General features: G+C 36.5%; 2 protein-coding genes across 4 annotated transcripts; one reads left to right on the top strand and one right to left on the bottom strand.

The window, feature by feature from the left end:
* The first annotated feature begins 12440 nt into the window (after positions 1–12440).
* Pig-t (phosphatidylinositol glycan anchor biosynthesis class T) lies at positions 12441–20294 on the top strand. The gene is made up of 8 exons (XM_072901932.1): positions 12441–12813; positions 12886–13063; positions 13391–13625; positions 13701–13868; positions 13941–14235; positions 18812–18964; positions 19595–19841; positions 19974–20294. Exons 1-8 carry the CDS (start codon positions 12639–12641, stop codon positions 20227–20229), a joined length of 1707 nt encoding a protein of 568 aa, XP_072758033.1. The 5' UTR covers positions 12441–12638; the 3' UTR covers positions 20230–20294.
* Positions 19503–26102, bottom strand: Ova (ovaries absent). Of its 3 annotated transcripts, XM_072901930.1 has the most exons (10): positions 25964–26102; positions 25646–25850; positions 25184–25365; positions 24497–24805; positions 24166–24306; positions 23853–24050; positions 23546–23722; positions 22949–23450; positions 20964–21615; positions 19503–20125 (listed from the first exon to the last, which is right to left on the bottom strand). In XM_072901930.1, the coding sequence occupies exons 4-9, from the start codon at positions 24740–24742 to the stop codon at positions 20993–20995; spliced, it is 1887 nt and encodes a 628-aa protein (XP_072758031.1). In that variant the 5' UTR covers positions 24743–24805; positions 25184–25365; positions 25646–25850; positions 25964–26102; the 3' UTR covers positions 19503–20125; positions 20964–20992. The 3 variants fall into 3 exon arrangements, with proteins under 3 accessions (XP_072758031.1, XP_072758032.1, XP_072758029.1); XM_072901931.1 differs by having other exon boundaries at positions 24497–24770; positions 25646–26031; XM_072901928.1 differs by having other exon boundaries at positions 19503–19612; positions 25646–26030.
* Between the last annotated feature and the right edge of the window lie 45987 nt (positions 26103–72089).

Genomic DNA, 72089 nt, shown 5'->3' on the forward strand with positions numbered 1-72089 from the left:
AATGAAGATTATTTTGAAATGAAGTGGACAAAACCACATAAAAGTAATATGCCTGCCAAACAAATGCAGCGATTAAAAAAGGATTCCATTCCTACCAAGATGTTAAATTTAGAAAAAAGAAAAATAGCAAAAGGAGTGGAAAAAAGACGTTGTAAATACAAACAAAAAGATGAAAGTACAGTAAGTATTATTTTTATTGAAAGATGAGATTTTATGTCATATATTATTATATATAATTATATATAATAATATATAATAATATAATAATATAATATATATAATATTATATAATAATAATATTTTATATAATAATATAATAATATATATAATAATATAATAATATAATAAATTATATATAATTATATATAATTATACATAATTTATATAAAATTTTATATATTTCTATATAATTTTATATAGTCATATATCGTATATGATTAATATAAGAAAAAATTACACTTTGCAATTTACTTTGGTTTTTATATATTATGGAGGATCAATTTTTGAAATGGAGCAAACTCAGGACTTTATCTTCTATGACACATGTGAAAACCAAAATAATTATTTACTTGTTTTTAGAATGAGAACAGAGATACCGAGTTACACCGAACTTGTACAATATATGCATAAAAATCAGCATATTACTTTTACACAAGAAAATGCTGTAAATGAAGTAATTGTACAAGAACAAATTGTTGAACAAATGAATGAAAAAGAGCAACAGATGTATGTAATATAATTATTACTAATAATATATTATTGTTAGCATTTAATTGTTTAATATGTATATATATCAAAATGCTGCAAATACGCATTCTTTCTGATGAAAATAAAAAACTTATTCACGAAAATGAATCATTAAACATAAAAGTAGAGCAATTGCAAAAAGACGTGCAACAAAAATCTTGCACTATTGCACAAATGGAAGTAGACAAACAAAATGAAGTTAAAAATATAGACATTGCCTTAAAGAAAGTATTTACTCCTGGACAAATAAAAATGCTATTTTCACCAAAGGAGAATATTAGAATTAAATGGTCGTCCGAAGATATCACATCAGCGATTAGTTTAAGGTCAATAAGTCCAAAGGCATATAGATATTTGAGAAATGTAAAGAAGATACCATTGCCATGCGTAACAACCTTACAAAATTGGTGTGCAACATATAATATTCCTGGCATTTTACAAAATGTCCTTAACATTATGAAAGATAAAGGACAGAATCTCTACACAACAGAAAAGCTAACTATATTAATATTTGATGAATTATATATATCAAATAAGGTTGATTTAGAACGAAAAGAACAGAAAATTTATGGGCCTCACAAAGCATGTCAGTTAATTATGGCTAGAGAATTATTCAATAAATGGAAGCAGCCTGTTTATTATGATTTTGATAAAGCAATGTCTCCAGATATTCTATTGACTGTTATACATAATCTATATCTCTCAAATTATATTGTTGTGGCTGTAACTTGTGACATGAGATCAACAAATATGAAATTATGGAAGGATTTAAATATTGGAATCTATACTGAACAGAGAAATATGAAGCAAGAAAATGAAAAACAATATTTTATTACACATCCAGCAGACAAATCTCTTAAGATTTTTTTCTTTGCCGACGTTCCTCATTTATTAAAATTAGCAAGGAATAATTTATTTGATTCTGGATTCAAAATTGAAAAAGATATCATAATCAATAAGGACTGTTTAGAAGAGTTACTAACAATCAATGCAGGAGATTTAAAAATAGCTCACAAATTAAGTAGAGCACATTTGGATGCAAAAGGGACATAGCGACAAAAAGTAAAACTAGCAGCAATATTTTCTAATCAGAATGCAGCAGCAATTGAGTAGTGTGGAAAGAATGGTCTATTAAAGTCAAAACAATGGAAAAAGACTGCTAATGCATTAAAATTATTTAATGATTGGTTGTCTTTAATAGCAAAATGAAATATGGACATCATAGTGGCACACATGCATACGGAATCAATTTAGAAGAGCAAAATAAAATTATCAATGAGATGAATCAATTTATTATAAAGTTTTGGACAAAGGTCAACATTGTTACCATTCCAAAAAGGAATTTTATTATGCAACAAATCTCTAGTACAAATGTTTTTATATGTTCAAGAAAAATATTCCTGTGAGGAATTCCAAGTGGAATATTTATTAACAAACAGATTAAATCAAGATGTAATAGAGAATTTATTTTCATATTTGAGAATGATGGGTCGAGCAAACGATCATCCAACACCTGTAGAATTACGCAATAGATTGAAATGGTATATATTGGGCAAATATTCAGAACACGCAATTTCGCTAGGTGAAAATACTACAGGAGACAGCAGTTCCACGACCTTAATAGATGTCCAAGACACACGTGATAATTTTACAATTACAAATTGCTCACGTTTTTTATTAGATGAAAGTATGATTAATGAAGAAGAGGAAATATTTTTGGACAATTCTGAATTGGACGAAACTTTTACAAGGACTATGGAGCAAACCATGGAAAAATATAATATGGATGAGGACGAAAATAGTGAAGATATTGTTAAAAACTTATTACTTTTTCTTGACTTATTGATTTTACTAATTTTATTAATTTTATTATTGAAACTAATGACAATGATATTTAAAATAATAATAGTAGAAAAAAATAAAAATAATAATAATAAAATAATAATAATAGTAAAATAATAATAATAATAATAATATTAATATTAAAATAATAATAAATCATAAAAAATAATAATAATAATGATAATAATATTAAAATAATAATAAATCATACATAATAATAATAATAATAATAATAATAATAAATCATAAAATAATAATAATGATAATAATAATAATAATAATAATTAATGTACACATATATGTATGCTGTGTATGTCGGTTCTGTTTAAATCATAATATTATTAAATTGAAAAAATATGCTTTGTAACACTTTTTACGTATTTTTTTTCTAGAATTGGTATCACTTACATTTGTAGTTTTATTATTAATACTTCCAGCTATAAATTTTGATAGTTATGAACCTACTTCCGAAGAAATTAAGCTGCTGGAAGATTTTGAACAAGTAACAAATAATGAAATAATAGAAAAAAATGCCCTTTTATACATTACTGGCTATGTCGCACACCGATTCCGTAATCAATATGAAGATTTAGGTGTCCCTACAAAATTAATTTTTAACGATATACCTAATGATTGGCTCCTTTTCCTATCTCGAAGAAACTGCATTTATCCTTCTAAACCTTTCCAAAAAGTAGCTGAGATAATGAACGAAGAGTTTGAAAAATTTCATGGCAAATTTTTTAGTACAGAATATAAAATATTTGATAAATTAACAGATATTGTTTATGCAAAAGTTAATACGTTTCCCAAAAAAATTATTGCATGCCTCGTACGTACCAGAAACATAAGATTAAGAAAAATAAATAAAGAAATCATTGCAGATAATTTTAATAAGAAAAAAGAAAATAAAATATACAAGCTGTGCAACGTGCGATATACATCAAAACGCAAAAGTAATTTATATTTAAAATAAATTCTACTAAAAATACTCATTAAAAATATTAATTATAAATTATAATTAATAATTATATAATTATATATTATTATTGTTTATTATTACATTATTTTTGGTATTATTATTGCAGTGTGAGAACAAGATCGAGGAATGAAAGAGACCTTTTTCAATATGTTTATCAAGAATATTATGATTTTTCAAACATATTTCTTGCCATCAGTATGTACAATATAGACAAATATTTTACAATCTAAATTTTAAAAATGACTACAGATCCAAGAACGCATGCATATAGATACAAATTTGATATCTACATGACTGATTATTACATGTATTACATGTATTCCATGTGATTAGAAAAATATTATTAAACAAATTTGTATTGTAGAATCATCTCACGTGCTACTTAGAAGGTAGACTTTAGTGTACTTTAGTTAGGCACGCATCATGAACTATTGTCAGCACATAATACTCTTGCAGAAGAAATAGTTAACACTTGTTATCAAACGCACGCGCAATATCACATTACTAAAAATAAAGATTTCAATTCGTCATTTTTAATTACGTGATCCTTTTTGTGGCTCAAACAATCGATTTCAGCGGCTCGTTAAAATTTTCTTTACAAATAAAAGTTTACAACAAATACGTATCAATTTGGGTAAAATATATAAAATAAAATATCGATCCTTTATATCATAGGCCTTAAAAAAAAAGATTCAAATAAGTTACATTTGATTCTGTACAAAGTGGAGGGTGATAATCAAATGAATATGTACGTAAAAACGAACGATGCTCCTAATTTACTGAAGCCAGAGTTTATTGAGAGTCTATTTTATATGTGGTAACTTCACGGGAAATAAAACTTATCAAGATTTGGGTTTGCAGATATTTCAGGTCAGTACGTTAAATAATTTTCTCTTGAAAATTTTTGTTTTATAAGTGTCTAACATAAAACATATTTCAATAGGTTTTCGAAAATTACACCAAAGTCGAAAATGGCTATACGATTAGTGGTAACGTCCGGAATGTTCAACAAAATCGTCAACAAGATATGACGGAAAGTTTTTGGTTTGCCAAAAATTTAATTTCTTTAATACTCAACTATGAACATACAGTAGAGATTACATTACAAAACTTTAAAATTTTTTTTAAGTTAATTTAAATTTAAATAAATATGTAATAAATATTTATTTATTTTTATAAAATTTTAATAGTCTCTATTTAAAAAGAGATAATAGAAAATAATTATTTGTAAAATAATTCAAATTCAAATTATTTTCATTTTTTTTTATGTATATTTATATAATGCTTTCCCATACAGCATAAATCTTTCAGTTACACTGCAGCTACATTGCAGCAATATTGTAATATTGCTGAAATATCGCTGCAGCGTTAACGATGAATAATGATTGTACGAGAATAGGCTTTTTATTTCAGGAGGCACTGTGGAGACTCCTATCGACCGGCTGCGAACTACTGTTTCGCAAAAACAGTATTACAGCCAAAATACAAAGAGAATCTTAATAAAATTGTGATATTTGTAATCAGTAGGATATTTCGCAGGTCGCTACAGAGCGATTTTTTGAGAAAAAGATCGAAATAAAATTTCCAAAAATGTGCTGCTGATCGCGAGTTACCGCGGTCAGGTGTAGCTGCGCCTTGAATTTGAAATTAATTTATTATAAAATTTTTTATCAAAAATGTAAAATCTGGCTCTGTCGCGACCTGCGTTATTATATAAAGAATATATAAAAAAAGTTTCACGAAAAAATATAACTTCTTTATGAGCTAAATATTGTAGAAGCGGATATCGCTATCTGCACCTAAGGTACAGCTAACAGAAATCATGTTGGCAGCATCGCGTGACACAAGATAGAAAAGGATCGCGCTATCCTTGTTCTTCTAACATATCGGTCAAAATACGGTCTGAAAATGCTTTCTGGTCTCTCGTGGCAGAAAGCAGTAATGTAACAAGGCTAATGGGCGCCCACTTTTTGTGAAATTTATATTTGCATATGTACATATATGTATATATATGTCCAAGTGTAGTTAAAATTATATATACGATAAAATATTGTTCGATGATGATGAATAATAACAATAGAATAATTGCTAACAAAGTAAACTAACATATAGTATGTAGAACACGGGAGCCTGTTAGACTTGGCATTTTATTGCTTTTTCGTTATCAATATTTTACTATTTTATTATATACATTATCTGCACGATGCGACCTATGATTTCGCAAGAACAATATTACGGCTAAAATATATAAAAAGTCATAATAAAATTGTGATATTTGTAATTTTTATTTATATTGGTCAATGACATCCTGAATCGCTTGGGAAGTAGTGGTGCAAAAAATTTTGTTAGATAAGCGCTAAAAGGGATTTTTAATGGGTGCGAGTTTCACATACCCCTCCGGAACGGCCGGTGGGGTATGCATAAAGCATTTTCCCCTCAAAAAAAAAAGGTAATGTATTGTACTCAATAATATAAATACATAGAAAAATGCATTTATTGATTCCCCTTGGGGATTTCAATCTCTTACATCTCTTACATATTTTCCTTAACCTATCTTACCGCTAACGATAAATATTTCTCCACTCTCCTCTCTCACCCTCTCTCACCCTCTCTCATCCTCTCTCTTACTCTCTCCCTCTCTCTCTCTTTCTCTCCCTTTCCCCTTTCTCCCCCTTTCTCTCCGCACCTCACTTTATTATTAACTCTATACAGCATTCTATTTTCAAACAAAAAAAAAACAGCTCCCCACACGGACCTGGCCTTGTGTAGCCTTACAATTTAAAAAACCCACTCCCTGCCCCACGCCTTTTCTCCCTCTTTACGCCCTTCAAACCTCTAACCTCTCCTTTTCCCTTCATTTTCCACTTCATCCGCTAAATCTCTCTCTCTCTCTCTCATATCCCATTCTCTCTTTCCTATCCCGATTTCTCTCTCAAACTCACTTCTTTCCTCTCTCTCCCTCTCTCTTTCTTCTTCTCGTGACTCCTCATTTACACCTCATTTCCTCTCTCTTACCACTAAAACACAACATTTCTCCACTCTCCTCTCTCACCCTCTCTCATCCTCTCTCTCACTCTTTCTCTCTCTCTCTCTTTACTATTACCTATATACACTAATTACATACTGTACATCCTTCTAACCTTCCCCCTTCTTTGCCTCAATCTCTTCCCCCACGACCCTGGCCATTTTGTGACCCTTACATACTGGTTCCTTTTCCCTCCCTCACGGCCCATCCTCTCTACCCTTTCTCCCCTCCCTCTCTTCTGCTACTCTTGCTCCCTCTTTTCTCTCCATTCTCGCCTCTTTTCCATCTCTCTCTCCGCTCTCTCCGTCTCTCCTCTCCTCCAATCATTTCCTCCTCTCTCTTCCAGTTTCCCTCTCCTCTCTTTCCTCCTGGCTGGGCTATCCTCTTCTATGCCTTCCTCTACTCGTCCTCTTCTTCTCTCCTTTTACCTCTCGTATCTCACTCCTCTCCATTCTCTTCTTTCCATCTTTTCTCCTCTTCTAACCATCTCCACCTCTTCCCATCCACCCTCAGTTCTCTGCTTGTTGTTATCATCTTCTTGCCTCTCGCTCTTTCTCTTTTTGCTGCCTTCCCTATCCTCCATCTCATTCTCCTCTCCTCCAGTGTCAGATCCTCGTCCACTCCTACTTCCCAATTCCCTCTAATCTCTCCTTCTCTTTCTAGTACCTCTTCCCCGTCCTCTCTCCTCTCCATTTCCGTTAGCACCGTCCATGTCCTGTTCTCCCTTCTTCTTTCTTCTATCCATTTCATGCTCAGCTTTCTGCCTAACTCCTTCTCAATGATCCCTTCCACTATATATCTTCTTTCCTCCTGATCTTCCTCTTCTATTCCTCTCCATATCACATTTCTCTCTCTCTTCCTTCTTTTCTCCTCTTCCTCTCTTTCCGCTCTCTCTCTTCTTTCTATCTCCCTGCGTTCTTTCTCCTTTCTTGCTCTTTTCGCTCTTCCCTCCATCCTTTTCCAGACGCTCTCTCGCTTTTCCTTCCTCTCTCTTTCCTTCTCTTCCAACCACTTCTCCTCTTCATCCTCTTCTACCCTCTTCCACCATGCCTCACTCTCTTTGTGCTCTTCTGTTCTTCTCCTCTGCTCTCGCCGCTTTCTCCTCTCCCTTTCTATTTTATTTTCCCATCCTCTCCTTATCTCTTTCTCCCTCATCCCTTTCTTCTCTCTCTTCTTTCCTCCTCTCTCTTCCTCTTGTCCTACCGCCTCTCCTTTCTCCTTTTCTTCCTTTTTCATATTTTCTCTCCTCTCACCCCCATTTTTCTTTCCCCACTCTCCCTCCTCACTTCTGGCTCCCCGCCGATCTTCCTCTCCGTCGCTTCTTCCCTTTCATTCACTTCCTGATCCCTTACCTCTTCCCCATTTTCCTCGTTCTTCTTCTTTCTCTCGCTCGTCTGTCCTTCTTCTTTACTCTCTTCCGTACTCTCTTTCCCATTTTCTTGTCCTTTCTCTTCTCCTCTTTCTTCCTCTCGCTGCTTCACTCCTTTCTCCTCTTCCTCCCTGTCATCTTCCTCCTCTCGTTTCCTCCTCGCCTTGCCACTTACTCTCGACCCTCTCTTCTTTCCCTTCCCTTCTCTTCTCTCCTCTCCCTGCCATTCCGCTGCTTTTCTCTCTCCTTCTTCCTCTCTCACCTTTTCTCTCTTCTCACACTCTACCTTTCTTTCCCTGCTCTCCCTCCTCACCTCTATCTCTCTATAAATCTTCCTTACCACTACTAACACTTCCGATATGCACTCCTTTATTTCTCTCATCTCCTTCCTAATCCTCCTCAGCTTCTCCATCTCTCCCTGTTTCTTTTTCCTCATTTCCTCTCTCTCTCTTCTTTACTCGCACACTCCACTGTTTCCTAATCCTTGTCCTGTATCACTTCCCTCTGACCACACACTCCACTGTCTCTTTGCTTCTTATTCCCAACTTTCATCTAACCTCTCCAACACACGTGCTCAGACCATTTGCTCACCCTTATCCTATCGGTATCACTGCTCGCCGTCTTCCTCGATATCGATATATCGGGATCCTTTTCCACTACGCTTTTCAATTATCTCCTGTCGCCATCTGCCGCCTCTGTCGTTTACCGTTATATCTCTGACTCCTTTCTCTCTACCGCACCTCTCCTTCTTTCTTTTCTCCCTTACCGACCCGTGACCGCCCTCCTCTCCCCGTTCCACGCTTCCACTCATTATCCTCTTGCCTCATTTCCTTCCTCTTGACTATTTTATCTTTCCCTTTCCGTCACTCCTCTTTTAACTCTCCCTCAGCCACACTCCTCGCTACCTCACTAACTGCCCTCTTCTTTCCTTTGCTCCCTCGCTCTTCTCCGCTTTCCATTCTCACTCCTTTGTTTCCCAATTCTTCCACGTCATCCTTCTCCGTCCTCTCGTTCCAGCTTTCCATCCTTATATTTCTCTTTCCTGCCTGCCCCTCTTCTCCACTCCACTTTCTTTCACCTCACTGCCCTTCCGCTTGTACTTCTGCCCTTACTTTTTACTTATCACTCTTTTCATCCCTCTAAAAACTCCAAAATATTCCGGACTCAAAAACTCGCCCAACCTCTCCGCCCGCCATCTTTCGTACTCAATAATATATTTATATACAGGGTGGACCATTTTAATCCATTCAGTCGAATATCTCGAAAACTAAGCCCGGGAGAGAAAAATGTTTCAGACAAAAGTTGTATGGTTTTGAGGGGGCCATAAGATGGTACCATTGGTTTGACCTTGAAAAGTCATTTGAAGGTCACGTGATGGTCACTTCAAGTTTTTTAAATGGAACACCCTATATATTTTTATATATTCTTGTAGCTCATCTCGAGAGCTTTCCAAAACACTTATGACAAAGTATTTTTCATTAAGTATTTTTTTGAGTTATAAGGCTTCAAAGTTGCAGTATTTTTACATAAAATACAAGATATCTCGTAAAATATTCATTTTTTGATTATCTTACTCTAATACTTTTATGCACAGAATAATGAGACATGTCACTATACGTCGCCCGTCGTCATTTTACCGCACATGATTTTTTTCATTTTTCGGATAAACTATGGATGACCAAACATTGTAAAGAATTTATTCGTGATGACCTAACGATTCTGCATCGAATAAGCTCTTGTTTAACTCGATTGGACGAAAAATAAAAATGTTCGGCTAACTTTAGTTCGAAATTTTAATTACTTAATTAAAAAAACGATAAAAGACCAAACGTTTTAATTGGATGACCAATCATGAACAAACGATGACCAAACGATTAGTTAATTTTAATTATAAAAAAATCAAAGTGGTTCGGCTAAACTTTACGGAGCTCCTGTCGACCCTTAATCAAATTATTTCGGACATGTAATGTACATTGCACAATCATGTTTTCTACAGTTGTCAAATACACGGCAACAAACGAGTGAATGCTTTCCATTCTCTCCCCGATTAATTGTTTCCAAAATTGATAACCTAAAATTTTAATTTCACTTGTTAGTTATATTACATTTTACTGGACAAATAAATATTTAATGATTTCCAAATTCATAATGTAACCTAAAAGTTCACTTCGTTTACAAACATTCTTTTCAATTCAGATTCTTTTACATTCAGATCACAATCCTACCACAAGCAAGCATTTAATTTTTCGTACTTTTATATTGGTACTCATGGATATCCTTGACTCACTTCACTCGACAGTTATTAAGCTATTTCAGCTTGACAAAAATAAGATAAGCCTGAACGTGTAAATGCAACTCACCTTAAGTAGGAGTTATAACATCAGCGTTACTAAGTCGAAGTTAGAAGTCGTGTAAACGTAGTCATTGTGGATTTTACCAGTGATCTTTTGGTGAAAAGTATTAATGTTAATGTGATATAACATGTAGTACAAAAAATAGTGATATCTCTAAAAAAATTACCTTTTTAAAAAAGAGGTAAAAAAAGGTGCTAAGTCCCGCGTAAAAAACTGTATGTATTTGCAAACTAGTGCGTTAACTATAAAAATTTATGTCCAAAATCATATTATTTTATATATCTTACAAAAATTAATGATATAAAAAAATTGTGCTAAGTAAAAATAAAAATTAAAAATTATTAAAAAAATTAAAAATTTTAAAAATTAATATAAAAAACAAAATTTAAAGAAATTAAAAATTAATACAAATAAAAAAAATAAATTAAAAAATTTAGCACTGCTAATTTCATTAGTATATTGTTTATCGTAGCAGTGCTAAGTTTTTTAATTAATTTTTTTTACTTGTATTAATTTTTAATTTCTTTAAACTTTGTTTTTTATATTAATTTTTAAAATTTTTAATTTTTTTAATAATTTTTAATTTTTATTTTTACTTAGCACAATTTTTTTATATCATTAATTTTTGTAAGATATATAAAATAATATGATTTTGGACATAAATTTTTATAGTTAACGCACTAGTTTGCAAATAGATACAGTTTTTTACGCGGGACTTAGCACCTTTTTTTACCTCTTTTTTTAAAAAGGTCCATAAATACGTCCAATAGATGTCAAATGGAGGTATGAAATGCGAAACTGTGGAAGTCTAATAGACATCCATGGGAGGTTACATGGACGTCTAATAGAGGTTTTAACTCTCCATGGTAGACGTCTAATGGACATCCATTAGAGGTTTTTGTTTCGTGTGGGCATATCATGAACAGTAAATCTATAATTTAAGGGTCGAGAGGACCCACGGTGGAGACCTCATGCGGAGACTTCGGAACTACAAATTCTTTTCGACGATATTTCGGCTATAAATTAAGAAAGAATTATATTTAACAATGATATTCTTATTCAGGAGGATTTCTCGCAACCCGCTAAAGAGCGATTTTTTGGAAAAAAGGCTTAAAATAAAATTTCATAAAATTGACATGAATAAGGTATACTGATCGTGAATGAAGTATACAGACCAGGTGCACCGATTGTAATTATTATAAATTTTTTAAAAGCCAAAATGCAAAATCTGGCTCTTTAGCGGGGTAATAAACTTTACAAGGAATGTAGCAAAAAAAGTTTTATAAAGAAATATAACTTCTTCGAGGCAAAATATTACCGAATAGAATATTGTATCTGTACCTAAAGTGCAAGTGCAGTAATTGTAAGAAATTGAGTTGGCAGCACCGCTTGCTAAGGAGAGTCAATGAAAGACAATAACGTCGTCTTTGTCTCTCTTGAAATGCAATAATTTTGTACGTATACAGATATACATCAATACATTGAATAAGAATTCATTTCTCAACGTTGGTGACAGTGACGCTGGAATTTTCTCGTCGATCCTGTCGACCCTTAAGATAAACTTTTTAAACAATTAATTTTAAAAATTTAATAATCTAATAACGACAATTAACTTTTTAAACAATTATAAATGTTAAAATAATTAATTGTTAAAATTATTATTTGTTAAAATAATTGTTAAAAAATTAATTATTGTTAAAAATAATTAATTGATATTTAATTATGACATACCTTTCATATCGATTTTATAAGAGGAAAAATAAGTTATAAAAATATATTTTTATAATTTATTTTTCCTTAGCAGAAAAGGGAAACTTGTTGAATTTCTGCATTTCTTCTAATTTCTTTTGCTTTGCGGCCACTTGGACACCCCAAAACGGTGCAGACTTTGCCCATTTTAATATAAAAAGTATAAATTTTGTAAAAATAATAAAATAATAAATGTGAAAATAATAAAATGCACACCGAACTAATATCAGATGTATGTTTTATACATGGAGACGTTTTCATGGTTTCATATTAGCCGGTTAGTCTTCATATTGGGTTCTTACCGATAAAAGTGACGCTTGTGGTCAAATTTAGAAGCTTTTGATGTCCCACTTTTTGGGAACGCTGTTTTAGTAACTTTTCCTATGCTGTTCGTACTCCTTGTCTCTAGTCTCCATGCCTAACAATATCAACGATTGTATCGTATACGTTTGTATATACTTGTCACCAATTTATTTCTAAATGTAAAAAAATAGATATTTATCTCATGAAAAGAGTTATAGTGATTAACTCAAAACAAAACTATCTAATCAGTGCGTTCTAACTTAAAGTAATATGCTAACCTCACATATATTATTATTTACCGGTTTAATTGGTATGATAACATGTAATAATGCATACAATGACTTCTTTGATGAAGAGTTAATGTTGAAACCTTTGTCAAGTAATCACATTTATGCTTATTTTCAATTTACTACGATATGGAAAACGGCAAAATATATAGAAACACGTAAGTACTTGAATAGTAATTATTTACATAAGTAATAAGTATTTACATAAATATAAAGAAAAATAATTTTAGTTCAACATTCACATCTCTTTCCAAGAGGATTGGGCGAAATCATAGGTCGTCATAATATCGATGAGTTACATGTTACTTTAACAGAAGGTTTATGGAATTATCAAAAATGGGGATATCCATTCCATGATGCTGGACCTGGTGCTGAAATCACTGCCTGGTTTAATAAGAATGTAACAAAGTAAGAAATAGTATTGATTTTAAATAGTAATGATTTTTTTCATATTTAGCAATAATATAAAACAATTAAATATAATATCAAATATAATCAAATATTCATATATCAAACAATAAAGTACTTGAATCTATATATGAGACCAGAAAGTTTTTTCAATTGCTATTTTAATTTCTGATATATATGCATTAGATACAGAATAACAATTTTACTAAAGAAATTATTTAATTGAATTATAAGAATTATATAGAAATTTAACTATATAGAAAAATTTTAAAAAGATATTTATATATTTATTAATATATTTAAAACATAATATAAATTTTTTTATAGTATAGACAAAGAATGGAAAGGTCTAACAAATGCTTTAGCTGGATTATTTTGCGCATCTCTCAATTTTATTGATATATCTAATAGTATGTCACCAGAGTTTACTTTCCGTCCTACTGGACTAGTCATAGATAGAATAGTAAATGCTAGTCACTTACGTTATTCATCACTACCAAAAGAAGTAGTTTGTACTGAAAATCTAACACCATTTAAGAAATTGTTGCCATGTGATTCCAAGGTACATAACTGTAAAGCATGTATATCATTATATGTACATTAAATCATTGTAGCAACTAATTTACTTTTTCTCTAGAGAGGGCTAGCAACATTGTTAAATTCTGCACATATTCATAATACAAATTATCATTCCATTGGAATACATTTTCGATCAATATGTCGCGATATAACTTGCACAAGAACTTCTTTAGAACTACGACAGACTGTTTCTTTAACATATGATATAATGACAGATATGAATCAGGTAAAAACAAATTAATGTATGTAAAGTCATAAATTATATACTATTCAATTATTAATATTTTTAATTTACTAGGATTGGTCAATACGAAAATTTTTTGGAATGGGGCTTCAAGGTGCATGCCCACTTGCAACATTAAGTAATGTGTATGTCGATATATCGAGCAATAATACAAATCATGTATACGAATTAACACCACCACCGAGTACAAGAATTATTAGCTTACGCGGAGGACAACAGAATGAAATAGCAGTATATGATATCAGAACTCATTCTAGTAAAGGAATATTTAATATTGCTGCTATGTATAATATGCCAATTAATACTATAAACTATCCTTCAATCCTCTACGCAAATAGATATATTATAGGTATGTGTTTTATTTTAAGAAATATTTTCATAATTAAATTTATATAGTTTATAGTTCAGTATTATTAAATTTATTTATTAATAAATTTATTAATAAATTTTATATTCATATATTTATTATACATATATATTTAATATTAATTAACAACTCCAATTTTCTGAAATTATAATTTAAAATATAATTTTAGAAAATTGGATTTGGTAATTAATATTATATATACGAATATAATAATATACAGGCTGTTTATTAATATGTGAAATACTATAATGGTAGATATCAAATACAAAAGTAACAAAAATATTTATAAAATATATGTTTTTATTTCAGAACTACACTCTGTTTTATATTTCAACAAGTATACAAATTACTACTATTAATAAGTTTAAAATAACTATTAGTTTGAATATATGCATAGGAATATCTCATTCCTAATTTAAAAATCTTTTCTAAATTTGGATGTTTCAATTTATATGTTACTTGATATATTTAAAAAGATTGTATTGAATATGGGGCATTCCATACGAAATCGACCACTTTTTTCCGCGAACATTTTTTATTTGCTTCATTTTTTTTTATGTTTTTGCACTTATTGAAAGTAGTTTCCACGATTTTTTTAGATTTTTGTTTCCATCCATACTCTAGTTATAAATTAAGAAAAGAAATTAATAAAAAAAAATTCAAATAGTTATTATTTTAAGAAGAATAAAGATATTGGCATTTATCAGGTGGTCATTTTTTTTATTTTTGAATGGAGTTTTCGAAAAAAAATATTGAAAAAATTTTTAAAAAAAATTTGACATTGTTTTAGTCAATTTTAATTGAAACTATTTTTTTTTTTTTTTCCTTAATGAGACCTCTTCGATTTTTTTCTAAAAAATTAATGACATTTTAGACTTGAATACAAAATTTTTGAGCCATGAGCGAAGAGGGGATTCAAATAACTTTGATTTTTTAAGACCATTTTTTACAATTTTTTTTCGAAAATCACATTTTTTAATTTTTTACACTACTCTGATAAGAAAAAGAGTTTACAGACATAATAAATACTCATTCTAAAATATTAATAATAGAGAAAAAAATTTTAATATTTTTTAAAACTATTTTTTCACTGTTTTTCTAAAAAATAATGTTTATTAATTTCTTAGACGACTCCTATCGAAAAAGAAGCTTTGCAAATAAAAGATTAATTAAATAACATTAATTAAATAAAACATTTTATTAGAAATTATAACACAATAACATTTATTTTTTAATAATTTAAAAAATAATTAAAATAATTAAAAAATAAATGTTATTGTATTATAATTTCTAATAAAATGTTTTATTTAATTAATGTTATTTAATTACTCTTTTATTTGCAAAGCTTCTTTTTCGATAGGAGTCGTCTAAGAAATTAATAAACATTATTTTTTAGAAAAACAGTGAAAATATAGTTTTAAAAAATATTAAAATTTTTTTCTCTATTATTAATATTTTAGAATGAGTATTTATTATGTCTGTAAACTCTTTTTCTTATCAGAGTAATGTAAAAAACCAAAAAATGTGATTTTTGGAAAAAAAAATTGCAAAAAATGGTCTTAAAAAATTAAAGTTATTTGAATCTCCTCTTCGCTCATGGCTCAAAAATTTTGTATTTAAGTCTAAAATGTCATCAATTTTTTAGAAAAAAATCGAAGGGGTCTCATTAAGGAAAAAAAAAATAATTTCGATTAAAATTGACTAAAACGATGTCAAATTATTTTTAAAAATTTTTTCAAAAACTACATTCAAAAACAAAAAAAATGACCACCTGATAAATGCCAATATCTTTATTCTTCTTAAAGTAATAACTATTTAAATTTTTTTTATTAATTTCTTTTCTTAATTTATAACTCGAGTATGGATAGAGATAAAAATCTAAAAAAAATCGTGGAAACTACTTTCAATAAGTGCAAAAACATAAAAAAAATGAAGCAAATAAAAAATGTTCGCGGAAAAAAGTGGTCGATTTCGTATGGAATGCCCCATATATATTATCAATTTTGTTCAATATGAAAACAAAATATCTTGAATCAATAGGTATTGTATAAATAATTTTGAATAATTAAGCAAAGTCAAATCAAAAGAGCAAAAATTTCAGTAGTTTAGACTTTCAAGTATTTATTTATTAGTTGCTAGCACACACAATCCAAAAATTACCTGAATTTTTTGATAATTCGAAATAAATAAGGCTATATGAATTTTTTGAATACATGTGATTTATGATGAGATGTTCAAAACTATATTCAAGAGAAAATGATTTGGAATATCATTTTGAGTATCCTTAAAAAATTAAAAAATATTTGTTGAAATATAAAACAAACTACAAATTGGAATTAAAATAATTTGAGACATATATATATATATATATATATATATATATATATATGTGTGTGTGTGTGTATATGTATATGTATATGTATATGAATTTTATTTTTATATTTTTTGACTGTATTTTATGTTTCTATTATTAATATTTTACATTTGTTAGAAAACATATTATTTATAGAATGAGTTTGCATGGGACAAATTTTTTATACAATGATAACATAATTTAAAAAAAGATTATTCATTTCTTGTAATTTCTTTTATGTCAAAATATGATTCCAGTTTTCAAATTTTTCCATTATGTCACAATTTTGAAAAATTTATTATTAAAATTATGGGAAATGATTATTTTAATGTATTTTGTCATATTATAACTATAGTATATGTGACATGTTTTGGAGAATTTTATCACAATCAAATTAACTAACTTGTTAAAACTTTCAGTCTTCAAATTTACATCAATTATAGTTCATATAACATTTATAGTTAAATATACGACCTATTGCGAATTGAATTATTGAAAATCTGTCAAATAGTTTTTATTTATACTTGTTTAAATTTAAGGATTTTTGAAGGTGAAAAAAATCCATTAAAAAGAAAAATTGATTAAAACTGATAAATGTAAAATAGAAGACTTGATATGGATGTTAAAATTAAAAAATATTTTTTATACAATTTGAATTTGTCAATTTTATTATTAGATTTATATACTGTGACCTAAAAACTCTTAAGTCTAAATAAACATAATTGAATCCTATTTGTATAGATCCTCAATAATCTAATTTGAAAACTATTGAAAACTATTTGGTATAGATCCTCAATTATCTAATTTGCAACAAACTCCATATTTTTCATGAATATATCTTATTAATATAATTACAAGTGTCAATACAAAAAATTTCTTTTGAAGGGTAAAAGTATTAATAATATATGTATAACTATAATTTTACAAAATACATTAAAATAATCATTCCTGGCAATTTTAATCACATTTTTCAAAATTATGATGTAACAGAGCAACTGAAAACGTTTAACGCCAACAAATCTACAAGAAGTAATTAGTCTTGTTCTTATATTTGAAAAAAAAATTATTTTTTGTTAACCTGCATAAATAAAAAAAATAGATTGAATCATTGAATGTTGTATAATATAATCTTATTTTTCTCGTATATGAGATGACAAAAAAGTGCAACTAATTTCAAAAATATATTTTTGTAACTTCAAATTTTTAATTTTTTTAAATATAAATTGATTTTTTGAAATATTAGACATAAAAAAAGTATATAAAGATAGCATAGCTAAAATTATAAATGATTAATGATATTTTACTTTATGAAATATCTTTAAATGACTTTTTTAAATATTTTTTTGTAGAAAATAATGAGATAAATTAATTGATGTAAAGGAAACATTGTTGTTTTTAAGAAAGTGAATACAGTTTTGCAATTTATAACTACTATCTTTTCTTAAAAATATCTTTTTTTATATGAATCTTTTTTATATCAATTATTACTCTACATATAAAAATATTTAAGATTATAGAAAAATGAATATTTTATAAAATACTTCATATTTTATATCAAAATATCAGATTAAAATAAAATATCTCATACATTATTGAATTTCTGACCTACCTTCATAATTTTTACTTCGAATATTTTGATCAATTTATATAAATTAATTAGAGAGGATTCATTTAAAAAAAGATAGTTGCACTTTTCGAATGTTTCATTGCCTCAAGAAAAAATATATAAAAAGATCGTCGTTGTTACGCCACTTAACTTATTTCTCTATCATATTTTATTATAAGTTGAAAAATTGTGATTAAACTCCGTGCAAATTATGTGACTCAAATATTCATGTGTATACATTATTTACAGGATATTTATTTTAAAATTCGCAAGATTTTAGAAATATTTGCAATAATTTGAGAAAAAAGCTGTAAGCTTTACCTATTCTATGCAAACTATAACTTCATAGCAAAAAATTAAAAATTTTTCTTAAATTTCAATATATTGATTTTTTAAATTAAACAATAATATAATATAATTAACAATATAATTAAAAAATTTTGACTGTTGAATTTATCTTGATATTACAATATGAAAATGTTTGTTTTAAAGAGCTCAAAATGAGAGAGAGAGAGAGAGAGAGAGGGGGGGGAGAGAGGGGGAGAGAGAGGAGAGAGAGAGAGAGAGAGAGACGTATATATTAATATCTAATTTTTTAGGATATGGTCAAGAAAGAGGCAGTTTAGTAACTAAATTATATAACAATCACTGGCAGACATTAGACGTGATCTTATTGGAAAATATTCCATGGTACTTATTAGTTTACTTACATTCTATTACAATAACTCAGAATGGACAACAAGTTCATCCATGTAAGTAGGCATAAAATTAAATAATTTGAATAGACCTATTATCTATTCGTAATCTATTATAATATACATATATTTATACAGGTGTCCGGTAATAACCGCCTCATTGCTCATATACAGGTAGAGCATGTCGAACTGAGTAGAAAAGTCTTTTACCATTTTTCGATTTTCGAAATAATTATCGAGAAATTAATTAAAAAAGATCGGCGAATCCACGCGAGTAAATTGTGCGCGGCAAGAAGGCCGTCCTACCGCTACGCGGTTACTAGGCACGCTACTTATACGCATCCATTTCCAGTCGTAGACCGCTCCTCCTATCATTCAATGAGCGCCTAGTAACCGCGTAGCAGTAGGATGGGTCTCCTCGCCGCACGTTTGTACTCGCCTAGATTTGTCAATCTGTTAATTAATTTCTCGATAATTATTTCGAAAATCGAAAAATGGTAGAGGACTTTTTTACTCAGTTTGACCGGCTCTACCTGTATATGAGTGGTGAGGCGGTTATTACCGGACACCCTGTATATACAATATAAACAATTAGTAAATTTATAAAAAAACTTTATTATATGAAAACTTGACAACATAAATGTCAATACATATATTTTGTAACATGTAATATTGTGTACATTACAGTGGCGCAGCGTTATCTACCTGGAAAAGAAAGAAAAAGCCCGTATTACTTAGAATTAATCTTGCGCCTACCTCCACATTCGATAATGAAAATCACTATCGATATAGATTACTTATTTCTTAAATGGCAGGAATATCCACCAGACGCTAATCACGGTTTTTACATGGGACCAGCCATAGTTACAGCTTTGTTACCCATAGCTAGAAATTATACCGCTCTGCCATTTGATGGAAGTACAATCAATTCAAGGTTCGTTTTCTTTATCTTAACAATTTCTCTGTCTGTCAATAACTAATGTCAAAATGAGAAAATTTTTTTCGTTATTATCATAAGCCGGATAAACTGTGTCACTACTCATGTCAACAATAACTAAACTTGTAGTTTTAACGCTTCGAGGGATGACTATTTAGTACAATTACGGACAGAGTCCTTGCTTATCAGTCTTCCGACTCCTGACTTCAGTATGCCTTACAATGTCATATGCCTTGCGTGTACGGCCGTCGCATTAGCATTCGGCCCCCTTCACAATATTTCTACAAAAAGATTGGTCTTGAAGCGCATTGAGAAAGATTGGAAAAGTAAATTGCTTTCCTTCTTTATAGAAAAAATATTTAGAATAAAGAGAAAACAAGAATAAAGATTATAAATGAATATATGTATTGTATATGAATGTGTAAAATATATTTCTCAATTAAATAAATATATATTCATGTATTTTCTTTATATATTAAATACATTTTATTAATGTAGATGTAAGAATTTTTTTTATGTGATAGTAGAAATTAAAAATAATCTGTCAACTTCTTTAATGAGAAATATTTGGTTTATATAGCATATATATATATATATATATATAAAATGCAAATTGCTCTTGTTAAATATCAATGATCTTGCAATATTATAAAATTTTCTTAATGTTTACTGTGGAAAATATTAAAAAGTGCATACATTCTGTTCTCGGAATTTTATATGTACATACTTTAACATCTATATCTACTTTAAAAATTGAAAACTTATTTTATATTAAAAATTATATATAATATACTTATATATAATTAATTTATATATATTTCATATTTTGTATATGTGACAAGTTTCTATATTCTATAACTCTATAACTTTTTAATCAATTGATTCATTCTATAATGTAATTCCATTTTTATTCCTCAAATAACATGAAATTATACAATCACGTGATAATTTAGTATAAACTATTCAAATTATCCTATTATCAATTAATCAATCAATAGGATAATAAATATGTAAGAAATGTAACACATATACAAAAGCTGGATAAGCTATTATCTTAGTAATAACTTATAAATATATGGATGTAATTTTTAAAGTGTCATGATCGGAAAAAAAACATACGTTCGTTTAAAAGATGATAATTCTTATTCTTATCTTCTTTCCATACGTTGTTCAATAACCAGTCTGTCGATAAGTGTACGAGGTAAATGCAAAGTTTCGCGTAAAGTTTGTTTCGGCGTCAATTTTCGTAGGAGAGACTTTGCAATTGGAGAATCCGTAGTAGTCATAGGATCTTTGTTCTCGTCGCAGGATGCTCGACTACTGTGATCATTTCCTTCTTCATCAGATGAACAAAGGTCAATTAACATTATTGTATTTGACGGGCCTTTTCTCTCTTTGGTTGGTTTTATAGTCCCCACATTATCTAAAGATGATTTTACAGCAGTAAATGCGATTAAAGTTTCTTTAGTTGTTGTATTAATACCGATATCTTCATCTTCAACAATAATCGGATCTAATTCATTTCCGAATGGTGCTTTACGTTTCGAAGATACAAACGCATTTTGCTCATAAGTCTTTTTCGGTTTTGTTTTGCAAGCTGGTCCTACTCTTCTCATTAATAAAACTTTCCGCACATTGATGTTCTTCTGAGGACACTGATATTTTGAGGAATCCTTTTTTAGTTCATCAATTTGTTTTTCACTCAGGCGAGTAAGAACAACATAAATAGGTCGACATGTGGCATACAGCAGTTGTGATCGTATGTTCAGCACTAAAGAGAACAAATTTATAAACTTCTTTAAAAATTTTTTTCTGACATATTGTACTATGATAACTTTTTCATATAATAATGGGTGCGTTCAGGGAATACAATAGTTGCACAATGGTTGAGTAATTCGTCAAAAAATGTAACTGATCTAATTAAATTTATAAATGTAGCAGTAAAGGCCAGTAATCACAAACTGCTTACTGTATTTTTTTCAATCTTTCTATTTAATTTTTATAACTTATAATTATTTTACAACTGTATAGCTCATTTATTTAATATCTTAGTTTTCATGTTCATTTTCATTTGAAACTAACATATTTGATTGAATGAAAATCGACTGCTTCACTGATAATTTGTTTCTTGAATGCAGCCATTATTTACTATTTCTTTATCTCTTTTCATAAATAAAAGTATATATATATACACAAATAAATCTTTACACACACACACACACACACACACACACACACACGCACGCACGCACGCACACACACACACACACACACACACACACACACACACACACACACACACACACACACACACACACACACACACACACACACACATATATATGTTTATTTATTTTAGTTTCATTATTTTTCTTTTTATGCTACTTTTCCATTATTTAAATGGCATGACTATATTATCCTATATGTTCATAACTTTACTTGTAAATGTAGATTATATATTTATACTACATATCTATTTTTTCTATGATTTTGTGTACATAGTCTATCAATTAATCTAATAAATGAATAATATAGAATAATTTGTCTTTGATGTGTAACAATTTAGTGTTATTATTTCGTTTCTTTTATTTTTTTCAATCTTCCTATTTAATTTTTATAACTTTTAATTAGTTTACAACTGTACAGCTCATTTACTCAATATCTTAGTTTTCATGTTCACTCTCATTTGAAAATTAACATGTTTGATTGAATAAAAACCAATGTATCTTGTATTATACACCATCACTATTGTATAATAAAAATATTTACATTGTTCATTTATGAAAACAATTAATCAATACACAATATTTTATATATTATATAAAATAATTGACAAAGGAAACTCTCTACATTCGACAGGTGAAGTTACGAGCATGCATGATATATCATCTGTTTCACTCCCTTTTTCATTCTACGTATTCATTCTGTCATAGTCATGCAAATATATAACAGGAAAATAGCAGAAAAAAGTAAAAACTATAAAAGCAGGAGAGAGAATATGGAAGTTTAACTGTATTTTAAGTTAATTTTTAAAACTAGATAGCAAAGATATATAAAATGCCTAGTGATATTGAAATGTATATTTGATATAGTAAAATACATACTTGGTTTGCTTGTAAAAGAGTTCACAAATTTATATTGATGTACATAATCATCTGTCAGTTTATCTCGACTTTGTTTATGTGTCACTATCCATCTATCACAATCTACTTCTGTGTCTAGCCATTTTGGTCTGCATGAATCATTTAATACAGGCGCTGTAACATGCCTTTCGATTCTATCTAATCGTTCTTGTTGCGTGTCCTCGGTCATTGCTTTCGATTTCTTTGTTAACATTATACCGGCAGGTGACGAAAATGGGATAGTGGCATATCTTGCGAAGCTAAAAGAACTCCTAACACGCCGAGAAGTTCGTCTAACAACACTGTTATCAGGAACACTCACGTTATTCACACAAATCGACTTAGCTTCAGTCTTATTTGAAAATAATTGAAAATATTCAAGAAATTGATCCTGTTGCAGTTCAGGCTCGACTATGGATAGATCTGGTGTAGATGAACGCGAGCCATTATCGCCGTCTTGTTCGCAACATATTTTTTCATGTTCCTGAATAATTAAAGATTGTTAAACATTTTATCATGAAATAAATTCATTTTATATAAAAAATTTTGTAAGAAAGAGTAATGAAATGATAATAGTACCTTCATTTTTGCAAGACCTATGAATTCAGCATCACAATTGTCGCATAAATAAATATCATCACATAGTGGTTGAACCATCATGGGAACTTGTTGTTTAATCTTGTTTCCATAACCCGATGAAGATGCATTATGAGATAACAATGTTCTTCGAGGACTGTCATTTTTTTTGTCATAATACTTAAACACAAAATTTTCTCATTTATTGAATCAAAAAGTGAGATATATCAATACAAACTATAATGAAGGTTTTAGAATTCTAATATAATTCTTCTATGTTAAAATTTAAAACACATACACATATACACACCCTGTTTTCATTGCGAAAGGTCACTAGTAGCTTTCCTGTACTTTTATGATATAGACTAGTCGTTGAATCCCAATTATTAACATATTCTAATTCTTCATGAGGATATTGTGCTAAATAAGAGCAAAAACGTAACAAATATTCACTTCTGTGATATGTGTAACATCGAAAAACCAATTTCTTTAGATTTGCCATCCAGTTCTAAAATGATATTCTTGAATCAGTACTTTGGAAAAATAGTTTTTATATGATTTTATATTTCATAATTTATAAAAGAAATATAAATATTATTCTTAAATAGTAAAAGACTGCTTACATCATTTATCTTTTTAGGTCTTGTTAGCGGATTTGAAAATTTAATATCTTGAGGCCACCACTTAGGCCTGTTAATAACCTTAGTAGTATCATGGCCTAACGAACAGTGAACCATAAACAAAATAAAGCGTTCCAATTGTACCTGCAGAATAATACTCAATATATTGTGTAAATTCATAAATAGAATTTAAATCATCATGCAATGTAGTTTTATTTTTTTTTAATTCTTTAATTACAAAATATTGTAAAATAATTCAAATTTATATTAAAAAATGACAGATAGGATATTAAATTAAAGATAGGATATTAATAGAAAATTAAATTATATATACCATTGTAATTTTCTCCAAAGATGTAGGATATCCATTAGCAAATAAGAGAGGAAGATTTGATACCATAGAACCCTCTTCCCTTGTTAAAGTTCTGCTGTCCTCGAGATATTTATCGTTAGTAGTATCATTCATTATAATCTCATCATTAGAGACTTGATTTTGAGGCAGTTTTCTTACACCACTTCTATCACTCTCTTGCATAGCTGACAGCCTCATATTTCCAAAATCATCAATTTTATTCCCCATTTAAGATATATTCACTGTATGAAAAGCCCTATGATGTTTTGTATAGGTTACTTTATTTTTATTCTGTTAAAAATAATTTGATATAGTTTTTTATATAATTTTTTTAACACATAAAAATGTATCAATGCAACAAGTAATGTTTTTAAATGTTAAATTATTTAATCAATGTTAAAGTTCTATAAAAACTCTGATTTCCTATAAGACAACATATAATTTATTTTATATTATTAACATTAAATTATCTTCTATAGAAACAATCTTACAAATAACATTATCAATAAATAATATATTTTATTGCATAATCTATATGTCACTAATATGTGAAGTTTTTTTACTCAAAACGGTATATGTCATACAGCAAATGTGGCAAAGTGTTAATAATGACAAAGTGTAACAATATTTATGAAAATAAAGCCAATTGCAAATATTATATCTACATACCTTTTTTTCTTTTTTTGCGATTCTATTCGCAAGTTGTGTCAAGCTCAATGTCGTTCAAGAGCGTGACAATACATACTCTAAGCTTCATCTTCACTCACGTTTTTTTGTGTGATAGTTGATAGTGTAGCTACGATAATAGTATGTACAATATTTTCGTCCTTCTTTCTCGGATGGCCTTTTGTCTATTTTAGAAACTTTATATCACGCATTTTTCTTTTTTTTAATCAAAAAGATTCCAAAAATTCTTTAACTTAAAACCATATTAACTAAGAACTAGAAATTTTTTAATTTAGTAACTTTATAAATACGCACAAGAAAAAGAACTTTATATGACAATTTTTACGTATCGTCATGAACGAACATAAGATATATTTTTGCATATGAATTCAACAAAATTATATATGTTGACTTCTCTATTGTAAAGCAAGCTTTTCTTCCCGAGCTTATTCTCGTTCAACGTACCCTATTTTCGAAATAGATATTTCACCCGATGTGGTAATCACTTTTTCGTGACACCTTAATATGTATTGCACACTGCTACACAACACACTGCGGCGTCGCAACGCTTAACACAACTGGTTGCCACCCAACTAAGCATCGCGGGAGAGTTTTTCTCTGTGGAGATCGATGACAATTGACAGACACTTAAATACACGAGACCTGCGCTCTACAAAAATTGAGTCCGATTACAAACAGAATTAATTTCCGAAATTATTCGTATCGCCATTTATGAATCGCAGAATCTACGTGAACATAGTCGTAATAAGGTGTCAGGTTTACCGATCGGCAGTTCCTTCTTTTGCTACACTATGCGACAGGCATATGGTGAACTTGAGATGGCGACACGTCACGTCAACCTCGTCAACTTATGGCTCCCTGCACACAGAACGAAGTAACACTTGTCGCACGACTAAAGACGACGGTAGCCAATCAATTTACAACTCTTTCATAAGAGCGAAAGATTGATTGGTTATTGCGTCGTATTTTACCGCACGCATACATAAACATATATACATAAGCAGTTTACACCGAGCACTTAATACGCGTATTAAGTACTAGCTAATCATAGCCAGTCTTCTAAAGAATAGAATGGCTGTGATTGGCCAGTATTTAGTACGCGCATAATATAACCAGAAAGAAGCACAGACTTCTATATATAACTAGACTGCTAACTCCAGCAAAATACATAACCCCGAAAAATATGTACAAAACTTATGTATATGCGTCATCATTGGTAGTATGACAGTCACGCTGATTGGTTGAATTTAAAAAAGCAATGTCACTCACAAACGAGTTTTCTATAGCAGCCATATTACATATCTATTCTCTCCTTTTCTCTATCCTACCAATGTTGTTCATATTTTTCGGGGTCACTTTTTAGGTGTAATATATAAGGAAGTTAGCGGTCTAGTTATATATAGAAGTCTGTGGCCATATGTGGTCCTCCTGTTTCTTTTTACTCTTTGGAGGAAAAAGTGTTTCCTGAAAAATGGCAGCATGACCCCTCTCAGGCTTCTTTCCACAGACTTCTATACTATAACTATAGATCTAAAAAGTGACCCCGAAAAATATGTACAACATTGGTGGGATAGAAAAGGAGGAGATAGATATATAATATGGCTGCTATAGAAAACTCGTTTGTGAGTGACATGGTTGAATGGTTGATTACAATAATTAAAATTTAAAATTCTTTCCAAAGTGTATCATTATTTTATAACTACATAAATATTGCTAAATAAATAATAATTTTATATATTTCAGTTTTTATTTGTAAATTTATATTTCTCTTCTGCTACATATATATGTACATATATATATATATATATATATATATATATATATATATATATATACATATATATATATATACTTATATATATTTTTGTGAGAGAGAGTGTGTGTGTGTGAGAGAAAGAGAAGATGCATTTATAACAATATTTATTAACAATATTTTCTTGCTATCTATTAAATAGTTAAACTATCCCGAAAGAAAAGGGACACTAATCAAACGGAAAATTAAATGACCTCAAAAAGAAACCTCGCGATAAAACTGCACACACACTAATGTCTTAATGTCTTCTCCTGATGTGTCATAATATTTTTTTTTTTGCTATTCAATTGTCGCGGACTTATGTCGCGCTCTCATGTATGCATACGCGCGTCGCGCATTTCGCTGCCAATCATGCATCAATCATACGTACACACCAATCACGCGTACATAAAACAAATGCATCTTCTCTTTCTCTCACACACACACACTCTCTCTCACATTCGGCCATTCTGACCGGACACTCGCCCCGAATGTCCGCTGCCTTTATCTTCTTCTTCACTCTGGTATAGGTCTTCGCCGTCATCGCTTGTCCAAGGCTTCATGGAATCAGCGGCAGATGAGGTCTGCTTGGGTCCTTCGCCTTCTCCTATCCAGCGCACCACGTAGCGATCATTGCGCAGGACTTTGATAATCTCATATGGTCCATAAAATTTATGAGTGAACTTAGAACCAGGTCCTAGTTGCGTACGACGAATGGCAACGATATCGTTTTCACGATATTGGAAGGCTTTCTTTCTGCCTTTATTGAAATTACGCTTATTTTCCAATTGGGTTCGTTGGATGTTCTCTTTTGCTTGACGACGCAGTTCTTCTCGCTCATTGTCAAACGTGGTGATTAGCTCGTCGTTCGTGAAGAGCTCTTTGATTTGTGGGTCATCTGATAATCGTGCGTCTACTCCAAATATCAACCGAAAAGGTGTTGCTCCGGTGCTTCGATGCGGTGAAGTGTTGAGACATCTTTGTGCAACATCCAAATGTCGGTACCATTCGTTCGGGTTGGGCGCTGAAAGCTTTGTCAATAGCGGTATTAGAGTACGATTTACCCTTTCTACCTGACCATTGGCTCTGGGTATCCCCGTAGTCGTTAAAGTGTGTTCGATGCCCTCCTCGCGGCAGTAAGTCTCGAACTCCTTGGAAGTAAACGCCGTACCTCTGTCGGAGATGATTCTTCGAGGATTGGTAAAGATATAGGACTGCTTTCGTAGCCGGTCAATAACTTCCGTCAATGACGTCGTCGATTTTGTTCCATACAGCCAAACAAATTTGCTGAAAGCATCTATTAAAACAAAAATGTGCGCGTAAGACTTTTTGGTAGATGGCAACGGACCCAGGTGATCAATGTGGAAAGTATCAAAGGGTACGCTCCTTTCTCGAGAGGATTAAGAAAACCTTCTTGTTTTCCTTGTCGTCGCTCGGCCAGGATACACGGAATGCAGTTCTGAATCACCTTTTCCACTTTTGATCTTAAACCAGGTATCCAGTAGTCGTTTTGGAGGAGTGTCTCCGTTTTGTTCGTTGCGAAATGGCCTCGTTCATGCATCTTTCGTATTAGCTGCAATTGCATTGACTTAGGAATCACAACACGTACCTCGTCGCCGACATCTTTATATAGTAAACCGCGTTGCATAGTGTAACCCTTGAGTCGTCCTTCTCTCGCTTTCTCGATCTTTTCTTTTAGGTCGTCGTTGTCTTTTTGTGCATTCCTGAGCCGCGCCGTTAGACTTTCTGAACTCTCGTTGATCGTCAAACAGACAGGAAGCGGATTTCGACTTAAAGCATCGACGTGTCTCATGCTTCGTCCTGATCGGTGCTCTATGGAATATTGAAATTCCTCTAATAACAGCGCCCACCGCGCTACTCGAACGCAAAGGTCCTTTTTGCCCATCGTCATAGTAAAAGCCTTACAGTCAGTCACGATCTTGAAACGTATACCCAATAGGTATACTCGAAATCGCCGAAGAGCTCTGATGATAGCCAATACCTCGAGCTCGTAGCTTGAATATTTCTCCTCCGCCGGTGTGGTTTTACCACTCGCGAAATATACCAGATGTAGAAATCCATCGTCTTCGTCGCGTTGCAAAAGAATGGCTCCGTAGCCGTACTTTGATGCGTCAGTGTGGAGTTCCGTCTCAGCTTCCATTCGGTATAGATTAAGCACAGGTCGGCAACTAAGATGTGTCTTCAGAGACTCAAACGCCTCTCTTTCATCAGTACCAAAACTGAATTTGGCGTCGGCTCGTAAAAGGTTTGAAAGAGGTCGTGCGATTCTCGAATAGTTGGCAATAAATTTTCTGAAATAGCCCGTTAATCCCAGGAAAGCTTGCACTTGTCGAATGTTCATTGGTTCAGCAAAACGTTTGACTGCCTCAATTTTTCGTTCTGACGGCTGAACAGTACCATTTTCAATGATGTGACCCAGGAACTCAACGCGTCTCTTCAGAAAACAGCACTTCTTCCAGTTGATGTTCAGACCAGCCTTGCTTGCTATCTCAAATATTATGCTTAGCCTTTTCAATCCATCTTCATGGTTGTTAGAGAGGACAATGAGATCATCCATATAGGTTAAAACTATTCCGTCTCGAATGGCGTTTCGAAAAATTGCGTTCACGTACCGTTGGAAAACTGACGGTGAGTTGCACAGACCAAAAGGAACGCGCAAAAATTCGAACTGTCCGTCGGGGATAATAAATGCTGTATACTTTATACTTGCGGGTTCAACTGGTACGTGGAAGAAACCATTTTTTAGATCAAGGGTACTGAAGACCTTCGCGCCCTGCAGCCGGTCCAGCTGGTCTTCAATTAGTGGCAACGGGTACCGATCTCGGACAATCTTCTTGTTGAGGAGTCGGTAATCCACACATAATCGATGCGTTCCATCCTTCTTTTTAAAGAGCACAGGGCTGGCGTATTCAGATGTTGAGGGTCGGACGATGCCTTGATTTTGCCACTCCGCGATCTGAGTGTTCACGATGTCTCTCTCGGCAGGCGCAAGACGCCTTGCTTTTTGATACACCGCTGTATCGTCTTTTAATACGAGTCTCATGGTTATGATCGTCTCTGTCGTCTTATTAGGTTTGTAATTTTCGATCCACGCCGCAATTCGCTCCTTCGTATCTTTGTCTTCGATGTGAGAAAGATCAACCTTTTCGACATCATTTTCATCAAGCACATTAATCTGTAGAATCTCGGGTAAGTCCTCGTCGTCGGAGTCAATGTAAATCATACCCTTCCTTGCGTGAAAGTTCCTCGACCCTAGAAAATCGGCTCCAATTAATAATCTTTGGCGAGATACAGCATCTGCAACAACACGTATAAGAATTGAGAAATAATGTCCGTCTATTGTAATCTTCGTCTGAAATTCTCCCATGGCTGTGTGGGCGGGTGAGCCCATTCCTGTGAATCGCACTTCGGTCGGCTGAAGGGGAGGGGAACCTATTTTTGTGTATTCATCTTTGCACATTAGGGTCGGATCGCTTCCGGTGTCAATAAGCGCTTCGATGTTCTTGTCCAAAATCGTCACTGTTTTCGAATACTTCTTGTGCGGGATGTACGCTGCTGCGCAGACTTCCTTTATTGTCTCGTTTTTCTTTGGGCATTTCGGCGCGATGTGTCCATATTCGTCACAATTGAAACATTTCGGGCCCAATCCCTTCGAGGGACATTCCGCGCTCACGTGACCTGACAATCCGCAGTTGAAGCAGCTTTTACGATTTGTCTTCTTTCCATCGTTGACAGACTCATCCTTTTCGGCCTCCGCGCGCTTTCCACCACGCATAGACTTCGTTGACATGACACTTCGTTTTTCTTGCTGTGTTGAACTCGCCGTCGGTTGCTCCCGTAATGTTATCTTGTCGAACGCATCAATTAGTGATTCTTTAGTCGTGAAGCACTGTATACGCGCCTGATTGCATAACGCTCGGTCGGGAATTCCCTCGATTAGATAATCTAACATATCGTCTTTGTCAATCGGTACGCGATTACCCATTATAACTTTATCGTGCGCATACTCTCGAAATGTTTCGCCCCTCTTCCATATTCGGGTCTCGAATCTTTTTCGTAAATCAATCTTGTTCTGTTTTGGGCGGTACATTCGTCTTAACTCGTCCATGAGTTCATCGAAAGTCATCGATAAGTGTTCTGCTCTTGAATGCAGCCACTCAAATGCTTTTTTCTTGAGCTTCATTCCGATCAACGTCTTCGCGGCATCGTCTGCTAGTTCGTATGTGGTCTTCATAAAACTCACTTGTTTTTGCCACACGTCGAAATTGTCGGACGTACGGTCGAATTCGCTTACCAATTCGGCGATTGTTTTTATGTTCATACCTGATAATGGACGCGACATCATCGCCGCCTCGCCTCTTTGCTCTTCGCGTGTTTCCCGCACTCGCGACCCCCTCTCTGTCATCACTGCACATTCATTTTGTCGCAGTATCGCGATCTCGCGTCGAGCGATTTCGAGTTCGCGTTGCATCAACTCTCTTTCGAGTCTACCGAACTCGACTTCGCGTTCCCGTCTAAGAAGTTCGAGCTCTCTTTCGCGGTCGGCTAGCTCTTTCTCACGCGCACTGGGTTGAACGTCTTGCTCACATCTAACGTCTTCGGCATCTCTCACGCTGTCGTAAAACTCTCCTCCACCGTTGCCGGTTTCTCGCTCTTCATTTTCGTCGTGGCTCTCTATCCACCTGCCTATCGGATCGTTTACCATCAATCGATTAATAAGATCGGCCTTCGTGCCGCCGATGGCTAATCTATGTGCTTTGGCTTTACTTCGTAGCTCGCTCAATGTAAAATCGGTCACCTCCGGCATGTTGAAATTTTGGTCGTCTCGACTCTCTATAATTCGTCGTTATTTTCACGTCGATGGTAAACGTACTTCTCGTTTTATATATTGCACAATGCCCCGTCTAAGCGTTGTACATATATATATACATATACATATATATATATATATACTTATATATATTATACTTATTACTATATGCATATGCATTAGTAGATATGAGTATTTGCATTTACAGTCAGACCTCTTATTCTACAACCCTTTATACTACGAAACCTTTTATCCTACGACAAAAAATCCTCTCATGCTACGACCACGAAAGGGGAATTATACCCCCACTTCAAATTTTTGTCATAGGATCAGAGGTTTAAGGGGAAGATTCCAGACCGAAAATGTAAGATAAGAGATCCGACTGTATATTGTAATAAATTTAATATACTGTATATACTAAACCATATTTTATTGTACATTACAAAAGACACAGTCTCTAATATTTTATTTTTAAAAACAATTTTTTTAAGTTAAAGTACGTTAATCATAAATATTTTTATTTGAAAATATCATTATACGCATAAAACATTACGTGTAGCATGTAATATATATATATATATTGCTTTAAATTCAACCAATCAGCATGACTGTCATACCATCAATGATGACGCATGCACATAAGTTTTGTACATACTTCGGTGTTATGTATTTTGCCCACAGACTTCTATATAATACTAGACTGCTAACTCTCTACATTTTGCTTATATAAAGTGTCCTCGAATTTTATGTACTAAGAGCGCGTTCGGGGAGATACCACAAACTTCTATACTATAATTAGACCACTAACTTCCTTATATATTAGACCTAAAAAGTGACCTCAAAAAATATGTACAACATTAGTAGAATAGAGAAAAGGAGGGGATAGATATATAATACGGCTACTAGAAAATTCATGTGTGAGTGATATTGCTTTAAATTCAACCAATCAGCGTGACAGTCATCTTACTAATGATGACGTATGCGCATAAGTTTTGTACACAACATTAGTAGGATAGAGAAAAGGAGGGGATAGATATATAATATGGCTCATTGATGTATTAATATCTGGACGGAGCATAAAGTCAATTTTTATGGCAAGGAGACTGACATTAGCGGGACGTGGGATCGGCCATATTGTCTGGCGACATTTTGGCGCCTTATTTGAAATATGTATGATATTATTTCTATTTCTAATGCATGAGAATAGGATTTTATCTGAAAGTTAATTAAATAATTAAATGCAATTTTGCAGTATATATATATATAAAAAGAATATATATATAAAAATATAAATATATAAAAATAATGCATGTATAAGCCTGCATACATGCACATATAATTGCAAACTACAAATATTAAAAAAATTAAAATTCTTTTAAAAAATTTTAATTTTTTTATAACTTGTAATCTTTTATAAAACTTACTTGGCCATCACTGTCGTGAATATTTTCATCCATAGCAAAGTCCTCAGGACAAATTGCAGCAATGCTAAAATCTGTGTCCAAGGGCATAAGAGTGGATGGTCTACCGCCAGTGCTCTTCAAATGTTTATGATAAGCTGCTACATTTTTCTTAGCTGCTACTTTCCACCGTTGGCAGCTAAGAAAAATGCAGCTCTTAAGTCTATCCAATTTCTTGTGGAGCCCAACGCTTTCATATGAGTTTCTAATTCTTTCCATTTCTTTTTCTTCACAATTTGCATTTTTGCATTGCCACTCTTGTCTTCCATAATTGAACAATGTTTTTTCATAAAATCAATGATAATTTTTTTTTCTTGCGAAAAATTCTCGCGCTTTTTCTGTTTCTCTGCCATCTAATATATACATTGTTCAATGCGTTGTACCTTCTCTCTAATCGTTAATGAATGCTTATTTTGTTTCTTGTTCTTAAATTTACTTCCTTTATTATTTTAATATATATAGCATATGCGTATTGCTTTTATGTTCATTTTTATAAGTTACAAATTGCGCGCGCGCCGGTATGTGTCGAACTCAAAGTGCACAGGACATAGATAGCGCGCTAGTCACGATATTACGCAGTAGTTAGTGTTTCGTCAAGCAGTTACCACGAAAGATGTAAAATGCAGTATATTTGAAAATAAATCATCAAAAGTATAATAGTTGTGATTTATATAACCTACTAACTTGGAAAAAAGAAATACCGCTTACAAAGTATTAACAATTGGTCCTTCGAGCCGGATAGAAAGACAAGATCCGAACATACAAAATTTACACAAAGGATTTTAACCTCACAAGAGCACGTATCCTTTTATTCTCATCGCCCAAAGCAAGCAACATACAAAGCGATTGTTCCAAAAACCTTAACGGATTAAAAGTAATGGTTAAAGGAACATATTCAGCAGGCGAAGAAAATTGGCACGAGTTAAATACGCACAATATAAGTACATGTAAAAAAAATAATACATACACTGTGTGCATAAATACTGGTAAGAAACGCTTCTCTCAAGGTAAAGCTATTTTGATTTTAATTTTCTTTTTTCTCATATATCGTTAAAAGGGATATCATTACTTTTGTCACATTATTACCTCGGTCATATCTTTCTGCATTAGTTCGCAAGCATATCGTTCACAGGCATTATAAACCTTACGAATATTCAGTTATGTCTTCTCATTAAATTTAAGATGGCAGAGCAAATATTAATTAAGAAAAGAAGCTATATTAAAGCCAAGTTAACTCGATTCGTCAATTTCTTAAACGAATGTAACAATGACGAACAAAAAAGACAAGAGACGCAGTCGCAATTAGAAAAGGTCGAGTCTATATGGAAGGATTTTGACGCCGTACAAACTGAATTAGAGGATCTCAATGAGGCTGAACTTGAGAGCGGAGAGCGTGACTCTTTTGAAAACAAATTTCATCATTCGATTACTAAAGCAAGAAACATAATCTCATCATTACAAACTAACACTGTGCCTCAGGAACAACAGGCTCTTATGTTCAATCACCCGATAAATATAATTCAGCAAAATAAAATGCGTTTGCCTACCATAGAGATTCCCAAATTTGATGGCAGATGAGAGGAGTGGCTACCATTCCGCGACATTTTCACTTCCATGATTCATAACAATGAACACTTCCCGCTATTGACAAATTACATTATTTGAGGTGGGCATTAGTAGGGGATGCCCACAAATTCATTGAATCATTAGAGGTAACTAATGAAAATTATCAAATCGCTTGGGAGATAATAAACAAACGATACAAAGGCAATAAAATAATCATTCAGAATCATGTCCAAGCCTTGATAAATTTCCCATGCATTTCAAAAGAGTCACACTCCTCTCTCAGGCAACTAGTAGATACAACACAGCAACATATACCTACGCTAAAGCGTCTGGGACAATCCACGGATAGTTGAGACACTTTACTTATTCAATTGTTTATTCCTAAACTAGATAGTAATACAAGACGAGAGTGGGAGTCTGAAAGAGCAGATAAGGAAAAGCTTCCAACCATGGAGGACTTTATTAATTTTTTGGAGACAAGATGCTCTTTTCTGGACGCCTTAACGCGCACTAACACACTCAATCTGTCAAAAGGCGTACAGGGTCATTCGAAGCAGCACGCAATGAAGCAATCTAATCAATTACAGGCTCATCTCAGCACAGAAAATTCAACTTGTCCAATATGCCAGAACACTCACAAAATTTTTGAATGCCTCATATTTCGTAACATGTCAGCACAAGCTCGTTATGAAAAAGTTAAAAGCATTAAATTGTGCTACAATTGCTTAAAGCCATTTCATGGCAAAAAATGCACTTCAGGGTCATGCAGGAAGTGTCACAAGCATCATAATACCTTACTACATACAGATGAAGCTGTTAGTTCGAATGACTCTTCAAAGGGCGAGAGAGATAAAAGTGTTGCGAAACAACATGCTTTAAATCCTTCGATAGAATCTAGCAATGCGAGCGAATCCAATAGTAATAATATACAGAATGTAAACAATTCCTTGTCCTCTTGTCATATGCAGGGTTCCTTTTTGCACGTCTTGTTATCGACAGCAATAATTCACATGCGTGATCTCTCCGGCAATATGCATGACTGTGGGTCTTGTTAAATTCGGGATCACAGCCTAATTTCATTTCGCGAGAGTTGTGCGAGCGCTTAAGACTACTTCAACAAAATACAGATACAATCATATCCGGAGTCAACAACGCTTCGTCCACATCTCAGAATGAAACAACGGCTACAATCTACTCAAGATTCAACAAATATCAAGAAACGCTAGCATTTCTAATTGTAGACAAGGTTACTAACAAAATACCAGCAACGACAATAGACGTGGATCCCTTCCAAATACCGTCCAACATTAAGTTAGCGGATCCCACTTTTTACGTGCCTAATAAAATAGACTTAATTCTGGGCTCAGAAATATTCTGGAGACTATTATGCGTCGGACAAATACAAATAGACAAATCAAAGCCCATCTTCCAGAAGACAAAGCTAGGGTGAATAATATCGGGCATTGCCGCTTCCGTCCCTAAGCCCAAGCATGCTGTACAATGCCACTTTGCGTAGCATGATCAGTTAGAAAAATTCTAGCGACTAGAAGAATTGCAAACAAAACTGCATCTGACTTACGAGGAGCAGAAATGCGAGGAGCTTTTTCATAGAACGCACTCACAGGAAGAGGATGGAAGATTCGTTGTGCAGCTTCTTCTAAAGGACAATTATACTCAACTGGGTGAATCGTACGACATGGCTAGACGTAGATTAATCAGCACAAAACAAAAACTGTCTAAACAAGCCGAGCTCAAGTACCAATATGATGCCTTCATGCAAGAATATATAGACCTCGAACATATGAAGCCTGTCTCGAATTCAACTAACAATTGCCAAGAATTGGAGGCTAGCAGCATTACATATTACTTACCACATCATGTGGTCCTCAAACCTGAGCATGACACTACACGTTTGCGAGTTGTCTTTGACGCATCCGCAAAGACGAGCTCTGGTTTATCTTTAAATGACGTTCAGATGGTAGGACTTACTATTCAACAAGACCTATTCAATATCCTAATGCGCTTTCGCCAATACGATTATGCGGTTTCCATTGACATATCAAAGATGTACCGCCAGATAAAAATAAAACAGGAACAATGCAAGCTACAACGCCTTCTTTGGAGATTCAATCTTGAAGAAGAAATACAAACATATGAGCTTCAAACAGTCACGTACGGAGAAGCTTGCTCCGGCTTTCTTGGCAATTCGTTCGCTGCACCAAGCGGCAAGGAACTTACAACAACAATACTCAGAAGCCGCTAAAGTAATCATGAGCGACTTCTATGTAGATGATCTCTTAACAGGCGGCAACGACGTTGACGAGCTTCTGCAAGTGAAGAAAGATATCTCGACTATCCTTCAATTTGCTAAATTCCCACTCCACAAATGGAAGTCAAATCATGCTTTTTTAGTAGACATCAATAAAGACAATTCCACAGTGCCGCTGGGTGAAGGCACAAAGATTCTCGGACAATTATGGAACATTCAAAACATTTTGATACGCAGTGGAAACACCTAAGCGATTGAACAGGATAACGAAGAGACAAGTGTTGTCTTGCATCTCTCAAATATTTGACTCGTTGGGTCTTCTAGGACCAGTTATTATCACGTCTAAGGTGATTATGCAACAACTATGGCAAATAAAACTGAACTGGGACGAGTCACTACCCTCACAGCTTTATACTCTATGGACAAGATGGTACGAAAAAATCTCACAGCTCAGCTATCTCAAGATACCTCGACGTGTATTGTGCGACAATCCAAGCATAGAATTGCATGGATTTTGTGACGCTTCCGAGCGCGCATATGGTGCTTATATATACATTAGAAGTACAAATTCAATCCAAGGACATCATGTCAAGTTGTTGAGTGCCAAATCTTATATAGCTCCGTTAAAAACCGCTACCCAGTATCGCTACCCAGGCTGGAGCTTTGCGGAGCGTTGTTATTGTCTCAATTGTATCAGCGAGTAATGGAATCTATAAGCATAGACTTTACTAGCACACATTTTTGGTGTGACTCTACTATAGTACTATCCTGGATAGCAGGAGATCCCAGCAAGTGGTCCACTTTTGTCGCTAATCGTACAGCCGAAATTCAAAAATTGTCAGGCAAGGGACAATGGCATCACGTACGATCAGAGCAAAATCCAACAGACGTTCTCTCGCGAAGAATAGATTCAGATGAAATACGCGTTCACAAACTTTGGTAGAATGGACCTTCTTTTTTTACAAGGAGACTATAGTAACACTATGCATAATTCACCACAGTTCCCACTAATTGAGGAATTGCCTGAAGTGAAGAAACTGGCCATTACCTTGTTAGCGACGCCAATAGGAGATGCAAATATTATAAATAAGTTCTCATCTTTGACTAGGCTCAAACGCACACACGACGCTCCAAGCCCGGCGACAAATGATGGGGGAATGGGAGGGGTATGTACGTACCTCCATTCCCCCAACAGAATCAGGGAACAGGGTCGCCGGGGCCGTGGGGCCTGTCCTTCAGGAATGGACAGAGAGACCTCATGGCAAACTGTCGTTCCACCTTTCCCAGGTACTCACCGAGCATGGCTGCTTCGGTGCTTACCTGGGTAAAATCAGGAAGGAAAGCACGACGCATTGCCACCACTGTGAGGACGAGAGGGACACGGCCCAACACACGCTGGAGCACTGCCCAGCGTGGACAGACGAGCGCCGTGTCCTCCAAAGCATAGTCGGGGAGGATTTCTCGCTCCCGGCTATAATACAGAAAATGGTCGAGAGCGAGGAGAATTGGACGGCAGTCACCTCCTTCTGCAGAAATGTAATGACGCGGAAAGAGATGGCCGAATGAGAGAGAGAGGCTGCCGCTGCTGTTATTGGCAGTTAATGTGTGAGCCGTTCCCACGAATGGGAAAGGCCCGTGCTACCTTTCAGGCATACGCCACATTTTTACATCCACTGTCTATCGGAACCGCCCCGAGACGGGCGATGGAAAAATCCAGTAGCGCCTGTTGGTTCGTTTGTGCAGGATGGACAGTTTGGCCACGGCGAATAAGCCCATCCTTTCTTCCTTAGGGTGACAAGACTCCGCCGGCTGGCATTCGCCACTATCCGATTCCTTCACCCCGCTATCTTATCCGTCGTGCCCACGGGGACCACGGGGAGGCCTGTCCATTTGCATCCCGACCTAGATGAACGCTTCTGACCCTGTCGGGCGAAAGGAATTGTGGGATAGGTGGGTGTATTAAGGTAAGGTGGAATCCTACCTAATTTGGTCTAACGCGACGCGAGTGCTGCTCGAGAGCGTGGTTGTCTCGAGAAGATTACGGGGTCACACCCCCATACCCGAAGGCTCCGACCTCTTCGGTTGAACAACGTACCTACCTAATATATAATCTACGATTCGTATCCCTTTAGCCAGAGGAATTCTTGGCAAAAATCGGTGAACACGGAAAGGGCCTCTGGGCGTGACACGAAGAAGCGTGCCACATCCGGCCATTGTCATTCACCTTCCGGTACGACACTTCGCAGGATCTCTCTCTGCGCGTCAAAGAGGGGACATTCCAGCAAGAAGTGCTGGACTGAATCAATTCCACCTCCGCAAATGCGCACGTCACTTTCCACGAGACCTAACGACGCGAGTCTTTCCCTAAAATCTCCGTGTCCAGTGAGAACCTGTGTGCTCCAATGATTTATTTCTAACGAACGCGCAGCTAGTCTATCTCGCACGTCCCTAAAGAAGGCGAACGTGATACGACCCTTACTTGAAGAGTTCCATCGGGTCTGTCACATATTTATCGCATCGTTTTTAATCCCTACGATCGCGGTTTTTCTTGCGGTTCCGGCGGGAATCTCGATATTACCGATCTTGGCGTCTTTTCCCGACCTAACGTTATAACGCGCGGCACCTTCGCGAAGAACTATATCTTACTGGAGTCGCTCCTCCGACAACGCAAAGTGATTCCCACGAGGCCATGCAGTATGCGCCAGTCATTGAAATTAAGACTCAACGCTGTAAAGCTTTCAGAATTCTAATATCTCTCTCCGTACACAGGTCGGCCCACCCCGCAGCGGCATAAGCCACTGTCGGTGCGAACACGCCCCGGTAGATTGTGGAGAGTGTCCTAAAACGCAGGCCCTACTGGGCTCTCGTTACTCTACCTAACTTCTCGAACAGCGGCCCGACTTTGCTGTTTAAGTATTCGCAGTGCGATCTAACCTTTAAATTTCTATCCAGGTAGACGCCAAGATACCTAACCGTTCGCTTAAACCCTATTTTTGTTTCACCGATTTTAATAATTGGCGGTCTGTTCTCGAAATCGACAGTTTTCTTATTTGTTTTTCGCTTCCTATCCGGTCGTGCTCCTTTTCTACCTATCGGGTTTCTCGCGATCGCGTCGGATTTCAGAATGATGGCTTCAGTTTTACACTCGGAAATCTGAAGTTTCGCGGACCTGCACCATTCTGTTATTATGTTAACTACACGTTGGCCTTCTGTCTCGAGTTCCCTTCGCGAGTTTCCGTTTATGACGACCACGAGGTCGTCCGCGTACGCGGCGAATCTGGAATCACGTCTTCCAGTCCTCTCAATAGGCCATCAAACATGAGGTTCCAGCAGGCCGGACCTAGAACAGAACCCTGAGGGCACTCCCTCTCGGCCCGCTTGGACACTTCCGCGGAACTAAGAGAAATTTTTACACTTCGATCGCTGAAGTAACTCCGGAGTACTTCGAAGATATTACGCGGACAATCCCGTTTCTTAAGACTATCTAACATAAGGGGCCACCAGACATTGTCAAAAGCCCCGGTAATGTCAAAGAGAAGCGCAATGGCGTACCTCCTTTCGGAGGCAGAGACCATCCGCCGCAACTCCACGACAGCTTCCTCCGTCGACCTTTCGGGCATGAACCCGAATTGTCGACCGGAGACCTTCCCCGGTGCCAGTGACGTGTCTAGCAGACGAGCTTTTATAAGCTTTTCGAAAAGTTTTCCTACTATGGAGAGGAGATAAATGTCTGTAGGATTTCGGGTCTCTTTCGTCCTTGTCTTCGCCTTTCAGGAGGATTCGGAGTGAACCCTCCTTTCAGACAGAAGGAAAGACGCCCCACTGGAGACACCCATTGAAGAGCCTAACTAATTGACCGGGGATTACTTTACAGGCCGCCTTGAGTACGACGACCTCGACTAAATCTAAACCCGGAGCTTTATTATTTTTAAAAGTTTTTACCGCGCGGGCCATTTCCGTCTCCGTGAAGAAAGAGGCGTCGGCTGTATCGGGGGCAACTCTACACGCGTTTCTAATTTCACGCTGTTCAAGCGTGTCTTCTATCTCCCGGTCATCTGGGATGCACATCCAGGAGGTAACTAGCGGTCTCCCCTAGTGACTTTGTGAAATATTCGCCACACCGGAGTGTGCTTAGCACCCCCTCAACCTGGAATTTGCTCGCCTGTTGCTTGTAAACGAAGCCCCAAGGCTCCCGGTTGCCGTGCGATGTGATGAACTTCCGCCAGCTCGCGAGTTTCGCCCGCCTCACCCCCCTACAGTACTGCCTTTGTGAAGAACGATACTCCAGCAGTATCCGGAGGTAAGTAGGGTCCTCTCGCCCTCCCTGAAGGGCACGGCGCAGCCTATATACCTTTTTCTTAACTATTGTTAATTTTTTTGTCCACCACGGGTTGGACTTCCTAAATTTGCGCTTCCTGACGTGACACAGGTCTCTGTGAGCACCACTGTGAGCGTTTCTGCCATTTTCTCTACTTCTATTGTGGAGCACAGATCGATAGCCTCCAGTTGCGATCTTGAAAGATCTGTCAGGGTGACAGAGAACCGTTCCCAGTCGGCCCGACTTGTGTCGAACCTCGTGTTCCCAGCGCCCCGATCGGCACCTGACTCTTTCGGCAATCTCAATCTTATGTCCACAGCCCTGTGGTCACTGGTGGTCCAGTCACACCTTACCTTCCAGTCACAGATGAACTTGTTCATGAAAGGCGACGCCAGGGTTACGTCGATGAATGACGAACCCCTTGTCCAAAAGGTGGGCGGCTGTCCAGCATCGTTGACCACTGACATGTCAAATGCCCTGATGAGGTCCTCGAATCTGGCACCTCTATCGTCTGTCTCTTGGGGATCCCAGAGTGACGATCGAGCATTGGCGTCTACACCTATGATAAGTCTCTTCCCCCTCAGTGAACGAAGCACCGTTTCGAGGTGGCTGAGGTGCTTCTCAATCTCGTCGCTGTACTGGAAGTAGCACGAGATAACGTAGAAGGAGAAGCTGGGGGCCTGCACTTCCACACAGACACAATGCGTAGTGCTAAGCTGCGAGACGAAAACCGTATCAAAATTGGGATTACAGATCGCCACTGCCCACGGACGTTGGGAGCGCACTGCGGCAACCTTCATCCCTATGCCTAATCCTACGATTGTGTAACCTGAACCCTGCTTCCCGACGTGTGGTTCCTGCAATAATAAGACGTCAAGTCGCTTTTCGACTACGAGCTGACGTACCTCACCCGTTACTACAGCCGAACGTCGCATGTTCAGCTGCAGCATCCTAACACCCGTGGCCGCACTATCTAAGCTAGAACTTATCCTACCTAACTCCTGTGGCGTCGAGCCATTTGCTGTGTGGGGTGGGGTTGGGTCCGCGAATCTAACCGTCTTTCGCACCGTTGTCGCAATGTTCGCGGATCTAAGCGCGGATCTAATCGCGGGCTTATTCGCGGGCTTATTTATTTCGTGCGCTATTTATTTGACGCCTGTTCCCGATTTTCGCGCTAAATTAAATGACGCCGATCTGATCGTAGTGATCAAACAACGTTCTAAAACAACGTACGCGGTTCTAGTCACGGTTGCTTCGCGATTTGCTAACGCGGTTCTAGCGGCAGGAAGGCCGCAATCCCGGGGCTGTGCGCCATCGCGTATTGTGTCACGGGCCCGCGCGCGCACAGCTCGGTGAGGCGCTCTCGAGAAGGCGGAGGCCGCCACCGAGCACGCGGTCGAGCAGACCCGCGACTCAACGACGGAGACACCCCGCGCTTCCCTACTCGCGGCCGCGCCAGACCGGAAGCGGTCGGCCAGGCGGGCACTCCTCCTCACCACGTCAAAGTTTTTAATAAAATTTCTTATACTTAATCCCACGAGTACGGTGGAAAGGGTGGTCGAGCGACGTAGAGCCACCTTTACGCCGTCAAGCCTAAGTACACGGGAGGACGGCAGGTATCCCGGGACGGACCGTTCCCGACATTTTTCGTCTACGCAATCATGCAGACCCTAAGCACGGTTCCTAACATCTTAGTCTTCAGACGTTTACTCGATTGTATCTGAAAATAAAGTTCCTGAAAATAAATAGAAAATTAATCACGCGCACACACAAACACACACACACTCACACGTGGGAGTCACTGGGATCGGGGTGGTCCCCGTCTCTGGCCCGGCGGGTGACTGAGTCATCCATCCAGTCCTTCGGGCAAGGGTCCCGACTGGCTCCCACTTTTCCCCACTGAGGGACGCTTCACGGTAGGAGCACCCACCGCTCCACATCCTCATCCCGCGGGAGCACCCGCATGTAAATTAGGAGGGAAAAAAAAAAAAAAAAAGGGGGGGGAGGCACGGCCGTCGACCGTCCAACCAACGCACGAGGTGCGCTTGCCACATAGGAGCCATTTGTTCAGCAAGCTGACACCGACTCGTGGCAATGCTGTCTGGGTACGTTGGCTTCACCTTTCGGTTACTAGAGCCCCCTCACCACGTCAAGGTGTGCCCACGAGGGAGTGCTGTTATTGGCAGCGGCAGCGAAGACGAGCAGGACGATGGCGGTGGCGGGAGGAGGAGAAGAAGAAGAGATGGACGCCTCCATCACAGACCCCGTCGCCGCCATCCGATCGAATATCGCCCTTGGCGACATTCAATAAAGGAGGAAGAGGACTAGTCTCCCCTCCATTAGCCACAGGAAGAGGGAGGGGTCAAACGACCCTCCCAAATATCCCGAGGACTCCGCACCTCCCCCTTTAGGGGGGTACCAGCAGGGACGGGGATTCGAGCAGGAGACTCCAATCCTCGTCCCCCCCGGGGGGAATCATATTCTTCCCCTTGAGGGTGCGGCGTGGAGGTGTGACCCCCCTGCGCCGCAGAAACAGTACAAGAAGGCCGCCTCTCCCAGCTATCACGGGAGAGGTTACGGGGCCGCATCCGATACGTCTACTTCGGATGCGGCCCCAGGGGTTAGATTTGGCAGGGGGCCCTTTGGAAGTAATGCAATCGCTCGTTCCCGGAAAGCCCCGAGCAAGCCCGGGCCAGGTCACCACAGAGGTTTTAGTGGGTCGGGGGTGCAAACAACATCTAGCGCCCCTAAAACCCACATAACCCGGTGCTCCGTCCCCGCGGACACCAGGTATCTTCTTGGAGATTTCCCCTGCGTTAAAAAAAAGGCTCAAACGCACAGTCGCCTATTACTTGCGTTTTATACACAATTCGAAACAAAGAGCAAAAAACAACGACAGTTCTACGGGACCCTTACAAACCGAAGAACTTAAGCACAGCATGCTGACTCTCTTAGTCATGGCGCAAAGGGAACATTACACCGAAGAGGTCCATCAGCTATCTCCATGAACGAAAAATATCTTCTAAAAGCAGGTTATTATCACTTCATTCTTTTCTAGATGCCAATGGTTTGTTACGAGTTGGAGGACGACTGCAAGAAACTCAGTTAGATTATAGTCAACGGCATCCGATAATTTTGCTAAAGGTCACCATCTTACACATTTGATTGTAATGGAAGAGCATTTAAAGAATCTACACGCTGGAGTGCAATCTCTCTTGGCTATAATACGTACACGGTATTGGCCTATAGCAGGAAAAAATGTTATCAGAAAAATACTGCACAAATGTATAGTCTGTTGTCGAGCTCGTGCTGCTCCCGTCGAACAATTGATGGGAAATTTGCCCGCATCGCGCGTTTTACCTCTACCACCCTTTTCTAAAGTTGGAGTAGATTATGCCGGCCCTTTCAGCATTAAAATTAGTCGAAACAAGACGGGCAAGGCTTACCTATGCGTTTTCGTATGTTTTGTCACAAAGGCAGTCCATCTAGAGATTGTATCCGACTTAAGTACCCCTGCGTTTCTAAATGCGTTAAAAAGATTTATAGCTAGGCGTGGCAAATGCATGAATATTTATTCCGATAACGGTACAAACTTCGTAGAAGCCAATAACGCACTAAAGGAAATGTACCTCTTAATAAATGCGGCGACAAGATTCACAATTATTTAGAACAACAAGCCATCAAATGGCATTTTCTTCCCCCGCAATCACCTCATATGGGAGGTTTATGGGAATCCGTAGTCAAGGCGGTAAAAGGTAGGTTAACAAAAATCACCGGCTCAACCCCATTAAATTTCGAGGAGTTAATAACTATGATTACACAGATAGAGACCATATTAAATTCAAGGCCACTTACACCTATGTCGTCTGACCCCGCTGATCTAAATGTACTGATCCCGGGTCATTTCCTGATTGGCCGTCCGCTTGTTGCCATATATGAATCCGACATCATAGATGTTAGCGTGAACCGCCTCAATCGTTGTCAACTATTAGAGCAAATCAGACAAAATTTTTGGAAGCAATGGTGAGTCGAATATTTAACGCAGCTACAACAAAGAAACAAGTGGAAGGAAACTCGAAATTCAATAAGTAAAAGTAGTATGGTCAGACCAGAATACTTCACCCATGAGTTGGCGTCTGGGTAGAGCGCACTTTTCAGGCAAAGTAATGATTTAAAAAAATATCTGATTGTTCTTATCATTAGGACGCTTTAAAAATTTAATGTACATGATCAGAACTTTACTGGAACTGTTTTAGAATAAACAGAATTGTCAAAAATCGACCAGCACTTTTATATTCGAAAATACGCATTTTTCGGGTAAAATAATTGTCAGAACTATTGACAGGCCGTATCTAGGCAATAGAACTTTTTTTATTCATACTTCCCAGTGATCAGGTATTCGAAATATAATCACACGCCATGAAGTGTCATCGAAAGTTAGCATCTCATTTTTAAAAACGCGATTTTAATAATTAATTTGATAGAACTATTATTAAAACTTATCAACAACTATGCTGTAGAACAATGCTGGATGCAAGTAAATATGAAGTTTATTTTTGAGATGCTAACTTCGCACTTATTTCTTTATAATTACAAATAATTGAAAAAAATGGCAAAAACATACGATCGGCTGGCGTGGATAATTTTTAATTATATAATAGATTTTAATTTTTTATCGAATTCAAAATTGTATGATTTACGTCGTGTTTGATATCACATCACAAATATCTTATTTTACTTCATTACAATTATTTTCTAATCGATAAAATGCGAAATGAAAATTTTAGTTTCCAATAAGATGTTTATATTATGAACAGATAAGGAAGGATTGTCGATACTAGAGAATCGCGAAAGTGAGAGCGAAAACGAGTGAGGAGCAAGCGAGATGACCAACATGAAAGAGCTCCGAAGTCTCATAATATAAATATCTTATTAGAAACTAAAATTTTTATTTTGCATTTTATCGATTAGAAAACAATTGTAATGAATTAAAATAAGATCTTTGCGATATAATATCAAACACGACGTAAATCAGACAATTTTGAATTCGATAAAAAATTAAAATCTTACTCACAAGGTTTCTTTTATCTCCAATCTTTTATATATATGTCATCTTACCAAAAGGAAGAAAACTTTTAATTATCGTATTTTATCGATTTGAAAATAATTTTAATGGATTAATGAGATTGTTACGATCAAACACGACATAAATCGGATAATTTTTAGTTGATGATTGATAATTGATAATTTATGTAATTAAAAATTATTCGATTTATGTCGTGTTAGGTGTCATTTTAATCGCAAAAATCTCATTAATCTATTACGATTATTTTCAAATCGATAAAATGCGAAATGTAAAAATTTTATTTTCTATAGTAAGATGAAATACAATACGAAAGATTGGAGATAAAAAAAGGCGACGGCATTCTCTTTAATGTTGGCCATCTCGCTTGCTCCTTACACATCCTCTCTCTCGCTTTCCTCGAGCTCCAGCATCGAAGGTCTTTAAAGAACTCGCTTATCTATAAAATGTAAACATGGAATAAAATAAAAATTTAAACTTTTATTTCGCATTTTATCGATTTAAAAATAATTTCAATGGATTAATGAGATTTTTGCGATTAATGACACCAAACATACATCAATTGGATTATTTTTAATTGTATGATTAATCTAATTAAAAATTATCCGATTTATATTGTGCTTATGTCTTATATGTAGTGTTATTGTTTAATCGTAAAATATCTTATTAATCCAATAATTACTTTTAAATTGACGAATTACGAAATAACAGTTATTTTATTTTATTTCCTATTATAAAATTATATATATACCTTGATGGACTTACGAAAGTTACAATTAATTGCAGATGACATTACAGAATTACTGCGTTTGCAAAATTTTTATTTTTTTTACATTATAATGGATATAATTATAATAATTTCACAAATTTTTAATTTATTATTACTGGAGCGTATTGCGACATATGTTTGATTAAGTCCAAAAATTTTCTGATATCATTTATAATACACCTTACTTTGTTATTTATTATATCATTCGTTAATTATTACCTATTCCGTTTGTCATGACACATTTTTGTTCTCTATTGCCGATTATAATTTATTGTTCTTAGTTTATATTTAAGAGAGCACTGATTTTATTTATTTATTACAAATTTTTAAATTCAATATATATGACGAAATAATACTCCTCTCTGGAAATAATTGAGGATAAATTTTACGAGGTGCAAATGTTATTTTTTTAGTAGGCATAAAATTCAAAATTTTATTTTTCAGACTCGATTTATTTTTTACTCACAATTTCTTTTTATTAGAAATTATTTCGCCATAGATTGGTATATTGATATTGCCGTAAGTTTGTTGCACGAAGATTCTAAACCTTATCAATCTAGAATTTGAAAATTTGTGAAATTATTATAATTATATCCATTATAATGTAAAAAAAAATAAAAATTTTGCAAACGCAGTAATTCTGTAATGTCATTTGCAATTAATTGTAACTTTTGTAAGTCCATCAAGGTATATATATAATTTTATAGTAGAAAATAAAATAAAATAACTTTTATTTCGTAATTTGTCAATTTAAAAGTAATTATTGGATTAATAAGATATTTTACGATTAAACAATGACACTACATATAAGACATAAGCACAACATAAATCGGATAATTTTTAATTAGATTAATCATACAATTAAAAATAATCCAATTGATGTATGTTTGGTGTCATTAATCGCAAAAATCTCATTAATCCATTGAAATTATTTTTAAATCGATAAAATGCGAAATAAAAGTTTAAATTTTTATTTTATTCCATGTTTACATTTTATAGATAAGCGAGCTCTTTAAAGACCTTCGATGCTGGAGCTCGAGGAAAGCAAAAGAGAGGACGTGTAAGGAGCAAGCGAGATGGCCAACAAAGAGAGTGCCGAAGTCTCGTCGCGAGCCTTTTTTTATCTCCAATCTTTCGTAAACACGTCATCTTTTCCCTGAAATTTGATATATAACAAATTTATATCGCTAACCTTTTTCTCCGTCCTTTTCTAAAAGTTTGCAGCGACTGGGGTATGGGTGTTTTGAATCACCTGCTGATTTCCCCATTTATAAATCAGTTATTAATTAATGTCAGTCAATGTCACTAAAAAACACTAACACTTTTTCACTTTACACTGAAAACACACTACACTGCACAATTACGCTAGCACGTAGGAACACGTCTCACAACGATTTCTTGCGTGATAATCTTTTGTTTCGTGCAACGCGTGGCACGTTTTATTGCGCGTCCGCATTAGATATATAGCGATACATGCAATACCGTGATATACAGAGTGAGAAAAAAATACCGTCATCCTGAAAAATATAAATTTTACAGAAAAATGTTAGAGATAAAAGTTGTATAATTTCGAGGGACATATATGAGATGATATCATTAGTTTGACCTTCGTAACATTATAATTCTAATTATAGGTCTAGTAAAAATGTGTAACTACTAGTTGCAAATTCATATTCTTATTTGGCAATATGTGTTTTTTTTTATATCAATTCATTCGTCTCATTATTCTGTGCAAAAAAGTAAAAGTAAGATTATCGGAAAATGAATATTTTATAGTATATTTACGAGATATTTTGTAGTTTAAATACTGTAACTTTGAAGTTTTATAATTCACAAAGTACTAATAAAAAAATCTTTTATTAGTACTTTTATAGTAATAATAACAAATAAAAGGCTAGTAAGAGCGAAAGTTATGATTATTTATATATACATATAAAAAGCATTTATTTTAGTTATTTATTTTATTATAATGTGTTTTGGAAAGTTTTCGTGTGATGTAAGCTACAAGAATATATGAAATAAAAATAAAATATTAATAAAAATAAAAATTACACATTCTCGTTTTAATCTAAAAGAAAAAAAAAAAGGGGGAAAGAGAAACATATCAATAAGTATACCTATACTATGCACAATACAACACAATATCGGTTATTATACTTGTTATTTATTATTATATATTTTACTATAAGTCAGATATATTGTATGTATTTATAACGGGCGTGACATATATATATATGTATAAATATATCTTATAGTTATAAGCGAATATGATCAAATTCTCTCTCTCTCCCTCTCTTTCTCTAAGTTCAAGATAGTAAAAAAAGGAAAATAAAATAATAATAAAAATAAAAATTACACATTCTCGTTTTTATCTAAGAGAAAAAAAGAAAGAGAGAAAGAGAGAGAGAAACATATCAATAAGTATACCTATACTATGCACAATACAACACAATATCGCTTATTAAATTAGGTCTGTTTCCTTTAGCTGAACTAGTGCAGCCAGTTCAGCTAAAAAGAGCAGACTTATTATAAATCAGATATACATTGTGTGTATTTATAACACGCATGACACATATATGTATAAATATATCTTATAATTATAAGCGAATATGATAAAATTCTCTCTCTTTCCCCCTCTCCTAAGTTCAAGATAGTAAAAAAAGGAAAATAAAATAATAATAAAAATTACACATTCTCGTTTTTATCTAAGAGAAAAAAAGAAAGAAAGAGAGAGAGAGAGAGAGAGAGAGAGAGAGAAATCAAATCTTAATACGGCCGCAGTAAGTAGGGTATGGCCGGGTACAACGAGAGGGGATACGGAGTTGGACACGGAACCGGATACTGGAGCCGGTGCCGATGCGGCGTACATATACGACGTGTATGCCAGCGATGCATACATGCGCCGGCCTGTGGAATTATTTTTTTTTATAGCACGCCGCACAGCCTGGTTTATCTTCTGAAAAATAAGAGAAATAAATACAAATAGTAAAATAATAAAAAATTAAAAATTTTTAATAAAATCAATAAAAATCAGTAAAACGATTATATTAGGTGTACAAATGAATAATCCAAATTATTTTAAGCAGTTATGAAATCAATTTTAAATTGAATAGATTTTCCCGCTCTTTTGTGATTATGCAATGTTGACATATAGCTATGAAAAAGAACATATAGTTTGGCGAAAGGCCCAACATAACCTTCAAAAGTATTCAGTTCAGTACAGTCGAAAATGGAAACAGATAAGGTGCATATCCGATACTGCATTCTTTACGAATTCCAATAAGGAAAAAATGCTGCAAGAGCGGGCGAATCGATTTGTTCCTTTCTCAACGAAGGTGTTGTATCGTACGATGTGTGCGCATTTTGGTTTAAGCGGTTTAAAAGCGGTAATTTTAGTCTAATCGACAAACAACGCCCTGGAGGCCCTCGGAAGTGCGACAACGATGATTTGGAACAACTACTCGCTGAGAATTCGGCACAAACGCAAAAAGAGCTTGCAGAACAGTTGGGAGTAACGCAGCAAACGATTTCTAAACGCCTACATGAGATGGGAAAGATCCAGAAAGAAGGAAAATGGGTTCCGCATGAACAAAGGAGAACGTCCAGTGAAATTGTTGCATGACAACGCCAGGCCACACATTGCTTCCAATACAAAAGACACCATAATGAGTCTTGGCTGGGACGTCTTGCAGCACCCGGCGTATTCATCAGACATTGCTCCATCCGATTACCACTTGTTCCGGTCGATGCAACACGCCTTGTCCGATATGCACTTCCAATCAGTGGATGAAATCCGAAAATGGCTTGACGACTTTATCGTGTCCAAAGACCTAAAATTTTTCCGAGATGGAATTCATCAGCTGCTTGAAAGATGGCTTAAAGTTATAGAAAGCAATGGCGAATACTTTGATTGAACAATTTAATTTACTTTTTTTTAAAATAAACCTTGATCGTAGCTGAAAAAATTGGATTATTCATTTGTACACCTAATATAAAGAGTCAGTAATACAGTTTACTTATATGTATAGTCTTATAAAATAATTTATTGAAAATATTTATTTTTTATTTATTATTTTAAGAAATTTTTTTGCATGCTCTTTAAAAAATTAATTATAATATAACAATGATATTCAACTTATATGATATAAACTTTTTTTTACAAGAATCTATATATACAATACTATATATATTTCTAAAATATTTCTCTTCATCTGAGTCACCTTGTATATATCTTTATAGGCATTATCTCTCTGTCCCTATATATATATATATATATATATATATGTCCCTATATATATATATATATATATATAGGGTGACTTAAAAGAAGAGAAATATTTTAGAAATATATATGGTACATATAGATTGTTGTAAAAAAATTTATATATTGAATATCATTATTATATTATAATTAATTTTTTAAAGAGCATGCAATAAAATTGCTTAAAATAATAAATAAAAAGATAAATGAATATTTTCAATAAATTATTTTATAAGACTATATAACTAAACTTTAAAACTGACTCTTTGTAACATCTTTTTATAACTTTTTTTATTTTTTAAAAAGAAAACATAAAAGTGATGGATATGTATATACACTGCTCGTCATAAATTCGTTCCTTGATTCCTTTCGCAGGATATGAGATATGTAGAGAAATGAATATTTACTAATACTAAGGCTGTTTTATGTATTAAGGTCAACCGGCCTTAATATTTTAAGTAATTTCTCTACATTCCCCTTATCCCATGAAGGGAGTCTAAGAATTTATAATTGGCAATGTACATAAATATGTATTTACCTTTTGTATATTTTTTTTTGTCTCCTTTTTCTTGTAAGCCAGGACGATGTCCTCATCACTCGCCGGTTATCGGTATGTTCGTGGGCCGGTTCATAATACGCCCTCATCGGCTTCGATGTTCTAGTCGACATTGACACCGTTGTCGACGGTGTTACATTTGTTGCCGCCATCGACGACGGTGTTGGTCTCGTCGCTACTGTAGTCGTAGATGCCGTCGTTAGAACTTTCGTTCACTTCATGCTAAAAAAAAGAACATTATTATAATACATATACATATATATATACTACCCAGATAGCCAAGCGTGATTGATCATTAAAAACAAACTAATGCAATGCATGAGTTGTTATATGCTTGTTGTACGTTTGCTGACATCGAATTAAAACGCGCTACTGAATTCAGCAACATGAGAGTATATTACAAACAATTAATTTACGAAATGTTTAAAGCAAACGATCTGAGATACTGAAATGTTATATTGTCAGCAATATGGTAACATCTGATGATTGGCCATTTCGTCTACAGCTGACTCCAGCATTATGATAGCAACATGTATAATATTCCCAGACAATATGCATGTCTTAAAGACGTATTAAAGACGTCTTTCTTATGACGCCTTTAAGACTTGACCAAAAGACGTCTTTCTGATCTCTTAAAGACATTGTAATTTGTAATTTAAGACGTCATTTTTAAGATGTCTTAAAGACGTCTAAAAAACATTTAATTTAAGACGCCATCTGAAAGATGTCTATAATACATTTTTTTGCTTTATCGAAAAGATAACTTAAAAAAGATATCTTTTCATCATCTTTTTATAGTTGTTTTCCTGATAAAGCAAAAACATGACTAAAAGATGTCTTTTCGGAAAAAAAGTTCATTTTCTTACCACTATGCAGCGCTGCATAAGATATCTATCTCGTATTTAAAATTGAGTTACCAAAAATATATAAAATCGCGACTATTGAATAAGATTATTGTAACAACTACAATATTTCGACCAATTTTATTTCGGATAATTTCTATCCAAATAAATGAAATTATAATTGTCCGAATAAGTAAAGATTATTCGTCTTAAAGACGTCATAAATACGTCTTTCTGATAATCTTTTAAGATGTCTTAGCAATTTTAGGATGTCTTTTAGACGTCTTTAAGACGACATAATGTTGTCTAGGTAGAAACGAAAAGTTAAAATTTCTTATCCTTGAATGCGTAATTAATAAGAATTTTTAACTTTTTTGTTTCTGTCTTACTAAAACAAAAATTACATGATTGATCCCCTGAAAAATTATCGCCACATTATCAATGCGGTTAATTACGGATGACAAATCGATGAATATAGGTTGTCATCAAGTTGCTGTCAAATCTCTTGTTTGCTGACAGCAATCAATGTTACCATATTGCTATCAATTTGCTGTTCTGAGAATTAGAAATTACGTGAGCTCAACACGACAAGCATAATGCTGTCACACCTTGTCCCTAGTTTTTCAAAATTAGTTGCTGCAACGGTTATCGGCAACATGATTGCAAAATCGGAACATTTGGCTATCTGGGTATATATGTGTTATGTATACCTCGTTGCATGTGTTATCGAAATTAGAAAACAGAGAGGAGAGAAAAAGAAAGAGAAAGAAAAGAACAAAAAAAATAGATAGAAGAGAGAAAAGAGAGAAGAGAACAGAAAGGAGAGAGAGAGAGAGAGAGAGAGGAGAAAGGAGAAGAGAACAGATAAGAGGGAGAAAAAAAATGTCTATTATTTTTGGACGGGATCCGATAGCGCACGAATGTTGCTAATTGGTCAGTTAGAACACTAGGACCTTCTGATTGGTCAACTGTGCTGGTTACCTTAAGCATCGGCCGATATATATGGTTGTGCGCTATCGGACTCGTGGGCTAACGTGACCCTCCCTTATTTTTTATCTAAAGTGTGTGTGTGTGTGTGTGAGTGTGTGTGTGTGTGTGTGTGTGTGTGGTGTGTGTGTGTATTTACGTTTATTGGGTTAGGAAACATTATCCGACAAATGTATTTCATAATTGTATATGTACACACACACGCACGCACGCACGCATGCACGCACGCACGCAGGCACACACACACACACACACACACACACACATTTTAGATAAAAAATAATAGGACATTTTTTTCTCCCTCTTCTCTGCTCTCTTTCTTTCTCCTCACTCTCTCTCTCTCTCTTCTCTCTCTCTCTCTCTCTCTCTCTCTCTCTCTCTCTCTCTCTTTCTCTCCTTTCTGTTCTTTTCTCTTTTTTCTCTTTTCTTTCTCTCTCTTTTTCTCTCCTCTGTTTTTCAATTTCGATAACACATGCAACGGGGTATACATAACACATATATAGTATATATATGTATATAGTATATATATGTATTATAATAATGTTCTTTTTTTTAGCACGAAGCGAAGGAACGAAAGTTCTAACGACGGCATCTACGGCTACAGCAGCGACGAGACCAACACTGTCGATGGCGTCAACAAATGTAACACCGTCGATAACGGCGTCAACGTCGACTCAGACGACGTTTAATGAATCGGATTTTGCCGATAACCGGCGAGTAATGAGGACGTCCTCGCCTAATGGAGAAAGGAGAAGAGAAGAAAATATACAAAAAGTAAATATACATATTTATGTACATTGCCAGTAGGGATACTATGGGGATTCTAACCCAAGGAGGAGTGGGGAAAGGGGAGTGGAGGGAGGGGAAGGGGGTCCTACCCACGTCCAAAAATAGATGTTTTATGACTATTTTATGGTCGTTTTATGTTTTTTTTCTAATTTTTATGACTTTTATGGTCATTTTATGTTTTTTTCTAATTTTTATGACTATTTTATGGTCATTCTATGTTTTTTCTAATTTTTATGATTATTTTAGGGTCATTTTATTATTAGGATTTTAAGCACCGGCATTCGGCAGCTTTGTACCCTCGCGGAAAATCGCCCATAAAACGGGGGTGAGACATCTTCCTTATTATTTTTTTTTAAGGAAGAATTTGCAACTAAAGTTCGGCTGCTTTGTACCCTCGCGGAAAATATCTTATCTTTGTGATTGATTTATAGCCGGGGGTACTTTAGAAGCTATAAAACTATTTTTTTTTCTAATTTTTATGACTATTTTAGAGTCATTTTATTATTAGGATTTTAAGCACCGGTTTAAGCGTTCGGCAGCTTGTACCCTCGCAGAAAATCTTATCTTTCATTTTATGTTTTTTCTAATTTTTCTATTTTATGGTCATTGTATTATTAGGATTTTAAGCACTGGCGTTCGGCAGCTTTGTACCCTTGCGGAAAATCTTATCTTTCATTTTATGTTTTTTCTAATTTTTATGACTATTTTATGGTCATTTTATTATTAGGATTTTAAGCACCGACGTTCGGCAGCTTTGTACCCTCGCGGAAAATCTTATCTTTCATTTTTATGTTTTTTCTAATTTTTATGACTATTTTATGGTCATATAATTATTAGGATTTTAAGCACCGGCGTTCGGCAGCTTTGTACCCTCGCGGAAAATCGCCCATAAAACGTGGGTGAGACATCTTCCTTATTATTTTTTTTAAGGAAGAATTTGCAACTAACGGCTGCTCGAACATTTTATGATTAGGATGTCGTAGGAAAAGAATAGAAATTTTTGGTTGACACTGTGACGAACAGGTCGGGCCGTTTTTATAGGTGCAAAGGCGTTGACGTTCGGTAGGATGTGTTAAGACAGCATTAGGCGAAATATAAGAAGGATGAGAGCTCCGTCAAACCATAGTACAATTTGAAAGCGCATAGAGAAAGCTGTGGAAAATAAAGTTGAGTGGTTACTGTCAGTTATTTGAATTGTTAGTGACACAATAATGAATAAATGGAAAATATTAATTTCGAAGCGATAATAGACGAGTCGTCAGACGAAGATCACACGTTGTCGAACAATAGTAATTATATTAGTGATTGCAGTGATACCGATTTTAACGACAACGTAGTAGAAAATGAACAAGTCCGTGCGCAAAATCAACGTAAGATTTGCGCCATACACTTTTATTATTCCACGGGTGGTGCTCTAGCTCTCTGTGCTTCGTGTATGGACACCTTTCGAGATGACATCGGAGTAATGTACGAAATACGGAGACATAAACTTACATCGCCCGATGAGGTAGATATGCGATGGTGCAGCAACTGTCAAATTTTATTACATATAATAACGTCGCGTAATATGTGTTATGTTTGCACACAAAAGTAAAGAAAAAAAACAAAATAAAAATAAAATGGAAAACGTGGAGCAGAAAGAACGTGACTTGTTGGAGCGTTCCCATCAAGTCACCACATTGGATGAATATTTTGTATGGCTGCAGGAGTTTATCGAAGAGCTTGAAGAACGCAGCCGTGTCAAGCGTCCGCGACTCTCAATCGGAAATAGACAATCTTTGGTGACAAGATTTGCGGGACTCGAAGGTGCAAAAACTCGATTGCAGAGACAGTTTATACCCAGTGGTGGTGATTATAGTAGTGAAAATAACGCGGAAAGACTCATATGGCGAGAGATTGATATGGCGTTTGAGAGTCGCATCTTTTGACTGGTGCGGTTATAAATTATAATCACATCGAACCTCGTCAATTTTTGGAAGATGCGAGTGACATTGTGCTCGAGCACGTGCGAGACGTTATGCAAAAACACAACAGTGTGAAAGTGAATACAGTGTTTAACGGCGAGTTTGTGGCGGGCGATAAGCATGCCAATAAATCAATCAATATGAGAAACTGTGAACTCTTACATACATCCGATTTACGCGAGTGGTATGAGCGGCGAATCGTCGAGCCCACCCTTGCATCGCTCGAAGAATTACAGGAACGCGAAAGCGGATGGGCATTATCGCGTATACTAAATTTGACTGTAAATATAAATAAATATAATTCTATACGTGCCGGATGTTGCGTGCAATTACCGCGAAAGATAATAATGAAACGAGCAGTGGTTAACGTGCAATCTAAAGACAATGCATGTTTTGCGTGGGCGGTAGTGACTGCTCTGTATCCAGTTGAAAGACACACAGACCGACAATCATCGTACCTGCATTATACAACAGTACTGAATCTCCAAGATATTGAGTTTCTAGTCACTCTTAATCAAATTAAAAAGTTTGAAATTTATAATGACATTTCAATCAATGTGTATACCATCGAGAATGAAAACATTACCCCGTTACGCCTTACGGAGCAAAAGAGGGACAAGCACGTTAACTTGCTCTACGTGCAAGATGCGCGAGATATCGGACATTTCGCGTGAATCAAGAATTTATCCAGACTTGTGAGTTCGCTACTCAGTAAACACAAGACTAAAAAATATACCTGCGATCGGTATGTATATTTAATAAAACTGTCTAAAAATATTTGAAACAAGGATAACAAATTGTAACTTTTATTTTACAGATGCATGCACTATTTTCATTCGGACGAGAAACTACAGTCGCATACAGTAGACTGTGGAAAGATGAACGACTGTGCTATCCGGTTACCAAGCGATAAAGATAGGTGGCTCGCATTTGCCAACTACAACAGGAAGGAGCGACTACCTTCGTCGTGTACGCTGACCTGGAGTGCGTTTTGGTGAAAAAAGAAGAAAATTTTTATCAACATCACCAAGTATTTAGTATCACTTATTATGTACATTGCTTGTACGATAATTTGTTATCCGCGTAGCAGTCTCGTCGCGAAGCCAATTGCGTTGCATGGTTCGCCGACGAACTTAAAAATTTGGTGCAACGTGTAGAAAATATTTTAACAACCAATGTCCCCATAGTAAATTTAACGCAAAATGAATGGAAAGAATTTCGAAGTGCGACTCAGTGTCATATATGTGAGAAACCATTCGTGGAAGATGATACGCGCGTACGCAATCATTGTCATTTGACCGGGCGGTACAGAGATCCCGCGCATTCAAATTGCAATCTAAATTACAAAGAATCTTTTTGCATTCCAATAGTATTTTACAATTTATCTGGTTATGAGTTTCACTTTATAATCGAGAAAATAGCCACAGCATTCGAAGGGAAAATCGATTTACTTCCGATAACAAAAAAAAATATATTTCATTTACAAAACATGTTAAAGATACGAAAGACACACCGGGAAAACACATTAAATTACATTTCATAGATTCATATAAATTTCTCACAAGTCTCGACAAATTGGCATCTTTTCTGAGCAAGGATAAACTCAAAATTTTACAATCGGAATTTAAAAATTTATCCGTCGAGGATTTCAATTTATTAACAAAAAAAGGTGTCTTCCCGTACGAGTACATTGACTGCGTAGATAAATTGCAAGATGCGTGTTTACCATCGCGAGAATCATTTTACAGCTCCTTGACTGGTAACACAGTATCCGAGAGCGATTACGCGCACGCTGAGACTGGAAGCGATTCTCCATTCGAACGCTAAGTGAATATAGCGATCTGTATTTAAAAATTGATGTCTTGTTATTAGCCGACATTTTTGAAAATTTTCGCGAGAGTTGTATCAAGAGTTATGAGCTCGACCCCGCGTATTACTATACTCTTCCCGGCTACACGTGGGACGTCATGTTAAAGCATACGAAAATTATATTTGAATTACTCACAGACATTGACATGGTTATGTTTATCGAACGAGGTATACGCGATGGTCTGAGTCAATGTTCCAACAGGTACGCGCGTGCTAATAACAAGTACATGCAGTCGTATGACTCAACGGAACCATCAACGTACTTGATGTATTTTGATGTTAATAATTTATACGGATGGGCAATGTGTCAACCATTGCTCTATGCCGATTTTCAGTGGGTCGATAATGTTTCCAATTTTGATGTATCGATCGCGCTCGATTCGTCTACAGGCTACATTCTCGAAGTCGACCTTGAGCATCCGCAGCATCTTCACGATTCGCACACTGACTTACCGTTTTGTCCGACAAACAACCCGGCAAGCGCGAGAACAAACTTCTCGCAACCTTATACGATAAGAAGCGTTACGTGATACACTACCGCAACCTGCAGCAATGTTCACGTCATGGTCTTCGTGTTGCAAAAATTCATCGTATATTACAATTCACTTAATCTCCGTGGCTCCGTACTTACATAGAACTCAACACAAAATTTAGAACACTGGCAAAAAATGATTTTGAAAAAAATTTGTACAAACTAATGAATAATGCCGTGTTCGGCAAAACGATGGAAAATGTGCGCAATCGCGTAGATGTTAAACTTTTAACAACATGGGACGGAAGGTATGACGCAGAGGCATTGATTGCAAAACCAAATTTTCATAGCAGAAGCATTTTTTCGGAAAATCTAATCGCTGTAGAATTACGTAAACTCGAGGTGAAATTCTACAAACCAATTTACGTAGGTATGTGTATTCTCGATATATCCAAGACATGTTTGTACGAATTTCACCACGATCATATGGTGCCAATGTATCGGGAGAGATGCAAAGTCATGTACACTGACACGGATAGTCTTATATATCACATTGAGTGCAACGATGTGTATGAAACGAGACATCAGCAGATTTGATACGAGCGACTATGCGAGAGACAATGCGTACGGTATACCGCTCGTGAATAAAAAGGTACCGGGTCTAATGAAGGATGAAAACAACAGTACCATAATGACTATTTCGGGCTACGGGAGGGACACCACCTCTCCACGTAGTCCGCCTCTCTCCCCAGATGGGGGGTGGGGGGTGGGGGTGCGAGGTCCGAAGATCAGAGTCCCTACCCTGATCTCCGGTTCCCCCAGTCCCGGGTCTAGGTTCCGAGGCTCTCCCTATCTCCCTAACAAAGGGGGGACAAGGTCATACGGCTCCTTACCATGAGGAGGCCGTCCATCCTTCGCCTAAACGGATGACAGCGGTTGGTAAGAGGGGTAGAGGAACGCACTCGCACCCCAGTGGAGTTTTCACCGGGCTACGTTCCTCTCCCTTGCCGTCATCCGTTTCACACAAGGCGGTGGGGGCGGGGTGGCGGGAATGGCGTAGCTCCCCCGCCAGCAACATAGGGGACAGCGGGTTGTCCTGCAGGGAGACGACGACGCCGACGCCGACAAGGCTGTCGCACGACGCGTCGCTCCCTCTCTCTCTCTCTCTCTCTCGGCAGTCTCCTTCCGCGACATTACAGTCTCACAGAAGGAGGCCACCGCCCCCCATTTGACCTCCCCCTCCAGCATGGCGGCGACTACCGCCCTGGGGGAGAGGTCGAAACCAATGACTGATGTGAGGGCACGGCGCTCCTCTGCCCACGCCGGTCAGCTGTCCAGCGTGTGCTGCGCCGTGTCCCTCCCATCCTCACAATGGTGGCAAGAGGTGGTGCCCTCTTTACCAATCCTGTGCAGGTACTCACCGAAGCAGCCGTACCCGGTGAGTACCTGCGTTATCCTGAATGAGACACTCTGGCTCCCCGTCATCCATTCCGATAGACGGGGAGTTATGGCCTCGACGGTCCTTCGACCCACGTGGGTCTCTTCGACGGTGAGGTGGCGTCTCCATCTCACCAGAAGGAGCCGTTGGGCCTGGTACCTTAGTTGCTGTTTGATCTTGGCCATGATAGGGATGTTATTTCCTGTCTCCCGGAACTGGCTCACACGCCGATAAACTTCGGCGTGGGAACGTGCCACCAGCTCCCAGAGAGGCAGGCCGGCCAGGATCGTGGCCGCCCTGTGCGAGACGGTGCGGTATGCCCGCGTCGCTCGTAGGACCATGGGACGCTGTATCCTTTTACACATTTCGCGCAATACGCGATCTCCCATGACCCTCTCGGCCCAGACAAGGGTCCCATATAGGGTCATGGCCTGACCCGTCCCGCACCAGAGGCGTTTGACGACGCCTCCAGGTCCGAGGTTGGGCAGGAGATTGCCCAGCGCCGCAGAGGCCTTGGCCACTTTGGGGGTCAGGAGAGCAAAGTTTTCCCTGAATCCCTAGGTGCCGTCTATCCGGAGGCCGAGATATTTGAAATTCGACCCCACAGATACTAGGGTCTCTTCCTAGAGGCAGTTGGGTTTCCGGTGGCGCTCCATGAGAGCCGTCGCGCAGAAACACGGCCTCGGTTTTTTGGAGCGCGACCTTCAGCCCGACCGCCTCTATCCGGTGCATCACCTCTGCCACCGCAAGCCTCGCGGTGTTGCGCGCCTCTATCCAGTTGGCCCCCCCCAGCCACGACCAGAGTATCGTCCGCATAGCATACAAGGTCGCAGCCTGGGGAAAGCCAGCCGGTGAAGACCCTGTCATAGGCGATGTTCCATAGCAGGGGGCCTAGCACTGACCCCTGCGAAACACCCCTAGTGACAGGCCTGGCCTGTATCGGACCATCCCTCCCCGGGGCAAGGAGGAATCCCCGACCATCTTCTGGAGGTACTCGGGGACCCCGAAATCTCTCAGAGCCTCACGAATACGCTCCCAGGGCAGGGTGTTGAAGGTATTTGCGATATCCAAAGACACCGCAAGCGACACCCCGCCCTTCTCAGTCTTGTTCTTGACCTGTTCTGACCTGTTCTAACCTGTCCTTGATCTGTTTTTGACCTGTTCTAACCTGTTCTTGACCTGTTTTTAATCTGTTCTGACCTGTTCTTAACCTGTTCTTGACCTGTTCTGACCTGTTCTAACCTGTTTTTGCGTTGTTCATCGCCGTCCTTCACCCATTCGAAAATCGTTCTTGACCCGTTCGCAGCCTTTTTCGCAGTCGTTTTTGACTCGTTCGTAGCCGCTTCTGACTCGTTCGTAGACTCGTTCACAGACGTCTTTTGACCGATCGTAGGAGTTCTTGAGTTGTTTGTAATCTTGAGTGTAGCCATTAAGATCGTGTTCGTAGCCTCGTTCGAAGCTGTTGCAGTTGCTGCTGCTAGGTCGTCCACTGCCACTCATTGTAGTTAGATAGCAGTTCGATAATTCTTCGCAGCTGTTCGATAACCGTTTGATAGCCGCTCCTAACCCGTTCACTGATGCTCAATTAGGTTGATAGCTGTTTCTGAGTTAGCGTTAGCCGGGCGTTGAAGTTCGTTTAGCACAATCTGTATTACTCGCACGTCCTTCTCAAGCGAAGTCAGCTCCTCTGATTCTTTCTGTCGATTCATTAATCTTTTAACGTAGGACTCCACGTATAGTTTGTTGACGGCATCGGTGTCAGCCTCTGGTTGCGCTACACGGCGAATCTTACGTGACCTTGCATCGAAGTCTGTAACGAGGCGACACAAAGCGTTTTTGTGCACATAACTTTTTACCAATCTATCCCAAGAACCGTTTGTGCCGGTTGCATCATTTCTTGGATCGAATAATCCACATTTGTTGATAGGCATTTTTTTCTGATGCTTCGTAAAATGTCACGCGACGCTGATCGACTGATTAGTTTTGTCGAGACACCATTTAATTTATAATAATTACTGCTTCGCGAAGTTCCTCGATGATCGATTGAATTTCGTTGTCGTGAGCGTTGTGACCAGCTTGGCGCGAAGCGTTGAGCAATCGTAGCCGATCCACTAGCTCGTTGGGGTCATCCCAGTGCACGTAATCAATTATATTGTTGGTTAGCGTCATAGCGCGAAGCATAGATATCCTCCCTCCAGATTTTGTATTTTTCGATTCGAGCGACATCAACGGTGCAATTATATGTTTGTACTTGTACTCCCTGTTACCCTTCAAATGGCTCTGCGCATCATAATCGCGTCTATGCGCGTTCGTCACCAATAATATGCTCTTGTATTTTTCCAAATCGTTCCTCCTCGTGTAAAGTTCGTCATCGGGAATTCTCTTGAAGATCAACTCATACAATCCTGGCGTTCCATGTACCGCACGTCGTCTATGATAATAGAGTCATCTTTGTTGATGTTGAATCGTTTGTTGCCGAGTCGCATTTCATTCTTTCTGTCAAAATAGACTCCATACACATCATCAATCTCGTGATTTCTGTCGCCACCGAGCAAAGCGCCTATGTACTTTTGCTCAAGTCCAAAGTACTCCCGCAACGTTTCTTGACCTTCCGGCGTTTGTAACTTGTTTGGACAAACGATGATTCGAGCATGTTGCCCGAGGTTTCGAAAACATCTTTACGCTTGTTGGTGCGGCTATCGACGGTTCATACAATAAAACGTCGGATCGTTTCCTTTTTTTCGGTGTCGCATCTTCCTCTTCCTCTTCTTCTACCTCCTCATCTTTATCCTCTTCCTTCTTATCCTCCTTGTATCGCTTGATGGGTAAGATTTTAATCTTTGCGCTACTCTCCAACTTATTTTTCACCGCGATCGAGTTGTCGACAATCTTTTGCAGCGGCTCGATAATAGGTTTAAAATGGGTCTTGATATCGATGTTACCGGTCTTCAAAGCGCGATATTTCTTGCGGATCGATTTGCTCGTTTTCGCAATCTCCTTCGCCATCTTTTCACGCTCGCGAATATTATCGCTCCCAGTCTTATCGATAGAGAGTGTTGAACGCTCGCGTTTCACCCCTCACGACAGAATGTAGACAACGACTAATCGTTTTGTGGTATCGCAAACACGTTAAATCCATTTCTGTATCGCCCGTTTGTAAGCAAGCTATCCTTACCCATTGTCTATCACGAGAAATCCATACTTTTGCTGCCAACAAGTACGACATAACTCACTGAAATCCTCGTATGACATGTCGGTATTCACGTGATCGTTGTACACGTGTTTCAAATTGGTGCCATCCTATTTAAACAAGATTAGCAGGTTCGCGTTGTCGCGTAAAAGATGTTTCAGTATTCTCGCGTATGTCTGGCAGAGATAGAAGCAGTCGACGTTCGAGTCTCATTGAGAAATATTCTCTTATCGTATTTTATTTGTCGCACGCCACGTCATCGAAAACGAAAATTAAGTTTGGACGTGCTTCACTCGGTGGAATGACGTCACTGTTATTGGAGAATGTAAAATAGCCGATTTCATCGATCGACGTTAACAAATTCTCCAGATATCGATATTTTGGCTGTTGCAGTGACTTTGAATACACGTACACATTTTCAAAGCGGACGCCGTGCGGGCTTTCTATTAAACTAATCAACACGTTAGTTTTATCGCAATTCGAGGGGCCGCAAACGATTGCGCGTATAGTATTCGGTAACATCGTACCGTGTCTACGCATCTTCGCGTTGTCCCCCATCGAGCGTGATCTGGCGTCGTAATTTGTCATGCGTATCGCGAAAGGTTGTCGCACGAATTTCATTTTCCCACTTCCGATTCGGATCGCACGCCTGTCTATTTATAGCTGCGCGGAACTAGAAAGTGCTCAGTAACGAAAAAATGTTTGTCCTGCTATCAAGTCCTTACGATATTCTCGATTTGAGTGCCGACCAGCTACAGTTTGTATGTAAAGCAGTTTTATTGCGAATGTGTGGCAATCATGTCCACTACGTGTGGGACAAACTTCCAGAATACATAAAGGCGGATTCGGAGGTTCAGACCTATCATCGCTGTTTCGAACATTACAATCGACCGTGGCAACAAACGCACATTGACGGTCCAGCGCCGATGATAAAAGATTGTCGTGAATGTCAACGCAAATAGGTAGAGGTCTATTAAATCGTGCGATAAACGCCCTTCCTATCGAATTGCATATTCCTGGATATCAGTTTTGCGGTCCGGGCACGCGACTAGAAAAACGATTGACTAGAGGCGATCGAGGTATCAACCCATTGGACGCGGCGTGTCGTGAACACGATATAGCGTACTTTCGGAGTAACGATCTTTGCTGAAAGACACGTGGCGGATAGGATACTCGCCAAGAAGGCGCAAACTCGTATCACTGCGAAAGATTCGTCTCTCGGTGATAGAGCCGCAGCCACAGCTGTCTGGACAGCGATAAAAACCAAGACGAATTCGGTATGAGTCTAAAGACGAATACGAAGAAAAAGACGGTGAAAAACGAATACTTCCGGTAGCGAAACGGGAGGGTGTATTACCAATTCTACCAGTGTTGGGCGCTCTCGGATCTCTGATTGGTGGAGCGGCTGGTGTAGCAAAGATGGTAAACGACGAAAAAACTACACAACGTCAGTTTCAAGAGATGCTACGTCACAATCGCGCCATACAAATATGGACGAGGAGTCGCAATGAGAAAGAAGAAAAAAAAACGTCAAAGAGACGCTAAAAATGCCAGAGGGCGTAACTACCACCATACAATTGCTGCCACTAGCAAAACGTACGCACATTCAGTATTTTAGAGGTGTTCTTATGCGTGATTCATTACCGATCGGTAATATATATCGAAACGAAAGCGGCATCATAAATTTGGATAACCTTAAAGGCTCGGGTACTCACTGGGTAGCGTATGCAAAGAGGGGAAATCGCGCTATATATTTTGACAGTTTTGGCAATGTTCGACCGCCGAATGAATTGGTGCGATATTTAAATGTGACAAAAATAGAGTATAATCACATATCCTATCAAACTTATAATCAAAGCATCTGCGGCCAGTTGTGCTTGCAGTTTCTCCGAACGGTCGATGCATGTGAATTTAAAGACATACATTGCGCTATTTAACTTAGTATTCGTTAAACAGTTTGGTCAACATTTCTATGACATTCACGCTGACTGGAAAGAGCAGCATTCTCGCGGCAAACTACTTTCTCATCGTAGATTTAAACGACGGTGAATACGAGCTCGGTCTAGCGGATTTTAAGAGTTATCACACGATATCGAACATGAATTCCTCGAATAATAAATTTTACTTTGGCAAAGACGATGTGGAAATTACCATTCCTGAGGGATCGTACGAGCTGCAAGCGATACATGAATTTTTGAAAAAACAATTTTACGAAAACGTTCCCAATACACAATTCGTGATGGTGATAAAAAACACACTGACGACGATGACTTTGAGGATGGAGAATGGTCTATAGTGCTCCGCGCTAATTACAATACGATGAGGAGCGAGATCAAATGCGTCTACAGAATAAATTTTAGCAAGCCTAACAACATTGGATCGCTGCTAGGATTCTCGAACCGTATACTGTAGCCGCGAAAATGGTACGAGTCGGACGTGCTGATTAACATTATCAACGTGAACATTATCCGCGTCGAATGTAATGTGATTGCGGGTGCGTACAACAACGGCAAACTCGTTCATACAATACACGAATTTTCACCGAGGGTACCACCAGGATATAAGATATCGGAAACACCGGCGCACATCATTTACCTACCGATCATCGTGCGGTGCATTACGGATTTAACGTTACGCATTGTCGATCAGGAAGGACGATTACTCGATTTTCGAGGAGAAGAGATCACCATTAGAGTGCATGTACGACAGCGGCAAAATTAACGTGTGATGCTCGTGTTGAACGGATCGAAAGACGTGAAAGACAACGCAATCTTTACGACGCCAGCGATAACAAGAACGAGATTTGCTAATCCGCAATCATTCTGCACTAAGAAAAAGAAATTGAACGCATCAAACGTTGCGTTTTTACAATCTTTGAGATTCGCGGTGCAAAACATTTGAACGATGACTGACATTCTCAACATCGCGGATGAACCGATCTTTGACGATCGCATCGTCAAGATTGAGACTCACGCATACAACCCATTCGCCAACACAACGTTCGGACACAGTGACGAGATAAGAATACCCATACAACAACAGGATCTGTATACGTTGTCATATGAGAGTTTCTTATACATCGAGGTAGAATTGAAGATAAACAAGCCAACTGCCGGATCTAATGTGGTACTGCAAAATAATTGCATCGCATTCATGTTTGATGAGATTCGATACGAACTCGATGGCGTGGAAATTGATCGCAACAGAAACGTGGGAATAACAAGTATGTTCAAAAACTATGTAACAATATCATCCGATAGAAGCGTGATTATGAGAAATGCTGGCTGGAGTGATCCAACTACTGTGAATGGACACTTTAATTTTTGCGTACCGCTCTACATGTTATTGGGATTTTGCAAGGATTACAGACGCATAGTAATTAACGCTCGTCACGAGTTGATCTTAATACGATCGCGCAATGACAATTGTCTGGTTGGAGCTTCGACGGTGGAGCCTGTGATCAACATATTCAAGATACAATGTCGAATACCACATGTGCTGTTGAGTGAAATTAAGAAGCTGTCTATGCTGCGCGCTCTGGAAAGCGGACGCTACCTCAGCATGGGTTTTTGCTCATGGGATCTGTACGAGTTTCTGCTGTTGTAGCGTACAACCAAGCATTCGAGATCTCATCATGTCTGTACCAACGTTTGTCGATCTGCAAGGATTTATCGTTTCGAAGAGGAACTGTTCTCGCACACTACATTTTTCGGAGTCCTATACCATGGCATCTCCTTACAAAATCCGAAAAGTGTCAAGCTTCATGGTTGATGGCGAATCATCATGGACTACAATGAGAGGATGGAATCGTTGCGTATATCATGGCGAAACGATTGATTACAACAGTTGTAGTTGAAGAAGAAGATGATAAAATGCAGTGTATTGTATACGTTAAAGGATACCAGAAACGAGCTATGGCTAACTAATATGCTCGGCGACAATGCGAGAGAAAATTTAATCATCGAGACCTTGGATGCTGATTACGACGATATCGAATCTCTAAATAATCTAGATATTAAAAATACTATGCATTGTGGAAAACATGTTAAGAATTGCGCATTACAAAATGTATTCAAAATATTTAACTGGTGGTTGCAACGCCAGAAAGAATTGCAAGATTTGGAAAAATAAAGTATTTAAACATTAATATATTTTATCTCTTATTCCCCCTCCTCATTTCTTCCCTCCCTCACGAGTCGTTTAAGAATTCTTTTTTATTCGAATATCGTCTCTCCCTTCTCCTAAAAATTTCAGAGCATTCTAGAATCTCCCACCACATTTACCATTAATTTCCCTCCACTGCTTTAAAAAAGGGGTGTCACGTATATTTGATTCTTCATATGGTCAGTGTTGCGTTAATCGTTCGTGAAAGTGGTCCACTTTTGAAATCTGGAAATATGTACTACGTCGAAAGAAGCAGCGGCGGTCCCAACAGAAGCGTGAATAATTACGTACCGAATCGTTATGATGATGATTGAACCGACGTTACACCGTATGTTTGATCTCGATCAATGCATCGATATAACCTTTGATCGATTGGTTAGAATCACCGAGACAGTCGATACTAAGTTTGCACAATTCTCCAATATCGCGTCCTGTAACGGATAATAAAGAAATATCAAATGTAATACGCGCCAGCGACGCCTTCAATAAACATCAACTCGTTGATTGCGAATTGGCAGCTTTAATTTTTAGTCACAATATGTAATAATAATAAAAAAAATGTAAAAGAGAAGAATAAAGTTTTTTAAATTTAAATCATGATATAATTTATTCGCACGCATTTCCCATCCGTGCTTCGTCCCACCCGTAAACAGTCCCAGTTCTCATACGTAGCTCGTTGCGACGTCATGCTGGGAAAGGAGAATGCAAAGCTAAGAAAGAAAGAGATAGCGCGAGGCGAAGTAGAGCAAGAGAGTAAGCGCTAGGAAAGCAAGAGATAGCGCGAGGCGAAGGAGAGCGAGAGATTAAGCGCTAGGAAAGCAAGAGATAGCGCGAGGCGAAGGAGAGCGAGAGAGTAAGCGCTAAAAAAGAAAGAGATAGCGCGAGGCGAAGGAGATGATGTGAGAATGCAAACAGAGAATTTTTTTTTTATATTAAATATTAAGTTATTATATCTAATTATATATAATATATGAAGGAAGAAGGATGGGATAGATGAAGGAAGCGCAAGCAAGCAATTATATGTGTTTAACATAATTTTTTTATTTAAAAAGTGGGTGTATTTATACATATAAAGTGTGTGTGTGTGTGTGTTTTAAATTTAAAAATATAAAAGATATAAAAAGATATAAAATGATATTAAATATAAAATTTAATAAAAAGAAAACTAAAAATCTGTAGGAGCTAGGCGGAGGGGAACTCGTGATGGCTGCGTCTGTAACAGAAAAAAAATGAACATTTTTATTAGTACTTTAAAAAAAATATTTACAATTTGAGCATACTTACAATACGAGGGGCTCCTCTCCGAATAGCCTGCGGAGGTAGAAAATGTCCGCATACATATACGGATACTCCGCGTCGAAATCTCGGGCCCCGGAGCCATTACCCCACAAATCCTCCCACTCGGGGATCTCCTTACGGCAGGCCCGCACCCAGCGCACCTCCTCCATGTGCGCTATGCTGATATATCCAGGGATCGGATCAGCACCTATTTGGAAAATCTATGAAAAATTAATAAATATATTATAAATATATTATTATTAAAAAGCGTATAAAATAATAATAATAAAAACTACTTACATCTCCGAATAAAACGTTCAACAACGCCTGGAACAGGACGCAGGCCAAATTTCGCGCTCGCCGAAGTGACCGGCGGCGATGGTACCGGCGATGGGCAATCCACTCTGGAAGTCGAAGGCGACGGTATCCCGACTCAAAAAGCGCAAGCATGAATGCTACTACTTGCGACATTTTTAGCTTTAAAAAATGAACTTTACTTCACTGGATTACAGACAGACACTTTATGCCAGCTCCAGCGAGAGCTAAGTAACGTCTCGGTAAAAAAAAAAGGGTAGGGGATGAGCATGGTATAATGTCTCACCCCCGTTTTATGGGCGATTTTCCGCGAGGGTACAAAGCTGCCGAACGCCGGTGCTGAAAATTCTAATAATAAAATGACCCTAAAATAGTCATAAAAATTAGAAAAAAAACAGTTTTATAGCTTCTAAAGTACCCCCGGCTATAAATTAATCACAAACATAAGATTTTCCGCGAGGATACAAAGCAGCCAAACGTTAGTTGCAAATTCTTCCTTAAAAAAAAATAATAAGGAAGATGTCTCACCCTCGTTTTATGGGCGATTTTCCACGAGGGTACAAAGCTGCCGAACGCCGGTGCTGAAAATTCTAATAATAAAATGACCCTAAAATAATCATAAAAATTAGAAAAAAACAGTTTTATAGCTTCTAAAGTACCCCCGGCTATAAATTAATCACAAACATAAGATTTTCCGCGAGGATACAAAGCAGCCAAACGTTAGTTGCAAATTCTTCCTTAAAAAAAAATAATAAGGAAGATGTCTCACCCTCGTTTTATGAGCGATTTTCCGCGAGGGTACAAAGCTGCCGAATGCCGGTGCTTAAAATCCTAATAATAAAATGACCTTAAAATAGTCATAAAAATTAGAAAAAACATAGAATGACCATAAAATAGTCATAAAAATTAGAAAAAAACATAAAATAACCATAAAATAGTTATAAAACATCTGTTTTTGGACGTGGGTAAGACCCCCCTCCCCCTCCCCCCACACCTCCCTAGGTTAGAATCCCCATAGTATCCCTACTATTGCCCATTATAAATTCCTAAACTCCCTTCGTGGGATAAGGGGAATGTAAAGAAATTACTTGCTTAAAATACTAAAGCCGGTTGACCTTAGTACATAAAACGCGTCGTTTTTAGTATTAGTAAATATTCATTTCTCTACATATCTCATATCCTGCGAAAGGAATCAAGGAACGAATTTGTGACGAGCAGTGTGTACATATCCATCATATTTATGTTTTCTTTTTAAAAAATAATTTAAGTTATAAAAAGATGTTACAAAAAGCCAGTTATAAAGTTTATTTATATAGCCTTATAAAATAATTTATTGAAAATATTTATTTATTTTTTATTTATTGTTTTAAGAAATTTTATTGCATGTTCTTTAGAAAATCAGCCATACTATTATAATGACATTCACTATAAACTTTTTTTTACAATAATCTATATATACTATATATATTTCTAAAATATTTTTCTTCTTCTGAATCACCCTATATATATATATATATATTTCTCTTCTTCTGAGTCACCCTATATATATATATATTTCTCTTCTTCTGAGTCACCCTATATATATATATATATATATACTTTACCAAAATTTTATTTAAAGCATAATTTTATGTTATAAGATAAAATAGTTAGCGACGCATGCGGCGGTAATCACTCGTCGAACGGTCAACTGCGCCCGCGCTCGCGGTGTGCCGCGCCGTTCCTATCTGTCTTCTGTACTCGACGTGTGATTTGCTAACTATTTTTGCTTGTAACTCAAAAACTAAGCTTTAAATCAAATTTTGGTAAAGGAAAAATTGTCTTAAAATTGTGTCAGGAATACATCATTTTACGGACGAAAGGTTGTTCTGGGACACCCTGTATATGTATATAGGGTGACTCAGAAGAAGAGAAATAGTTTAGAAATATATATAGTATATATAGATTTTTGTAAAAAAAAGTTTATATCATATAAGTTGAATATCATTGTTATATTATGATTAATTTTTTAAAGAGCATGCAAAAAAGTTTCTTAAAATAATAAATAAAAAATAAGTATTTTCAATAAATTATTTTATAAGACTATACATATAAGTAAACTGTATTACTGACTCTTTATATAATCGTTTTACTGATTTTTATTGATTTTATTAAAAATTTTTAATTTTTTATTATTTTACTATTTGTATTTATTTCTCTTAGTTTTCAGAAGATAAACCAGGCTGTGCGGCGTGCTATAAAAAAAATAATTCCACAGGCCGGCGCATGCATGCATCGCCGGCATACACGCCGTATATGTACGCCGCATCGGCACCGGCTCCAGCACCGACTCCGGCTGCAGCATCGGTTCCGGCTTCGTATTCGACTTCAGCACCGGCTCCGTATTCGACTTCAGCACCGGCTCCGTATCCGGCTTCAGCACCGGTTCCGTATCCGACTTCAGCACCGGCTCCAGTACTAGTTCCGGCTTCGTATTCTGCTCCGTATCCGGTTCCGTGTCCGGCTCCGTATCCCCTCTCGTTGTACCCGGCCGTACCCTACTTACCGCGGCCGTATTAAAATTTGATTTCTTTCTCTCTCTCTCTCTCTCTCTCTCTCTCTTTCTCTCTCTCTTTTTCTTTTTTTCTCTTAGATAAAAACGAGAATGTGTAATTTTTATTTTTATTATTATTTTA

Source organism: Anoplolepis gracilipes, chromosome 11 (assembly GCF_047496725.1).
Source record: "Anoplolepis gracilipes chromosome 11, ASM4749672v1, whole genome shotgun sequence".
NCBI classification, from domain to species: domain Eukaryota; kingdom Metazoa; phylum Arthropoda; class Insecta; order Hymenoptera; family Formicidae; genus Anoplolepis; species Anoplolepis gracilipes.

Coding starts and splice junctions, on each gene's coding strand:
- Pig-t (XM_072901932.1), top strand. CDS start 12,639: ATGCTAACCTCACATATATTATTATTTACCGGTTTAATTGGTATGATA. Junction 13,064..13,390: donor TTTAATAAGAATGTAACAAA/GTAAGAAATAGT, acceptor ATTTTTTTATAG/TATAGACAAAGAATGGAAAG. Junction 19,842..19,973: donor GGAAGTACAATCAATTCAAG/GTTCGTTTTCTT, acceptor CTAAACTTGTAG/TTTTAACGCTTCGAGGGATG.
- Ova (XM_072901930.1), bottom strand. CDS start 24,742: ATGGGGAATAAAATTGATGATTTTGGAAATATGAGGCTGTCAGCTATG. Junction 24,307..24,496: donor CTTTGGAGAAAATTACAATG/GTATATATAATT, acceptor ATTATTCTGCAG/GTACAATTGGAACGCTTTAT. Junction 23,723..23,852: donor CCTTTCGCAATGAAAACAGG/GTGTGTATATGT, acceptor TTTGTGTTTAAG/TATTATGACAAAAAAAATGA.